Source organism: Schistocerca nitens, chromosome 3, assembly GCF_023898315.1.
Source record: "Schistocerca nitens isolate TAMUIC-IGC-003100 chromosome 3, iqSchNite1.1, whole genome shotgun sequence".
In the NCBI taxonomy this organism is placed as follows: domain Eukaryota; kingdom Metazoa; phylum Arthropoda; class Insecta; order Orthoptera; family Acrididae; genus Schistocerca; species Schistocerca nitens.
This window is the reverse complement of record NC_064616.1, coordinates 876,632,405-876,704,493: the sequence shown is the minus strand read 5'-3', so window position 1 is coordinate 876,704,493 and position 72,089 is coordinate 876,632,405.

The window sequence follows — 72,089 nt, the reverse complement described above, 5'->3', positions numbered from 1 at the left end:
GACTCGAGCTCGGGACCTTTGCCTTTCGTGAGCAAGTGCTCTACAAGCTGAGCTACCCAAGCACGACTCACGACCCATCGTCACTGCTTTAATTCCGCCAGTACCTCGTCTAGGAGTTACAGGCGGAATTAAAGCACGACTCGCGACCCATCCTCACTGCTTTAATTCCGCCAGTACCTCGTCTACGAATTACAGGCGGAATTAAAGCTGTTAGAACTGGTAGTGATTCGTGCTTGGGTAGCTCAGGTGGTAGACCACTCGCCTGCGAAAGGTAAAGGCGCCAAGTTCGAGTCTCGGTCTGGCACACAGTCTTAATCTGCAAGGAAGTTTAATATGTAGGTGGATAGCGAGCTCAAACCCTTCTCTCCAAATAATACTGAGATCTGGCGACTGTGGTGGCGAGGGGGGATGCGAAACTTCATCCTTATGCTCACAACAGCAGCCCTGGACGATGTGAGCTGAGCGAACAGGAGTGCTGTTGATTTGAAACACGTCATCACCACAGGGGAACAAATATTGTACCATGGGAAGGACATGATCAGCCATACTGCTCACATAATCGTTGGCAGTAATGCCATTTCGCAGATTAGCCATGGGGCCCATAGAATACCACTATATAGCTGCCCAACTCATTACTTTACGCAAGCCATGTTTCACTCTTTGGACGTAAACTCACTCAGAAATTGGAAAAAATGAGAAACAAGACTCGTCAAACCAAATTACATTCTTCCACTGCCCCATCTTCTAGGTTTTATGGCTTCGGTACCACGTTTTCCTGTTACGTGCAGCCGGCCAGAGTGGCCGAGCAGTTCTAGGTGCTGGAGCTACGGTCGCAGGTTCGAATCCTGCCTCGGGCATGGATGTGTGTGATGTCCTTAGGTTAATTAGGTTTAAGTAGTTCTAGGGGACTGATGACTTCAGAAGCTAAGTCCCATAGTGGTCAGAGCCATTTGAACCATTTTTGGTGAATGATCGTCAAAGTGGAGAGGATATAAAATGTAGACTGGAAATGGCAAGGAATGGGTTTCTGAAGAAGAGAAATTTGTTAACATCGAGTATAGATTTAAGTGTCAGGAAGTCGTTTCTGAAAGTATTTGTATGGAGTGTAGCCATGTATGGAAGTGAAACATGGACGATAAATAGTTTGAACTAGAAGAGAATAGAAGCTTTCGAAATATGGTGCTACAGAAGAATGCTGAAGATTAGATGGGTAGATCACGTAACTAATGAGGAGGTATTGAATAGAATTGGGGAGGAGTTTGTTGCACAACTTGACAAGAAGAAGGAACCGGTGGGTAGGACATGTTCTGAGGCATCAAGGGATCACAAATTTAGCATTGGAGGGCAGCGTGGAGGGTAAAAATCGTAGAGGGAGACCAAGAGATGAATACACTAAGCAGATTCAGAAGGATGTAGGTTGCAGTAGGTACTGGGAGATGAAGAGGCTTGCAGGGGATAGAGTAGCATGGAGAGCTGAATCAAACCAGTCTCAGGACTGAAGACCACAACAACAACATTTGTATCACCGATGATTGGGTTTGTAATTCCAGCTCCCCCTGCAATTATCTGCTTATGGAGGTCCGTTCGTGTTAGTTTGGTGCTGACAGGGTTCGCGAGTGCGACATTCAGTTCTGCAGTGATTTTTAGAACTGTTGTCCTCTTTTTCGTCACAATCCTCTTCAATGAACGTATGTCATGATCACTCAACGCTTTCGTCCACATTGTGACTTACCACATGATGTTTTTCCACAGTTCCCTGTATGCAGTATAAATCTTTGATACTGTGTCTCTTGAAACACCGAACACATCTGCCACCTTGGTTACGGAAGCACTCACCATACGAGAACCAACAATCTTCCCACGTTCAAATTCACTTAGCTCTTACGTAAAGCACTCACAACTACGCAGAACACCGTTGTGACCACGACTGATACATGCAGCATATTTAGGACATTGCACAGGCACCGTTTGAGGTCAAATACTACAGTGCAAAAATGTTCAAATGTGTGTGAAATCTCATGGGACTTAACTGCTAAGGTCATCAGTCCCTAAGCTTACACACTACTTAACCTAAATTATCCTAAGGACAAACACACACACACATACCCGAGGGAGGACTCGAATCTCCGCCGGGACCAACCACACAGTCCATGACTGCAGTGCCTGAGACCTCTCGGCTAATCCCGCGCGGCAGAACAGTGCAACACGCACATTTATGTTCAATCAAGCATTTCTTGCGTGGTTTCCACAATTTCACCCGTAGCCCTGTGACTCGGTCCCTCTGACGGGTTGGAACTTTGGGGAGACGTCACATTAAGACACGGCTGTTAGTGAAATAATTGTAAATAAATGGTTCGTTGTGATCAAAATAAAATTAAAGGTAGTTAGTATCAACCGGAAGGCGGTGCAGGTTTTTTGTCGCAGTTGATCTGTAAACACACTGCCTTCTACAGCTGTATGGATTTCAGTTTTCGATGACCATACAATAATATTTACTTAGTTATTTAGTTGGGCTGCCATCTAAGGAACATGATCACTTTAAAGCCATTATGACAGTTGAGCTTATTTAAGTTTTATTGGTTTAAGCTACATGTTTTTCATTCCGTGTATCAAGCACGGAGTTCAACCGACCAAATAGCACCAGCTGTCCGTTTCTCGTCACGAAATGCTGTTCAGATGATGTTTCGGTTTGTGTCTTCTGTTTGTATACCCATTTCCTTCAGTCCTTTTCTAATGTTCATGCACCAGAAGTAAACTAAATCATTTGTCTAGAGAGAAAGAAGTGAAACAAACAGGTATGCCTGTAGCACATTTTCTGAATTCCTCTATTCAAAAATGGTTCAAATGGCTCTGAGCACTATGGGACTCAACTGCTGAGGTTATTAGTCCCCTAGAACTTAGAACTAGTTAAACCTAACTAACCTAAGGACATCACAAACATCCATGCCCAAGGCAGGATTCGAACCTGCGACCGTAGCGGTCTTGCGGTTCCAGACTGCAGCGCCTTTAACCGCACGGCCACTTCGGCCGGCAATTCCTCTATGGGGAGATAATCTTTTACGTATAATATTTCTATTCATTGCATTGAGTTGTAAGTATTGCATCTCTCATTTAGCGAATATTTATGTACATTTTGGAGGGGTCCATACGAGTTTGTGTCCCTATGTCTAGTGCTCTCACTTCCTCAGTAGCATCCTGTTCGTACGTGCTATGTCGTGTATTCGATTCACTCTCTTCTATGGTATATGGAAGCTATCGATGCAATCTCCTGCCTCTCTATTTCCTAGCTTTTATCCATTCTTACAGGGCCCCCTTGTCACGATTTGGCAAATTCATTTCGTTTTAACTCTGTAGCCGCATACCGTTCCTCTCATCGCAGTCGTCTGTTAACCCGAGGGATTGAAGTCGTCTGCATATCGTGTCTGTGAATCGTGTAAACTTTATTCTGTATATAATCTTATTTTAACTGTCTATCGTGTTTTCTGAGGAGATAATTTGGGACCAACCCATTGCCTCAAGCATGGAAAATCGCGTATCATTTGCTTCCTTCCATGTAATTTTCAACAGTCACATTGTTAGTCAAATAGTAATTTTAGGCACTGTAAATGTTACTGCGGTGAATCTAATGTGACTAATAGGGACAAAAATGAAATGCCTTCAGCACACAGAAAAATTGATGGTGTAGTTTCTTACAGTTCACTGAATTACTTTGATGCTAACAAATTCACTAAAAGAGTAACAGTTCAAAGATAAACAAAAATTTAGGCTAGTTATTGTGATGTTCGTTTTATCATAGTTGAAGGTAAATTTGACTTTAAGGATCTTGTAAGATTAACAGAAAACATCAAAATTAGTAAGTATTTTCATTTCTTTCTGAATAATTCAGTATCGACTTGCAAAGCTAGAAAAACAACATTGTGATATCTGGGTTAATTTTTTCATTAAAGTCAAGCAGTGAAATTTTAAGAAAATTCCTGTTCATGATTCTGAGTAAACATACAGAAACAACTCTCAAATTCAGTTCCTCCAGACAGGCCTGGTTCACGCGTCCCGCCAAATGAGCGCCCCTGTTTGCTCGCTAATACCGGGAACGTATATTCAGCAGAAGCGTACTTCGACGAAGCCGTTGAGCCGCTTATAAAGTGCTGAATGGACCATTCTCGTGGGAATGGGAGCTAACCGACTGTAAGGCGGGGACTAGTCGTGGAATGGGAGCACAAGTCAGCTAAAATTATTCGTGTGCCGATATATTCAGAAAGTCACTCTCAAAGTTTGAGAAATTTCTCTTAATATCAAGAGTGCGAGGACGAAAGTGCCGTCACTTCCTTTAACATGGAACAAATATATCATGCCCCTTTAGGGAATAATTCTGCCACTATGTCCATAAAATGAACCCAAGAAAACACGAGAAGTTACCACGTTCTTGTAGGAGATGCAAAATACTAAATTGCAGCACAGTTATGTCACTGGGATTGGGTTGGTGGGGGAAGGAACAGTGGTGCATCACAGAAACAATTAAATGCTTCTGTGCTCTAGTGGGTGAGGATGTTTTGTCGATAACTGATGAATCACATGACATGTATACAAACGTGTAAATTATGCAGATGGGCATATATTTTTGCAGTAAGTCTGTTTAAAGCATACCGCTATATCCATGTTATTTCACGAAGAATTGAATATTAAACTGAGCGATAGAGTTTATGTGGGTACCGGCGTCTAACTTACTCTACTGTAAAGGGAAATCGAATGAAGTAGGTAGGAAGTGGTTACAACAGAACTGCACTCAGAAATAACGAAGCTCACATCTCCATCTCGGCATCCTGACATACACTACCTGGCAAGAAAAGCACTTAGAAGGGGAAGAGGAAAACGAATTAAAATGTCACTTGCTGAGAGGATATACGATGTTATTTCAGTGATTACAAAATAGAGTCAGATTTACAAAGAACGTAGAGGTATCAGCCCACTTATCATTATGACGTCACACCCTCATCATGCCTGGATGCATCCTCTGATTCAGTTGGGAAGGATTTCATAAAGCTGTTGCACTCACTCCTGAGACAAGCTGACCCACAACTGTTGTAACTGGCCCTCGGTATCCTGGGTACTTGGACTGGCGCGATATTGACGTCGTAGCTGGTGCCATTCATGTTCTGTCGGGGACACATTAGGGGACCTGCTAGTCATAGGAGAAGCTCAACATCACGCACACAGTTCATAAAAACACATTCTACGTGTGGACGAGCATTGTCCTGTTGAAAAATAGCACCACAATACTGGTTGGTTGGGTGATTCGCAAGCCGTATGGCCGAGGGGTTCTAGGCGCTACAGTCTGGAACCGCGCGACCGCTACGGTCGCAGGTTCGAATCCTGCCTCGGGCATGGATGTGTGTGATGTCCTTAGGTTAGTTGGGTTCAAGTAGTTCTAAGTTCTAGGGGACTGATGACCACAGAAGTTAAGTCCCATAGTGCTCAGAGCCATTTGAACCATTTGGTTGGTTGATTCGGGGGAGGGAACCAGACAGCGAGGTCATCTGTCCCATCGGATTAGGGAAGGATGGGGAAGGAAGTCGGCCGTGCCCTTTCAAACGAACCATACCAGTATTAGCCGGAAGCCATTTATGGTAAACACGGGAAACCTAAATCAGGATGGCCGAGCGCCGGTTTGAACCGTCGTCCACCCGAATGCGAGACAGTGTGCTACCCACTGTAGTTACCACTGTTCGCTCGGTCCACAATACTCCTGAATGAGTGATAACACATGAAGACTCAGGATGTCCATAACGTACCGTTGTGCCACCAATTTCCCTCAGTCAATACCGGCCGCGGCCTGGAGTTATACCCCATGCTACCCTCACCATGATGCCAGGGCTAACACCACTGTGGCTCTCCAAAACACTGGAAGAATGGGGCCTCTCCCCAGGTTGCCGCCATACTCAATTATAACCATTATCCGTGGTAGTGCAGAACTGCGATTCAGAGCTGAATATAATGTGACGCAGTGGAGCCTACGCAATGTCAGTTGCTGATCTGAGAGGGCTACGATGTGCTTGGTGCACAGTACGGCGATCGTCTCTGGTGGTGGTCAGACGTGGTCGACTGGAAACTTGACGACGAGCATTCCTCCCTCACGTTCCAATGAAGTCCACCATCGAGCCGCCGTCACATTAGAATTCCACTCAAAACAGTTGCATGATTCGACCAGCTGGCCAAATGGAGACTTACAATGAGGCCCTTTTCAAACTGTATCGGGTGCTGATAACGCTGTCTCACACGAGTACGTGGCATTTACATATGCCACAGTGATCACCCAGTATCTGACGCTATTGACGCCCCTTATATACCCCATCAGCCTGGTAACGACGTCAAGCGCAATCAACACTAATGTTCCCTTGTGGACGTTCTACCTGTCACTGAGAATTGCACCTCTAACCATTTACATACACGCCGATGGTGGAAAGGTGTATGAAGTTACACTGACATTCGAACATGTCTTTGGGTGCTTCACTTTTGTTGCAGGCAGTGTATCTTTCTCTTGGTTTCCCTAAATCAAACAAGCAAAACCCCGAATAGTTCCTTCAATATGATGCAGCTGATTCTTTACATCAGTTTTCAAACCGAACTACTGCTCGTCACTAATGACGTCGGTATAGATGAGACGTTAGTTTTGTATCCCTTAATCCATGGTTCCTTCTTTTTTCTGAGAAGATAATGAGAACAACAAGGCGTAAAATTCATTGAACCCCCAACCATCAGCGGTGGTATTTGACGTCATTCTGTAATCACTGCGGAGATTTTTGGGAGGTAGTCTCAAAAATTTCATGATTAGAAGCTCTACTTATTTACATATCTCTACTGTACAAACGACAGCGAAGTTAATGGCAGTGTCTTACGTTGCGCCGTACGTGGTGAGGCAGTTAAGACAGGCCATACCAAATATATCCAGGATGAATAGGTATATCAAAGTGCGTTTTCGCCTGGATATAGAGGAAAATATGGCGAATTATCTGACTTCCGCAAACAATTTTTGCCGTTTATAGTCGCCTAATTACGATACCGACCAGATTTTCCTCTAATGGAATTATACACTTATCTTTCTGTGACAGCTGAAAGATGGTTCTAAGACATCTTCAACGACATAGCATGTACGGAACTTAAGTAAGTAGTATCAAGACAAGAGCGCCGCAAACCACTGTCCCGCCATCAGGAGAAGAGGTTAAACAAACGTTTGCCCTATTGTATCAAATGCAAGCAAACACATAATGAGGTATTTTTAGCACGTTTATTATCACGGCTGTCATACCAAGTGCTCAAAATATTGTCTTGGAACACTTCTACACGCTATACAGTGTTTCTGGAGAAACAAGACTGCACCTTGAATTTCAACTGGAGTTAACGATAGCGCAGGCCTATGTTATAGTGCGTTTCAGGCCCTCTGCGGTCGTTGGTGTTTCGTGGCAGAACTCTTGTTTTAATATTTACCACAGATAAAAGCGTAGACTTGTTAAGTTTTTTTAATGTGTATATCATTTTGCGTTTCCTGAACTTTCGTTGCATTGCTATCGAAATGTTCTCACAAGAGGATCTGTTATTATATGTACAGAATGGAAGGTACATCCGTCATGTTGGTACCACAATGTGTGCCTTGTGTCTAACGAAATGCCTTCTGCCAACTGTGACAGCAGCATATCTTAGGAACTGAAGGTATTTGAATGTATTTAAATTCCCATTAATAAAACAGGGACCAATGATACTTACCAAATGTTGATAGTAGCCCGCCCAGCTAGCCAAGCGGTCTAACGCGCTGCTTCCCGAGCGGGAAGGCGTGCCGGTCCCCAGCACGAGGCCGCCCGGCGAATTAGGGTCGAGGTCCAGTGTACCGGCAAGCCTGTGGATGGTTTTTAAGGCGGTTTTCCGTCTGCCTCGGCGAATGCGGGCTGGTTCCCCTCATTCCTCCTCAGTTACACTATGTCGCGATTGTTGCACAAACTCTGTCTCCCTGTAGGTGTACCCCATAATTACTCTATCACGCAAAGATTTGGGGTTACACTTGTCTGGTATGAGACGTTTCCGGGGAGGGGGGGGGGGCAGTTCACTGGGGGCCGAACCGCACAATAACCCAGGGTTCGGTGTGGGGCGGCGATGGGGTGGGTGGACTGCTGTGTCCTGTTGTGGGGTTGTGTGAACCACTGAGGGCTACGGCGGGACGAAGCCTGTCCGTCGTTTCTAGGTCCCCGGTTTAATAAACAAAGAGCGTTGTTTTTATCTACTTCTTTGAGTCAGTGTGCATTCTCGACTGACAATCAGAGGGTATTGAGAAGATTGACTTGCCTGTGGTCTGTAATGTTGCGTCTTTCTTTAACATCAGAAGGACCGTACCACTCAATTTGACCGGTAAGCGTTGTTTAACATTTAACAAATAGCGTATGTTTTAAATTAGGGAGCTTACGCTTCATGACTTTGTATACACTTAATTGTTTTATAATTTCAGTAAAAGACAAACATCTATTACAAAAACTGAACGAACTATAACCATTTTTACGTTAATGGACCGCAGTGGTCATTTTGACCGGTGTCTTATATTTCATGTCACTAAAAGCACAATAATGGATTTTTACATCCGTATATCTAACATTACCTCATTGTAATATCGTTACTACTTTTTCTTTCCATTTTGCTTTATTTAATGGAACAGTGGACATACTTAGTTGCTGTTCTCTGTCAAAGCGTTGTTGCACTCTGCAGAAGTTTAGTGCTCCTTATTATAACGGTGCGTCGGTGTTTCCGTTCAGATGAGCTTGTACAACTCCACAAAATTTGGAGTTGATGTTCTGTACCACATGTAACTGCTGTACACGGTCAAGTGTAGCTGCCGCAGACGGCCTATGCACGTTTTTTTCAACGTAATAGACTTTGCTAGAATGGATGTCTAGATCCATTTACAAAGAGACAAAGTTACCTGGCGAATGTTTCTATTGAGATCAGCAGAAGAACTCTACTCTGCATATGTACAATCAAGGAGCGGGACTGTTCATACATTCATTGGGACCACTGAACTATGTCAAGTACTGGTTCAGAAGAAATGTCAGACAGGAGTTCAAACAAAGCTAAAAATGTAAGTGCAGTGCAAGAAACTCGTATGTGGTCAATATGCTGGAAATATTCAGTACATGGGTGCAAAGTGTTTCAATAAACATGGTGACTTTCACTGAAAACATGACACAGAGAAAAAAATGTTATTTTATCGTAATTGCGACAACAGTTTATGTCCATTTTTCTTTATATTTCCTTACAAATACATATTTATGGCCTGCTTGGGGCTTTGATTGAGAAAAAGTCACAGAGATAACAATTTTTTATAATTATACGTTTATTAGAATTTGTAAATTTATTTTCAATAAATATGGTGTTTACAATGTATTCTTTACTTTTATATACTTTCCACAGAAAAATTTAAACATTGCACATCGGTAGGGTAAGCATAATTAATTACTGATATTTAAAGACACAGTACCGAATTAATGTAACAAATAAAGCTGAAGAAAATTATCACCCGTTAAAATGACCATAATGGTCCTCCCAAATAAGTTCTCTAATTACAGTCTTCGTAGTGTTGGCAAAAATTTGCGTAGGTATGCCGCATCATTCAGCAGTTTTAATAGATAACACTCGAAGAACTGTAGCCAATTTTGGACGTCACTGCCATGATGCTGTAGATGCAGCGAAATGTGAAGAGAATGAAATGCGATGGAACGTAATGATAGCAGAACACTCGTTTAGTTGAACACTCTCGTACTTCCGAGGGCATCTTAGCGACATTTGCATTTTGTGTTACTACTGCTCAAATGTTAATTACATTTCTTTCATGATTTGCTCTTCTTTTTCCTTACCGTATTTTATTCTCCACATCTCCAGTTCCTACAACACTTTTTTATAAAATTTGCAAAGACAGACCGTTAGTACTAGGCACGATCTAGATACTCTACAGCATACAACCGCACCGCTGATCTAATAGTTTGGCTATATTCGCCATAAGCGATATTCACTTTTTCGAATGTCGTATTAATTCTATATGTCTCAATACCTTTACGGGCAAGTTACATGATTGATACAACAGCAGAACACGGAATGATGTGCTACAAGCACACTGGTAGACACAAGAACCATTCCCGAATTACGTATTTGTTTGTATCTGATATAATAGGCCACACGATTCCCTAACCTCTTCTCCTGACGGCGGGAATGTGGTTTGCGGCGCTGTTATCTGGATACTATTTGCTCAAATCCCATGCATGTCATGTCGTTGCAGTTCTGTTAGAAGCTGCTTTCGAGTGCAACAGGGAAAAGTATATAGTTGTATAAGGAACAAATTAAAGTCGGTGTCATGATTCGGCGAGTATAAACCAGACCTGTCACTCTGGACTGTGCTAACTTTGTCGTATTTCAAATGCTGCAAGCGAGGCATAGATTGAAAGCATAGACTGAAAGAGCAGTTTGGGAATGGCAACGGATCATGTAACACGTACTGGGGTTAAAACGTTTCTTGTGTTAGTAACACAGAATAACATTCAGTTGAACATTGAGCTCAGAATGTGCCCCGACTTGATGCATTATAAACTGAATAAATTTTGTTACCTTGCGAGGCACTGACAAAAACGTTTACCTGTTTAGCGTTATAGTTTTAATTTCGTATTTGATTTGGTCTAAATGGAAGCTCTTTTTACATTATTTAATTTCATAATTTTATACAAAACCAAACTGATAAGTGAAGTTGAATGGGAACTAGACGCTGAGAGCAGCCCGCATGATATATGAGCCCCGGAGTAAGCTAAGCGGAACTTTGAACATTTATTACGGCTTTCCAGTGACACCTCTTGGTGGGTGCTGTACTGGAGGTTCATTAGCACAGTTTTTTCTGTCTTTCCATATGCATAAGTTCGTCTCTATGTTCGTACTTTATTTATTAAATTATTTATTTAATTCTTCCCGGATTATTTCGACCTGAACGTCGGTAAACAGAAGGGCTTGCACTCGAGTGGAAGAGAGAGTAACAGACAACTCTGCCCAAACCTACATTTCTTGTCTCTCAGGCGTAACTTACATATGATATTCTAGAGCCACGAAAGTATTACTATAATTGGCCTGAGCGTGAGCGTTAGCGTAAGTATGGAAGCCCTAATTGCCATTTTAGTATTCATTGCTGTAGAGACTCATAGAGTGTTAGCAACGTCTAGAATTTATAATGTTGAGTTCCGTTATTGAGGTCAGCAGGTAATATCGACAGTAATCACTTGTTGTACCGCATACAGCTGCAAATGACTAGTGCAATTAATGGTGGGTATCCACAGGCATCAGGTTCCATGCTGTATACAGTTCTTCCTATAGTCTTAGGAGAGTGAGCTGTGAAATATTGACACGGTGGTAAAGATGGCTCCTCAGATGTTGAGAACCAGAAAAACTGAGGGGTAGGGATGGACTTTTAACTCCTTACTATGCTCTCGTCCAGCAATTTACAAAAACTTCCAGCGTGTGCAAAGGCACATTATTGTGCCCACAGTTCCCATTAGTACTGTCTTGATGTCATTAACGTATGAAAATGATAGTAGTGAGTTTATTTGTTGCCGTATTAGCCATGGCTATTCTCCACATGCATTATTGCAATTACATGACGACATTAACACGTTCTATAAACCATAGTGCTTCCCCCATTAAAACAGGAGCCTGTAAATTACACTGAATAACGAGTGTTCAATGGAAACACAGATAACATCGGATGTTCCGGTAGTAAATAGAATAAGTATGTTAACGTTCTCAGAATACTTGAATTATTTAACAGACATGGTCACTATAAGTATCGAATTCAACTCTTATAATGCTTTTGCCTAGAGGGAAGTATCGTCCTTAGATGATCGTAAGGAAATGCAGAACATCTTTTACACTCCACTTTGTGTAATAAATGGCATTGCTCTTTAAATCTGTATAAATGCAAGGTAATGTCCACACGATTATTCTATTTAAGCACAATGACAGGGAAAAAATCGCAGGACCAAGAAGGAATCGTGCGACATAAACGGAAATTGATAGGCGTGTTCCTACATCTGGAAGATCTACATCTACGTCTACATAGATACTCTGCAAATCACATTTAAGTGGCTGGCAGAGGGTAATGATGTCTATTCAGATTTAGTCCTGCTGTGATAATGCAAAATAGGTTTACTTTAAATACTCCTTGCAACGGCCGTTAATTACCTTTGACACTGGAGGTGGGAGCTCGTGCTAGCCAAGATTGCCTGTAAGGCGACAAAGATGGACGTCACTGCTGGTAGTGGTAGCCACGAGATTGTACGGTTCCAAGAAGACCGGGCTCCGGACGGCCACGTCGCAGTACCGAGAGGGACGACCACCTTGTTTGGCGTATGGCTCCGGCTTATCGAACTGCATCCGCATCAGCAATGTGAGCAGCAGTTGCTGCCGCAGTGACACAACCAACTGTTACAAACCGGTTACTTGTGGTACAGCTCCGAGCATTTCATTGACCCTAGGTGCATTCCATTCACCCGAAACCACCGCCATTTTCAACTTCAGTGGTGTCAAGCGAGAGCTCATTGGAGGGCAGGGTGCAGACCTATTGTGTTTTCTGATGAAAGCTGCTTCGGGGCCAGTAATGGACGTGCGTTTGATAGGAGATGGCCAGCTGAGGACCTGCAACCAATATGTCTATGTGCTAGACACATTGGAGCTAAACCTGGAGTTATGGTGTGGGGTGTGATTTCGTATAACAGCAGGAGCACTCTCATGGATATCCCATTCACTCTGACTGCAAATCTGTACGTCAGTCTGGTGATTCCACCTGTTGTGCTGCCATTCATGAACAGCACTCCAGAGGGTCATGTCCATTGTAATTATCCGGGCTGCTATGCCGTGGTCGGTTGATGAATTCTGTCTCAATTCCCAACGTTTCGTCCCCGTCTGCGGAGGACATCTTCAAGGGGGTCTGTAGCTCGATGGAAAGTCCAACACACCCACTGGCTCGCCACTGACGGGGGACATCTTCAAGGGGATCTGTAGCTCGATGGAAGGTCCAACACACCCACTGGCTCGCCACTGACTGCCAGTGGGTGTGTTGGACCTTCTATCGAGCTACAGACCCCCTTGAAGATGTCCTCCGCAGACGGGGACGAAACGTTGGGAATTGACACAGAATTCATCAACCGACCACGGCATAACAGCCCGGATAATTATAATGGACATTACATTTCCCGCCGTGAAAGTCTACATTTTAGTATTCCACAGGGTGTTTTCCGACAGAATACCGCTCGCCCAGATCCCGCTGTCGTAACCCAACATGCTCTACAGAGTGTCCACATGTTGCCTTGTCCTGTTCAATCACCAGATCTATCTCCAATCTAGCACATACTGGAAACAGTTGGACGACAACTCCAGCGTCATCCTCAACCAGCACTGACCGTCCCTATATTGACCGACCAAGCGCAACAGGCATGGAACTCCATCCCACAAACTGTTGCACCTGTACAACACAATGCATGCACGTCCGCATGCTCTCATTCAACATTCTGGCTGCTACACCGGTTATTAATGTAGCAGCATTTCACATTTGCATTGGCTTACTCGCACTTACAGTAACCTATGATCTTTCAGTGTCAGTCACTTAAATACACTCCTGGAAATGGAAAAAAGAACACATTGACACCGGTGTGTCAGACCCACCATACTTGCTCCGGACACTGCGAGAGGGCTGTACAAGCAATGATCACACGCACGGCACAGCGGACACACCAGGAACCGCGGTGTTGGCCGTCGAATGGCGCTAGCTGCGCAGCATTTGTGCACCGCCGCCGTCAGTGTCAGCCAGTTTGCCGTGGCATACGGAGCTCCATCGCAGTCTTTAACACTGGTAGCATGCCGCGACAGCGTGGACGTGAACCGTATGTGCAGTTGACGGACTTTGAGCGAGGGCGTATAGTGGGCATGCGGGAGGCCGGGTGGACGTACCGCCGAATTGCTCAACACGTGGGGCGTGAGGTCTCCACAGTACATCGATGTTGTCGCCAGTGGTCGGCGGAAGGTGCACGTGCCCGTCGACCTGGGACCGGACCGTAGCGACGCACGGATGCACGCCAAGACCGTAGGATCCTACGCAGTGCCGTAGGGGACCGCACCGCCACTTCCCAGCAAATTAGGGACACTGTTGCTCCTGGGGTATCGGCGAGGACCATTCGCAACCGTCTCCATGAAGCTGGGCTACGGTCCCGCACACGTTAGGCCGTCTTCCGCTCACGCCCCAACATCGTGCAGCCCGCCTCCAGTGGTGTCGCGACAGGCGTGAATGGAGGGACGAATGGAGACGTGTCGTCTTCAGCGATGAGAGTCGCTTCTGCCTTGGTGCCAATGATGGTCGTATGCGTGTTTGGCGCCGTGCAGGTGAGCACCACAATCAGGACCGCATACGACCGAGGCACACAGGGCCAACACCCGGCATCATGGTGTGGGGAGCGATCTCCTACACTGGCCGTACACCACTGGTGATCGTCGAGGGGACACTGAATAGTGCACGGTACATCCAAACCGTCATCGAACCCATCGTTCTACCATTCCTAGACCGGCAAGGGAACTTGCTGTTCCAACAGGACAATGCACGTCCGCATGTATCCCGTGCCACCCAACGTGCTCTAGAAGGTGTAAGTCAACTACCCTGTCCAGCAAGATCTCCGGATCTGTCCCCCATTGAGCATGTTTGGGACTGGATGAAGCGTCGTCTCACGCGGTCTGCACGTCCGGCACGAACGCTGGTCCAGCTGAGGCGCCAGGTGGAAATGGCATGGCAAGCCGTTCCACAGGACTACATCCAGCATCTCTACGATCGTCTCGATGGGAGAATAGCAGCCTGCATTGCTGGAAAGGTGGATATACACTGTACTAGTGCCGACATTGTGCATGCTCTGTTGCCTGTGTCTATGTGCCTGTGGTTCTGTCAGTGTGATCATGTGATGTATCTGACCCCAGGAATGTGTCAATAAAGTTTCCCCTTCCTGGGACAATGAAGTCACGGTGTTCTTATTTCAATTTCCAGGAGTGTATGTTAAAATAACGTACGGGAATGCAGCCGGTTGACTTTGTCTACAAGCGCCGATATTTCGATAGGAGCACATTCTGCCATTTTCAAAGCGAAAATGTAGAATGAAAGCGCTGTGCAAGCGAATTTAAAATCTCAACACACACACACACACACACACACACACACGGTAAACACCAGCGCCGTCACAAACGAAAGGCCGCGCAGGATTAGCCGAGCGGTCTCTGGCGCTACAGACATGTCCTGTGCGGATGGTCCCGGCGGAGGTTCGAGTACTCAAAAATGGTTCAAATGGCTCTGAGCACTATGGGACTCAACTGCTGTGGTCATAAGTCCCCTAGAACTTAGAACTACTTAAACCTAACTAACCTAAGGACATCACACACATCCATGCCCGAGGCAGGATTCGAACCTGCGACCGTAGCGGTCGTGCGGTTCCAGACTGTAGCGCCTTTAACCGCTCGGCCACTCCGGCCGGCTTCGAGTCCTCCCTCGGGCATGGGTGTGTGTGTTTGTCCTTGTGGTAATTTAGGTTAAGTAGTGTGTAACCTTAGGGACTGATGACCTTAGCAGTTAAGGCCCATAAGATTTCACACACATTTGAACATTTTTGAACAAACAAAAGATGACCACCCTCACAAGTTACCGATAGTGAAATAATAATCAACCTGTGAGATAGCATAGACTCTGTCCTTCCGTATTTTGACAAGTAAGAGGGCAGGATTCCATGCAGAATTCAAACCAAAACCACCATCTCCATTTATAAATTTACTTGTTAATTCAGTTTGAACAGATTCGTTTTTAACACTGTCCCAGTAGCTGGAAGTGTGTGTCAGAGTCTCCGTGTTGTTATACTCCATATGACGACCGGTGTCAAGACGGTGTTCTGTAATGGCGGATTTGCTCGACTGTTGTAAGCGTGTGTCGCTAATGCTCAGTGCACACGTCGCCCACATTCCTAATAGTCTGACCAAGATAAGATTTCGAGGAGCATGTCTTGCAGCCGGCAGGTTTGAAACCTGTGTGCTTTCTCAGATATGTAGACGCTACTTTTGTTATTTGGCCTCATGTCAATCAGAGTGAGAACGACGTTCTAGAACACCTGAATTCAATGAACCTGAGTTTTCGTTTCACGATGGAGTTGGAAAGGGACAGCTGTCTTCCCTTTCTTGATGTGCTGGTCAGGAGGAAGGTGGATGGGGCGTTGCGACATACTGTTTATAGGGAGCTTACTTCTCACATTGATTTGTACCTGCAGGCTGACAATTATCACCACCCGTCTCTCGACCAAGTGTGCGCCGGATGAGTGATGATAATACTGAGCTGGTACCAAAGTCTACGTACTTTTTGCCTCACGCAGGGTGTATTTCGAACAGGATTGGTCGCAGTTTGCGGTATTATGATGTGAAGTGTGTTTTACGACCACTATGTAAGATCAGGGTCCACTTAAGTTCCGTAAAGGACGATCATGGTTTGCGCAAAGAGTGTGTCTGCCGTATTCCTTACACTTGTGCAGCTGTGGCATGTTATATATTGGCCAGACTATCAGGACTGTGGAGGACCGGCGTACTGACAAGGGAACCTCCCCATCGCACCCCCCTCAGATTTAGTTGTAAGTTGGCACAGTGGATAGGCCTTGAAAAACTGAACACAGATCAATCGAGAAAACAGGAAGAAGTTGTGTGGAACTATGAAAAAAATAATCAAAATATACAAACTGAGTAGTCCATGCGCAAGATATGCAAAATCAAGGATAATGTGAGTACACGAGCGCCGTGGTCCCGTGGTTAGCGTAAGCAGCTGCCGAAGGTGGGGTCCTTGGTTCAAGTCTTCCCTTGAGTAAAAATTTTATTTTCGCAAAGTTATGATCTGTCCGTTCGTTCATTGACGTCTCTGTTCACTGTAATAAGTTTAGTGTCTGTGGTCTGCGACCGCACCGCAAAACCGTGCGATTAGTAGACGAAAGGACGTGCCTCTCTAATGGGAACCGAAAACATTTGATCGCAAGGTCATAGGTCAACCGATTCCTCCACAGGAAAACACGTCTGATATATTCTATACGACACTGGTGACGGCATGTGCGTCACATGACAGGAATATGTTGTCGACCCACCTAACTTGTACACTTGGCGAATGGGTAAAAAGATTGTTCTACCTTGCCAGATTTAGGTTTTCTTGTGGATGTGATAACCACTCACAAAAAAGTAATGAAAACATAAGACTTTATCACATAAACTGAAAATAAAAAATTAAAATTTTCAATCCAGAGAAGACTTGAACCAAGGACTTTTCATTCCACAGGTGTGCACACGAACCCTGAGACCACGGCGCGCCTTCAACCTCTTTACTTTATGTTGCCTATCTTACGATTGGACTATTCAGTTTGTATATTTTGCTTATTTTTTTCATAGTTCCATAAAACTTCTTCCTGTTTTCTAGATTGATCTGTGTTCAGTTTTTCAAGGCCTATTCACTGTGCCAACTTATAACTAAATCTGAGGGGGGTGCGATGGGGAGGTTCCCTTGTGAGCATAAGCGGCAGACACGCTTACAACAGCAGAGTTAATCCGCCATTGCAGAACATTGTCATGATGTTGGTAATCCTACGGGATATAATAACGAAGAGATTAAATTAGCAAGTAACCTTATAAATAGATATGGGGCTTCTTGTTTGAATTCTGCATGCAATCTTGCTCCCTCACTTGTCAGAAAACAGAGGAACAAAGTTTACGCTAACTCACCGGTTGATAATTAATTTCACTATCGATAATTTCTGTGGTTGGTAATCTATGCTTTGCGATGGCGCTAGTTTTACAGTGTGTGTTGTGTGTGTGTGTGTTGTCTTTATGGAGTTTCTGTGTAAACGGAGGTTTTAAATTCGCTGGCACAGCGCTTACTTGCTGCAGTTTTGGTTTAAAAATGACAGGGTGTACTCCTGCCGAAATATCGGCGGTTGTCGACGACGTCACCCAGCTGCATTCCCGTGCTTTATTTGAACATTGTACCCGGGAGAAACTAAGGCATTACTTAAATATGTTACCTAGACAAATGTATTCCAGAAATTTAATTACTTTGTGTTAATTATATTTTGGTGTTACAATTTTTTCCGTAAGTGTGTGTAGGGACAATACTAAGAAGCAATATAAAATGAGACGAAGGTCATGTAAAATTAGTGGTAGTGAAGCCAAATAGAGCATTTAGAATTATTAAAAATTTGGTAAGGAAGTGCAGCGCATCTATAAAGGAAACCGCATACAAGCAATTAGCGCAACCAACACTAGAATACTGATAAGCGGTTGGAATTTTAATCACGTAGTCATGATTCTAAATATCGATAAAAGCCTGGGACCCACTGATAGAATTCAGCAGATCGGCACGGGTCTTACGAAAGCGTAACGTATGTTCTCAAGTTATTCAAATGGAGTTCTCTGGGAGATTGGTGTGTTTGCTCTTTACAATGTTGCATAAATTTACACTACCGGTAATTGAGGAAGAATGTGGTGCAATTCTGCTCCGTATGTCATACAAGTTGCTTGTTAATGATTAGAATGAGATAAAAGATGTTAGAGTGTGTACAAGAGTGTGTGGACACTTATCCTTTGCTCATAACGGCAACGGTTTGTTAGTTGTTTGTTTGGTTGGTTCGTTGGTTGCGAGTTAAAGGACCGAACAGCGAAGTTATCAGACGCTCGGTCCGGAGTAGTTAATGCGGCAGGAACGTGCCCTGATGATGACAGTACGTAAGAGTTGTAAAATCGAGGCATTTGATGCAAGACTGATGCCAGATCTGAAAAAAAAATCGGAGAAGTGTATGTACTGAGTCGATACGTGGGTCTGAGCAGACGAGGGGTCTCCCAAGGCTCGTCCATTTTGAGGGAAACCCCCACCACAGCCGACCCGATTGAGGGCGATAACAGTTACAGGTTAAAGGATGCCTTCTAGTCGTGAGATTCGGAACAGTAAAAGTGATAAGGCTAAGAACGTAATGGTTGGTCAATAGTAAGAACAAGATGATAGAAACAGGTAAAGCAGCAAGTGTGTGTCCCCAGGGCCCCCGTGTGCAACGGGTACCATCCCACTCACAGCCGTCGCTCCCCTGATCCTTCATAGTCGAGGCGTTAAAGAGCACTCACCATTCAATAGAGCGCTACCACAAAAATGGAAAATAAGGTGTGGCAAATAAAGAGGCTGACCGTGTCTAAAAGCAATTAAAACAGTGTAAAAGAGCTGTGAAAGAAGCAACTGACGAAGGAGATACAGAGGAGGGTCTCCATGCAGAAGATGACGCATCTAACCCGACTACACTGCTCCCGCCCGAACGCAGTTTAAAACTTTAAATCTGAAAATAAAAGCCACTTCCATGGACCAAACGCAGAACCAGTTTATCTGGCCAGGAATCGTCCACCGGTATTAGAGGCCAAGAATTTGGAAGACCTTGCTTAGCAGTGAAGGTAAGAAGGAGGGGGATTTCATCAGGATGCGAACTATTGTCTGTAAGGCGCAGCAATCACAATGTGGGGGTGGTTTGTTGCATAAAACAAAACAAAAAATGGTTAATCTGGTATGACTGGGGCTACGGCGTCATAGAATGGCTGATTCCCTTCGGGAGGAGAGAATCTTTCACTGCAGAGTTTTTTTTTTCATTTCCGACTGAGCAGAGGTCTAATTTGTCCTGCATATCCGAACCTAAGAATGTGGGGCCAGTAATCGCTTCTCTAGCCGAACGGTCGGCCAGTTCTCGCCCTGAGATACCTACATTATCGGGCACACAGAAAAAGACAACTGAGCAGGCAGTACGACTAATGTCAGAGAGAAAGGTCATAAATAGCAGATGTCACAGAGTGACAAGAGTAACAGTGATCAGTGGCCTGGATATTTGCTCACTGAGTCACTGCAAATTAAAACTCGATCAAAGGAGGTGTTTTTAATAAAATGGAGGGCTCTGTTAATGGTTATCAGCTCCGCTGTAAAGACATTACATGTTCCCAGAAACGAATGTCGTTTCTGTACGGTGGGAGATTCAAAATCGTATCACGTACTATCCATGGTTTTCGAGTTGTCAGTGTAAATGATGGGAGCCCCCTGATACGCTTGGAGAACTCAAACGCAACTCAAGCCGAAAGGTCATGAGAGCGACTGAAACTTTAGCACTGTGCAATAGATTGGTGAGGTACGATCCCAACTTTGGGAAGGAGAATCTCTATGAGACTAATCTGGAACTCGCCCAGTCGAATACCATGATGATGGACTCAGCCTAACAGTTCCTAAGATGATAGTGTCTCCGAACCATAAGACTTGCAAACACAGTGCAGTTGGGACGACTCCAGAGCCCAATAAATACACTCCTGGAAATTGAAATAAGAACACCGTGAATTCATTGTCCCAGGAAGGGGAAACTTTATTGACACATTCCTGGGGTCAGATACATCACATGATCACACTGACAGAACCACAGGCACATAGACACAGGCAACAGAGCATGCACAATGTCGGCACTAGTACAGTGTATATCCACCTTTCGCAGCAATGCAGGCTGCTATTCTCCCATGGAGACGATCGTACAGATGCTGGATGTAGTCCTGTGGAACGGCTTGCCATGCCATTTCCACCTGGCGCCTCAGTTGGACCAGCGTTCGTGCTGGACGTGCAGACCGCGTGAGACGACGCTTCATCCAGTCCCAAACATGCTCAATGGGGGACAGATCCGGAGATCTTGCTGGCCAGGGTAGTTGACTTACACCTTCTAGAGCACGTTGGGTGGCACGGGATACATGCGGACGTGCATTGTCCTGTTGGAACAGCAAGTTCCCTTGCCGGTCTAGGAATGGTAGAACGATGGGTTCGATGACGGTTTGGATGTACCGTGCGCTATTCAGTGTCCCCTCGACGATCACCAGTGGTGTACGGCCAGTGTAGGAGATCGCTCCCCACACCATGATGCCGGGTGTTGGCCCTGTGTGCCTCGGTCGTATGCAGTCCTGATTGTGGCGCTCACCTGCACGGTGCCAAACACGCATACGACCATCATTGGCACCAAGGCAGAAGCGACTCTCATCGCTGAAGACGACACGTCTCCATTCGTCCCTCCATTCACGCCTGTCGCGACACCACTGGAGGCGGGCTGCACGATGTTGGGGCGTGAGCGGAAGACCGCCTAACGGTGTGCGGGACCGTAGCCCAGCTTCATGGAGACGGTTGCGAATGGTCCTCGCCGATACCCCAGGAGCAACAGTGTCCCTAATTTGCTGGGAAGTGGCGGTGCGATCCCCTACGGCACTGCGTAGGATCCTACGGTCTTGGCGTGCATCCGTGCGTCGCTGCGGTCCGGTCCCAGGTCGACGGGCACGTGCACCTTCCGCCGACCACTGGCGACAACATCGATGTACTGTGGAGACATCACGCCCCACGTGTTGAGCAATTCGGCGGTACGTCCACCCGGCCTCCCGCATGCCCACTATACGCCCTCGCTCAAAGTCCGTCAACTGCACATACGGTTCACGTCCACGCTGTCGCGGCATGCTACCAGTGTTAAAGACTGCGATGGAGCTCCGTATGGCACGGCAAACTGGCTGACACTGACGGCGGCGGTGCACAAATGCTGCGCAGCTAGCGCCATTCGACGGCCAACACCGCGGTTCCTGGTGTGTCCGCTGTGCCGTGCGTGTGATCATTGCTTGTACAGCCCTCTCGCAGTGTCCGGAGCAAGTATGGTGGGTCTGACACACCGGTGTCAATGTGTTCTTTTTCCATTTCCAGGAGTGTATAAAGAAGAGTAGTATGACCAACACCCCAAGAGGTGTAGGCGAGGAATCAGAGAGCTTCTGCAGGCAGCTAGTCTTTACTTGACGAATATGGGACAGCCAAGTTATTTCTTATCAAAGTGAAGGCCCAAAACACGGGACTGTGCGACCACGTCCTAGCACTGTGTATCCAAGTATTCCGGGTCATTATAAACCATAACACAATGGCCGGCATTTTTGCAGGAGAGTGTTTGAAACCATGGGAAAGGGTCCAAGCGAAGGCCCTTCAGACGCTGCCTTGGAGCTGGTGTTCAGTATTGGCTACGGAGTCGGAGGTGCACCAAATGCAAAAGTCGTCAAATACAGTGCGGAGGTGATTAGTAACCCTAGGCAATTGATTGAGTAAGAGTGTGACACTCAGCACAGAGCCCTGTGAGACGCCGTTGTCTTGGACCCGTGAGAGCTGCGTGACGTACCAACTCGAATCCGGAGCAACCTGCGGAGGCGCGATGCGTTGCTGCTGTGTATAAAGTTCCACTCACGTCGTGGTGAATCTCTTCTCACTCGCACGTCTCCATGAATTTGCTGAAATGCAGTTCTCAGCCGGAAAAAGCTACAGAAAAGACAGCTGTACCTCGTAACCACAAGTCGCACTAAAATTTGTTTTGTTGGTGATAGGAAAGTATATTAGATTGCATAGAAACTATATACGAGGTGTGGCTAGAAAAAAACCGGACTAGTACTGGTGAAACAATAAAACGAATGCAATAAGGCTGAAAGTCGCGTGGCCTGTCACGTGACTCGATCCGCCTACTGCTCGAGTTTCATCTGCCTCCTGCACTCAGTCTGCCCGTGGCGTCTGTTTTAAGTAGTTGACGTTTTGTCTGTGCGTCGGAAAATGTTGAGTGTACAGAAAGAACAGCGTGTTAACATCAAATTTTGTTTCAAACTAGGAAAATCTGCAAGTGAAACGTTTGTAATGTTACAACAAGTGTACGGCGATGATTGTTTATCGCGAACACAAGTGTTTGAGTGGTTTAAACGATTTAAAGATGGCCGCGAAGACACCAGTGATGACACTCGCACTGGCAGACCATTGTCAGCAAAAACTGATGCAAACATTGAAAAAATCGGTAAACTTGTTCGACACTTTCCTTGTCAACTCCTGTTAACTCAGACACTGCTCTGATTGTTAAACCACTCAAACACTTGTGTTCGCGATAAACAATCATCGCCGTACACTTGTTGTAACATTACAAACGTTTCACTTGCAGATTTTCCTAGTTTGAAACAAAATTTGATGTTAACACGCTGTTCTTTCTGTACACTCAACATTTTCCGACGCACAGACAAAACGTCAACTACTTAAAACAGACGCCACGGGCAGACTGAGTGCAGGAGGCAGATGAAACTCGAGCAGTAGGCGGAGCGAGAGGCACGTGACAGGCCACGTCCACTCGAACGTCTGACGCCATCTGTTTTGCGCGTGACTCACTGCACGTCCGTTTTCTGCTGTTACGATGCTAATAGGCACGACGTAAGGCGTTACGCTTCAAAGCGGTGGGATAAAAACTGCCGAATAAACATCAACAGGGAGCCTCGAGCCTCGTAAGTCCCAATCAAGTAGGGTAAGTAAAATATCATGGCGGCAAGCCGTGTATATGACTTATGTATGTCAAAAAATTTGTTATAAGTTGCTGCCGTCTAGATAAATGCTTTCGGATCCAGTTTCCAACCTAATCACATGATCGGTTGTCTATCATCCCTCTTGGATGCCACTTCATTATAGTGACAAAACGGCTCCGAGATTAAAGAACACAGAATAATCTGCGATAAAATATCCTTTCCTGCAGCTTGCAGAGCACTTTGGTGAGGCTCATCGGTTAGTAGACGTCGATACGCGTTGGGATTGTGCCTGGCTTCTGGATTAGGGAGATGGTACTATCTCGACCATTTGAAGGGAAGACACCTTCGAGCAAAATATGGTTGAAAGCCACGAATAGATGTAACTTTGAGTAACATTCAGATGTTGGATCATTTGATTATGAACTGAATCAGGGTCTGGGGATGTATCGTGAAACGAAGCAAGGGCCTGAAGCAATTCCCAGTCAGTGAAAGGTTCGTTATGTAAGTTGACTTGGCGGGAAGTGAAACATGGGGGAATGTCTTCAACTTGTTGTTTCTAGAGTTGAAACGTGGCCGGCTGAGAAGAGGACGCTAACGCTGTCGCAAAGTGTGATGCAAGGCCTGCAGCAAGAACCTAAGCATTGGTTCAAACACCACCCTGAAGGAAAAGACCCGGGACCGACCCATAATAATACGGAGCCTGGTCGACATCTGGGAGGAAGTGGCATACATTCCTAAAGAGGAGACACAGCACTCCCAGCACTCATTCTTGCTGTGCTTAATCACGTAGCGAATCTTAGCGTGCAGTCGCTTAAAAGTGAGGAGGGCGGTCTCCGAAGGGTGCCGCTTGAGGTGTTGCAGGGTCCTACGACGACAACGATTTGCTGCTGCAATGACTTTAGTCAACCGTGGAACTGGCCAGCGGTGGATTGGTTGGTTGGTTGGTTGTTTGGGGGAAGAGACCAAACAGCGAGGTTATCGGTCTCATAGGGTTAGGGAAGGATGGGGAAGGAATTCGGCCGTGCCCTTTCAAAGGAACCATCCCGGCATTTGCCTGGAGTGATTTAGGGAAATCACCCAGCGGTGGAGCCTGCCTGTAGAAAGAGGAGTAGCTGAGAGCTCTATAGAAAGCGGACAGAACGACCCCGTCATGTCGGACTGGCTACCGCAACGGCGTTTAAGAGCATGTATGAGTCTACGCAGTTATTGTGCACAGAAGGTCGTCAACACTGGAGGCAGTAGGTGCTATTTAAGGCGTTCTTGCCCAGTCGGTCCATTTTTTTTTTTAAATTTAGAAAATGGAGGCCAAGCCCAGAAAGAAACCCAAATTACTTTAGCTGAAAAGTGATATAAAGGTAGTGAATGAACCTGTCGACTAAAGAAATCTGCACCTAGGTAAATGGCTGGATCAGCATCAAAGGCTATCACCATGGGAAACAAGGTAGTTGAAAATGAGAGGTGAGAGATTGCAGTACAAGAAAGGAATTAGGCGCTGCAATAGCTTGAAGCCCCGTCTTCGTCACGCACGTACGAAGGAATCGTGAGCCGCCTGAGGGGAAAATGCTGCTGGAATCTGTCCGATAATCGGTAATATTGGAGCGAAGTACCTTCCACAGTACCCTGTAAAGCAGTTTTCAGAGTAGGTATATAGATCACAAGTTATATTTGCAGAATGCTTGCAGAGTGTTCGTTCTAGGATACTTCTCACCCAGTGCTACACATGCGTCCAGTGAAGCAGCTGATAATTAAAGGTTTGCGGCTACCCATTGTATGTGCTAGTCAAATTATTTACTTATTTTATAAGCTAAAATCAAAATTCAAAGTTGATCTTCAGTGATCGTTCAGATATCTTTAACTGCGTCCTTTACAAAGTCCTAGTGTAGGTTACTTCGTCATCGGTTAATAAATAATATTGCGTTTCTGCTGTAATTGATGGGTAAGGAATGAACTGAAGGAATGGGATGGTATATGGCGATGCTGCCGAACCAACATCTCCCCGAAAGTAACAATGCAGTCTGCTTAATGTTTCCACCCTACTGACAGATCGCCAGTAACAATGTCGCTTACTTATACTTCATGAGACAATGCAGCAAGGTTTTAGATTTCTTACAGAACGATGGCTCATAGCATACTGGTCACAAATTTCATGGAATCGCCTACTGCTACCCTACTGTCCGCAGCTCGTGGTCGTGCGGTAGCGTTCTCGCTTCCCGCGCCCGGGTTCCCGGGTTCGATTCCCGGCGGGGTCAGAGATTTTCTCTGCCTCGTGATGACTGGGTGTTGTGTGACGTCCTTAGGTTAGTTAGGTTTAAGTAGTTCTAGGGGACTGATGACCATAGATGTTAAGTCCCATAGTGCTCAGAGCCATCTGAACTTTTTTTTTTTTTTTCTCGTCAATTTCTGGTCATGAAACTGTGGTCCTCCAGAAGTATTCGAGTCGATTACTTTTAATAAGCACATTGCTTAAATAGTTTACCTTAGTGACACCATGTTAAGGCTTTAGATTTCTATCAAGAAAGATAACAATTTAAGATTTAATTGTGGGATTTATCACAAGATAGTTTCCTCTGGTTTTGTAGGAGCACACCTGGAAGAATATAATAAACGTTTAGAAACCGGCATTCCAAGACAGAATTCCTTACTAAAACAGAAGCGTAGATGGGATTACAAAAAAAAACGTACTGGTTCATGATCTACATACCGTTTGAAGTAGTGCAGTAGCACGAAGAATTTGTATAATGGCAGGAAAAGGAATGGCCCCTGCGGAGACAGAGTATGTTCAAGAAACAGGAAGCCCACAGCCCACGCGGAGACTGCAGCCCAGTCACCGAGGCGTAGGCGGCTGACAATCCCTACAGAGCGAGGAAGTACCGAGTGTAACGAGAAGCGCGCATTTCCTGCTGCTTTCGCTGCGTCATTTGGAACGGTCGCGGAGCAGCTCCCTTTCAGCTTGTGCGCCGAGCAGCCAAACAAATGCACTGCCTTCTGCTACGACCAGCCTGAATGCGATTCGAGATTCCGCGTCGTAGACCACAGCTGCTGCATTGCTCATTAAAATTCGCGGACGCTTCCTTCCCTTTTCTTCTATTAATGAAAAGGTGGTTCCAGCCTTAGTTCAGTATACTACACCTAGCGTCTCCCCGGATGTCGATCTATAACTCTGGGTGTGAGGAACCAACGGAATCTACGATAATCTCCCTTGCTGTTCATCAGCATTTCAGTATTTCAGTATTTCTCAATTCTCGATTTTCTTTCACCATTTTCGTGGCGAACGTCTAAAATTAGCGCCATAGTTGGGCGTAAGGGCAATTTGAGCTGTGATCCGTATACTATTCTTTAACCCTGGTGATTGATGTTCTAGTCATGCATTCCCTCAGTTCAGACAACACGATGATAATACATTGACGAAATTTGAGTTTCAAAGTACCATTTCTTCGTTTGATTAACTACACATATAAATCAGTATATGTTGGAAGATAGCGCTAGAAAATCCGTTCCAATATTAGTTGCTACGTAACTTTAGAAAACAATGAAAATACTCATCTGGAATATTCGATGAAGTTCGTGGCTACGTTCGTTTTCCAAAACATTTTGGGATATGATGCCTGAAGAGGTCCAGGCTTTTCACGTTGTCGTAAAGATATTTAAAAGGTCACTTTCAAAATAAATACTGGATTCATGATTGATGAATTTGTATTTCTCCTCAAAAATGATAATTCACGAAAGTTGTCATTTATGTTACATACGATTTGGACCACACTCAATATTTCACCTCGTGTTACACAAAGGCATGTATTAGTCCTTCCTTCCCACGTCCATTCACTACTACTACTCTACCAAGCAGAGACAGTTTCCTGCACGCACATGAACTGATTCGATGTAAACTAGTCAGGTCATAAGATTTGTTCACGGTATACTTTTCAAACTCTGTGCAAAAAAAAAAAAAAAAAAAAATAGAAGAAAAAGCCTCTCGTTTACATACGATGTAAAACAAGATGTTTGCCCAATGAGTATCTGTACATATGAGAGACTTCATAGCGAGAGTAGGATTTCATGCAGGAAACTAAAATTTACAGTCCATTCAAACAAAACCTCAATTCCAGATATAGTACGAGGGCAGTTCAATAAGTAATGCAACACATTTTTTTTCTCGGCCAATTTTGGTTGAAAAAACCGGAAATTTCTTGTGGAATATTTTCAAACATTCCCGTTTCGTCTCGTATAGTTTCATTGACTTCCGACAGGTGGCAGCGCTGTACAGAGCTGTTAAAATGGCGTCTGTAACGGATGTGCGTTGCAAACAACGGGCAGTGATCGAGTTTCTTTTGGCGGAAAAACAGGGCATCTCAGATATTCATAGGCGCTTGCAGAATGTCTACGGTGATCTGGCAGTGGACAAAAGCACGGTGAGTCGTTGGGCAAAGCGTGTGTCATCATTGCCGCAAGGTCAAGCAAGACTGTCTGATCTCCCGCGTGCGGGCCGGCCGTGCACAGCTGTGACTCCTGCAATGGCGGAGCGTGCGAACACACTCGTTCGAGATGATCGACGGATCACCATCAAACAACTCAGTGCTCAACTTGACATCTCTGTTGGTAGTGCTGTCACAATTGTTCACCAGTTGGGATATTCAAAGGTTTGTTCCCGCTGGGTCCCTCGTTGTCTAACCGAACACCATAGAGAGCAAAGGAGAACCATCTGTGCGGAATTGCTTGCTCGTCATGTGGCTGAGGGTGACAATTTCTTGTCAAAGATTGTTACAGGCGATGAAACATGGGTTCATCACTTCGAACCTGAAACAAAACGGCAATCAATGGAGTGGCGCCACACCCACTCCCCTACCAAGAAAAAGTTTAAAGCCATACCCTCAGCCGGTAAAGTCATGGTTACAGTCTTCTGGGATGCTGAAGGGGTTATTCTGTTCGATGTCCTTCCCCGTGGTCAAACGATCAACTCTGAAGTGTATTGTGCTGCTCTTCAGAAATTGAAGAAACGACTTCAGCGTGTTCGTAGGCACAAAAATCTGAACGAACTTCTCCTTCTTCATGACAACGCAAGCCCTCACACAAGTCTTCGCACCCGAGAGGAGCTCACAAAACTTCAGTGGACTGTTCTTCCTCATGCACCCTACAGCCCCGATCTCGCACCGTCGGATTTCCATATGTTTGGCCCAATGAAGGACGCAATCCGTGGGAGGCACTACGCGGATGATGAAGAAGTTATTGATGCAGTACGACGTTGGCTCCGACATCGACCAGTGGAATGGTACCGTGCAGGCATACAGGCCCTCATTTCAAGGTGGCGTAAGGCCGTAGCATTGAATGGAGATTACGTTGAAAAATAGTGTTGTGTAGCTAAAAGATTGGGGAATAACCTGGTGTATTTCAATGCTGAATGAAACAACCCCTGTTTCAGAAAATAAATGTGTTGCATTACTTATTGAACTGCCCTCGTATGTTCTTTACAGGGGAACACTAAATAGGTGATGTCATGAGCTGGGCAAAGACTTTTACAGAATGGCAAGCAGACAAGCCAATCTAGAAACTACAACTTTAAGGTAATGTGATATAGCACCCGTTCACTTCGGGAAATAAACAATTTTGTTTATGTTTTTCGGCTAGCTTGTAGTTTTCCTCAACGTGGCGTCGTAGGATTGTCAGACGTACCAAGCTGGGCAGTCTAATTCACTTTTAAGCTAACCAGAACATCGACTAGTTGGGGAAAGAATTGTGCCGACAGGATAACGTACTTAGGAGCACATGATGTCTCCTGCTCGGTGTTTCATTCTAGTGAACGATTTTAAAATTAAAGGAAGGAATGCGCACCAGAAACCAGTTTCCGACATTTTCTGCCGGCCTGGGTGGCCAAGCGGTTCTAGGCGCTACAGTCAGGAACCGCGCGACCGCTACGGTCGCAGGTTCGAATCCTGCCTCGGGCATGGATGTGTGTGCTGTCCTTAGGTTGGTTAGGTTTAAGTAGTTCTAAGTTCTAGGGGACTGACGACCTTAGAAGTTACGTCCCATAGTGCTCAGAGCCATTTGAACGACTTGAACCGACATTTTCTGATGTAGCCTATTTGTAGTTGTGAGACATAAGGTTGTGTTTTGTATAGAGTTTGTAAATACTGCGAGCTCTCCATACACTCTAAGACAAAGAGAGGGAGAGAGAGAGGGGGGAGGGGGAGGGAAGAGAGAGAGAGAGAGAGAGAGAGAGAGAGAGAGAGAGAGAGAGAGAGACGCACCACTAAGGAGTTATTCGATTGGGACTTAAATAGGTAGATGTACAGACAAAGGAAGGATTAAAATTTCCAAAAAATTGTATGATTTATTCGCGAAAAATAGTTGGTCCGCCTCTGGCCCCTATGCAAGCAATTATTCTGCTTGGGACTGATTGATGGAGTTGCTGGAGGATATCGCGCCATTGTATCCAACGGGCACGTTAGATCGTGAAAATCCTGAGCTGATTCTAAGACCCTTCGCATAATGCTCCAAACGTTCTCAATTGGAAAGAGATCCGGCGACCTTGCAGGCCGAAGTAGGGTTTGATAACCATGAAGACAAGCACTAGAAACTCTCGCCGTGTGTTGTCGAGCATTATCTTGTTTAAATGTAAGCCCAGGATGGCTTGCCATGAAAGGCAACATAACTGTGTGTAGAATATCGTCGACGTACCGCTGCGCTGTAAGCGTGCCGCGGAGGAGAACCAAAGAGGTCTTACTACGAAAGGAAATAATACCCCAGACCAGCACTCCTGGCTGTCGAGCTGTATGGCGGGCGAAAGACATGTTGGTATCCCAGCAGTGTCCGGGGCGTCTTCGGACACGTCTGCGCTGGTTATTGGAGCTGAAGTCGAAGCGGGACTCATAACTGAAGACAGTTCTACACCAACCAATGAGATTCCAGGCCGAAGACATGTCTGTCTTTGATTGTCATCCGTAGAACCCTTAGCACACAGAGGTACGTCGACGATATTCTAGGCTCCGTTTTCTTGCCTTTCATGTAAAGCCATCCTGGGCTTACATTTCAGCAAGACAAACGACCAAAAGTTTTAAAACCACAATCTAATGAATATTCTGTGACTAATGATATTCTTTGTCGCACACCGATATCTTGATCCGCCTTAACTGTCAGGCTATGTCAGCAACTCTCCATGGCTCCCTACAACTTCCATTGTTGCTGTTGTTTCCACCTATGATATCCGAACACTGCTAGCAGAGCTTGGCGATTTACAGGTTTATTCTGTCAGTGGCGACCACAGGCGTAAACTTGGTCAACTGTCACTGACTCTTTTTCTCAGCCTGGTGGTAGGCTCTCAAATAATCTGTAACTGCCGAACCGGCGCTCACACTCGTTTGCTTGCACGCTCTGCGCCACATAGCTAACAAAACTGTCACTGTGGCTTGTCGTCTGGGATCCGCCGCACAGCGTCGTCAGTAACACGAAGTTTGTTGGTAGAGTTTACACAAAGAGGAAGGGATGGTACTTAATGATGATTCAGATATAGTTTCATTGTTACTAAATTTGTCTGCCTGCGCTGTTCACATATAATAAGAAAAAAGCTAAACCCAAACTCATTCCTCGATTATCCTGAACGACCAAACATTTTTACCTCCTGCTACCATGTCCAATGTGCTCTCAAGTAGCGATCTTTGATGTGTTGGTGAATGTGCCAACACCTTGTAGATAGAGGAGGCCGAAAATGCACGCTATCTAACGCAGACGGGCGTGAATTCTGGAACAGGATAAGTAGTGAATTCTAATAAGAAAAGTATGCAGCTCCTCGAATACTTAACTTTTATTTATCCTTGTTGTGAATACAGCATTCTTGATGAGACATTTCATACGATAACTATCAATCTATGTAAGGCTAATGGCGCCTTGCTAAGTCGTAGCCATGAACTTAGCTGAAGGCTATTCTGTCTCTCGGCAAATGAGAGCAAAGGCTTCGTCCGTATAGTTGCTAGCAACGTCGTCGTACAACTGGGGCGAGTTCTCGTACGTCTCTTGAGACCTGCCGTGTGGTGGCGCTAGGTCTACGATCACACAGTGGCGACACGCGGGTCCGACATGTACTAACGGACCGCGGCCGATTTAAGCTACCACCTAGCAAGTGTGGTGTCTGGCAGTGACACCACAATCTTATAATATAAAGAACAACAATCCTGTGTTTAAGGAAAATCATTTTTCGTATCTGCAACCTGCACCACGCAAGTAACGAGCAGCCCTTAGTGGCTCGCCATCACAGTTTCCTTTACCTTAAATATCTTTATGACTAATGCCCTTTTGGCATATTTATTATTTTATAAATGACATATAAGTAATGCCAGTATTTCACGATGATTCCGTACTTATACGTTTTTAGTCATAATTCTGTGACCGTGTTATAGAATATAGACCATTCTTTGATTTAAATACTGAGGAAGACACTCCTAGCAGTGTTGAAACCCGGTTAATTCGTTAAAAATAGGGACCGAGGGCTGTTTTTCTTTCAATTGTAACTATTCATGGTCTCTGAACGTGCAGCCATGTACAAAATTTTACTATCTATGTATATATACTCCATACGCATTACCGTATGGTGGATGGCAGAGGGTACTTGTACCAATACAACTTATTTCCTTTTCTGTTCCGCTCGTAAATGGAGCGAGGCAATATCGCTGTCTGTATGCATCCGTACGAGCCCTAATTTCTCTTATATTGTCTTCATTGTCCTTACAAGATATATACGTTAGCGACAATAGAATAATTCTGCAATCGACTGCAAATACAGGTACTCTAAATTTTATCAATAGTGTTTCGTGAAACGAACGTCTTCCCTCCATGGATTCCCATTTGAGTCCACGAAGCATCTCTGTGATGTTCGTGTGTTGGTCGAACCAACCGGTAACAAATCTAGCAGCCCGCCTCTGAACTGCTTCGATGTCTTCCTTTAATCCCACTTGGTGGAGATCCCATACACATTAGCAATTCTCACGAATGGATCGCACTAGAGTTCTACACATGATCGCCCTTTCTTAAAATACTACCAATAGTTCGAACATTCGACTTCCGTATTACCGACCTTACATGTTCGCTCCATTTCACATCGCTTTTTAACATTGCCCTTAGAAATTGAATCCACATGACTCTGTAAAACAGCATAGAACTGTTACTATAGTCAAACATTACTGCATTTTTTGCTACTCATCTCCATTTTCTGCACTTAGAGCAAGCTTCCATTCATCACACCAAATAGACGTTCTGTTTAAGTCACAGTCTACAGACACCCTACGACGATACTTGCCCATATAATACGTCAGCAGCAAGCAATCAAAGATCTCTGCTCACCCCATCCGTTAGATCGTTTATGTATGTAGAGAACAAGGGTGGTCCTATCTCTGACGATACTCTTACACGTGGTGAACACTCGTCGTCGCGGGCAACTTACTGGGTTCTGTTGCTGAAGAAGTCTTCGAGTCACTCACATCTCTGAAACCCTTTTCCGTATTCTCGGAACTTCGTTAATAGTTCCAATGAACCACTATATCAGACGCTTTCCGGAAATCTAGTAATATGGAGCCTGCCTGTAGTCCTTCAGCCGTGGTTCTCAGTAGGCATGCATGTTGTGGTGGTGTCCAGTGGTCAATACGGTGGTAATTTTAGTATCGATTCCATTACGGGAGAGACGAGAAGTCGACAGATATTGAGATACTGGTGTTTCGGCGACCACACTCGCATTCCAGGAGTGATGCATGCAGCCGTGACCTTCAGTGGCCCATGACGTCGAACCCGACTCGCCAGACGGAATCATTTACTACGGCTGCAGTGCAGGCACGCTATTTTGAGGAAGCGCGTTTCCTCGGAAGACGCCTCTGAAGTATGAGTATGGTAGTACATTTCACGTCACTCACATCATAAGAAAGCAGAGAGTAGTTTGTCTTTGCTTCCGTACTATCTTTTTCATACTGACTTGACAATCTCGCACGATCCTTTTAATTTTTCTGTTATAAGTTAAACTACTTTAATATACAGGGTGATTCAAAAAGAATACCACAACTTTAAAAATGTGTATTTAATGAAAGAAACATAATATAACCTTCTGTTATACATCATTACAAAGAGTATTTAAAAAGGTTTTTTTTCACTCAAAAACAAGTTCAGAGATGTTCAATATGGCCCCCTCCAGACACACGAGCAATATCAACTCGATACTCCAACTCGTTCCACACTCTCTGTAGCATATCAGGCGTAACAGTTTGGATAGCTGCTGTTATTTCTCGTTTCAAATCATCAATGGTGGCTGGGAGAGGTGGCAGAAGCACCATATCCTTAACATACCCCCATAAGAAAAAATCGCAGGGGGTAAGATCAGGGCTTCTTGGAGGCCAGTGATGAAGTGCTCTGTCACGGGCTGCCTGGCGGCCGATCCATCGCCTCGGGTAGTTGACGTTCAGTGCTTGAACCAATTTCAGACGATAAGGTTTCATAACTAACCTTTTTCGTAGGACTCTCCATACAGTTGATTGCGGAATTTGCAGCTCTCTGCTAGCTCTGCGAGTCGATTTCCCTGGGCTGCGAACAAATGCTTGCTGGATGCGTGCTACATTTTCATCACTCGTTCTCGGCCGTCCAGAACTTTTCCCTTTGCACAAACACCCATTCTCTGTAAACTGTTTATACCAACGTTTAAAACACCACCTATCAGGAGGTTTAACACCATGCTGAACAACTGTCGTCGATTCACTTCTGCCGTACTCAATAACACAAAAAGCTTTCTGTTGAGTGGTCGCCATCTTAGCATCAACTGACGCTGACGCCTAGTCAGCAGCGCCTCAAGCGAACAAATGTACAACTAAATGAAACTTTATAGCTCCCTTAATTCGCCGACAGATAGTGCTTAGCTCTGCCTTTTGTCGTTGCAGAGTTTTAAATTCCTAAAGTTGTGGTATTCTTTTTGAATCACCCTGTACATATTTTCAACACTATCTACGTAGAGTATACACGCGTATATTGCGCACTGTGCAAACTAATACTGACAGTCTGATAGTTTTGGGAATGGGATATTTGTGGTAAGATCTTTTGGGACCAAACTGCGGAGCTCATCGCTCCCTAAGCTTACACACTACTTCACCTAACTTAACCCAGCTTACGCTAAGGACATCACACACACCCATGCCCGAGGGAGGACTCGAACCTCCGAAGGGAGGAGCAGCGCGAACCGTGACATGACGCCCTTAGACCGCGCGGCTACCCCGCGCGGCTCCGATAGTTTCACCCACAGTTCCTTATCATGTTTAGATCATACCGTGGGGTACATGCGTGTCAGCTAAAGTGCAGGCGCACGTATCCAATTACTTCATGTCCTCGCTAAGTGTTTCGGAGAATTACATCTAAAGCCGCAAGCTGATTTATTAAAAAAGTCAACTGAATCTTGATGCTGACATTAGTGAGTGTAATTTTCTATGTACCCTGTATCACTGTCTTTTAATATGTGAATTTCAACATTTACTGACACGTGCGTGCCTGCAGTGCACAGGTGAAAAGGTTTATAAGGAGAAGTGATAACACGCACTGCATACACGCACATAGCACTCAACACGCACACACACGTGTGCGTGTGCGTGAAGCAGTTGAGTGTTTCAGAGTTTCCGAGAGAGAGAACGGGTGTGGAGGGGGGGGGGGGAGGAGGGGGATTTAAGGGCCGAACCAGAGTATAGGCAGATAAAAATAAAACTTGTAATTTGAGAAGTGAAACACATTATTCCCGTTGGTTCGATATTGTACTTAATCCCTTAAAAGAAGTCATTTTTCTGCGTAAGCTTCTTTTTTAATTTCAAATTAACACTTCGTATTACTACTAGACTGAAGAAATGTAAACCTAAATTGATACGAGATCGCACTGAAAAGTAATGCCTCCCAGTTTTTTACGTTAAAACTCTTAAAACTTTTAAAATAAAATGAACTTTATTAACTTTCTACATCTTTATTCTTTATTCGAAATATTTATTTTTCATCATAGTCACACTGAGGACGATCACGTTTCTCACAACGAGAGACTGGTTTGTTGATGACGTCACTGTATAGCGTTTCACTTTGTTGACGGGCATCACGCCTGCTTGAGCCGCTTCATCACTGTCAAAGTGAAGCCCTCGAAGGTGTTCTTTACGTTTTGCAAACAGATGAAAATCGGATGGGGCCAAGTCGGGAATGTATTGAGGATGACTGACAGCAGAGAATCTATGCTATCGGATTGCTGCAGATGTCACCGAGCTTGTGTGTGATCTGGCATTTTCATGCTGCAGGAGAGAGTGCTCCATATGCGCACGAACGTCTTCTGCGTTTAGAAAGTCGCTTAGAACACGCTGTTTCTCGCGCACCGACATAGTTGCGTTACATGCCACTATGCTACACGCTACATTTTGGAGCCCTCTAGCGGCAGAGGTTGCAACTTGCGTCAGCGAAGCTGCAAAGTCGGCCGAGTAACATGCATGACATGTAATACCTCAACCGGTATTGAGAACAGAATAAAAATTCGCAAGCAGTGCCTTTCAGCACACCCTCGTAGCGTCTGTAGACTTAGAGAAATCGCTACAATGTTGACTAGAGTAGATTCCTTGAAATTCTGAGGGAAGCAGGGTTAAAATATGCGAAACGAAAGTTCATACAGCTTGTGGAGAAGTGAGATTACAGTTATGAGACTCTAAATTCAGGAAAGGGAGGCTGCGGGAAGAGAATTAAAGTTTAGGGAAAGGAGTCAAAATCTTTAAGGATTACTGATGACATTGTAGCTCCACAATCCGACAAACAACTTGGAAGATCAGTTGAACAGATCTGATAGTGTATGAAAAGCTGTAAATATCAACAACAGTAAAGTAATGGCAGCTGAGTATTAAAATTATGTCAGTCGATGTTGAGAAAATCTGATTAGGAAATGGGACTCTGAAGGTAATAGAGGAACTTTGTAATCTGGCCAGCAAAGTAACTGACAACAGGCTAAACGAAAAAGATACAAAATGATGAATAACAATAGCAATAAAATCATTTCTGAAAAGCATAAATTTGTTAACAGTGAATTTTAATTTAATGATACTTAGTCTTATCTGAAAGTATTGCTCTGGAGTGTACTTTTACATGCAAGTCAAACTGAGGATAAACAGTCTAGACAAGGAGGGAAAAGAAGCTCTTAAAATGTTGTGTTACAGAAGAAAGCTGAAGATTACATCTACATCTCCGAATATACCTATCAAGCCTGGTGGTTGGTACCCTGTACCAATACTTCTCATTTCCTTTCCTGTCCCACTCGCAAACAGAGCGAGTGAAAAACGCCTGTCTTTATTCCTCCGTATGAGCCCTAATTTCTCCTATCTTATCTTCGTGGTCCTTACGCACAATGTATGTTGGCAGCAGTAGAATCGATCGGGCAGCTAGCTCCAAATGCCGGTTCCCTAAATTTTCTCACTAGTGTTTCTCCAAAAGAACGTCACCTAACCTCCAGGAATTCCGATTTGAGTTCCTGAAGCATCTCCGTGAAAGTTACGTGTTGTTCGAACTTACCGGTAGCAAATCCAGCAGCCCGCCTCTGAATTGCTTGGACGTCTTCCTTCAATGCTACAAGGTACGGATCCCGAACGCTCGAGCAGTACTCAAGAGCAGCTCGCACCAGCGTCCTATATGCAGTCTCCTTTACAGGTGAACCACTCTTTCCTAGAAATTCTCCCAATAAACCGAAGTCGACCATTGGCTTTCCCTCCTACAGTTCTCACATGCTCCTTCCAACTCATATCGCTTTGTAATATTATGCCCATGTATTTAAACGACTTGAGTGTGTCGAGCAGAGCACTAGTAATACAGTAACTGAAAATTACAGGTTTGATCTTCCTACTCATCCTCATTAACTTATATTCTTCCACATTTAGGGCTAGCTGCTATTCTTCACACGAATTGGAAATTTTGTCTAAATCGTCTTGTATCTTCCTACAGTCACTCAACTTCGAAACCTTACCCTACACCACGGTATCATCATAAAACAACCGCAGATTGCTGCCCACACTGTCAGCCTAATCATTTATGTATTAGACAGATTTGAAGCTGGCCACGGTGGCCGAGCGGTTCTAGGCGTTTCTGTCCGGAACCACGCGGCTACTACGGTCGCAGGTTCGAATCCTGCCTCGAGCATGGATGTGTGTGATGTTCTTAGGTTAGTTAGGTTTAAGTAGTACTAAGTTCTAGGGGACTGATGACCTAAGATGTTAAGTCTCATAGTGCTCAGAGCCATTTGAACCATTTCCGCAACAAGTCACTTTTCTGAATATTTATTTATTACTCGATCAACAGGTTTTAGAACCTTTTCAGGTTCATCTTCGGATGATTTTCTGTAAGTTACATCACTATTTCTAGAACAATGGAGGGTGCTGGCTTGCGAAAGAATAGGCGGCTTTTTTCTGTTAGTGACCACACTCTCGCAAGCCAGCTACCTGCATTATGATAGAAATAATGATGTAACATCCATAAAACCATCTGAAGATGAACCTCAAAAGGTTTGTAAACCGGTTCATGGAATAATAAATAAATATTCAAAAAATGACTGATTGCAGTTTTATGTATTTACATTAAGTTAACAGTCACAGGTTCTAAAATATCCGTAATGGATAAGCTTAATCTAATTTAATATTTGCTGTTTCATGTCTAGGTTCAGGTGAGATAAAGTCACTCTCTTCACTCAAAGATAAGTTTTCTTAACAGATGGAGGAGTGACTACAGATTCTTTGAGACTGGCAAGTAGCTACCTACATGAATACATGGTATAAAATTTTTCTGGCAGCAGACCACTTTCAAACGTTCCCAAATGCTGTCAGAACACTTCATCTCATTTCGGAAAAATTTCTTCTGGTTTGCGACCACATCAAAATACAAAAGAAACTGCTAGTGGTCGGGATACTGTTACAGGCAGCACTCATGGACATTACATGGTTGCCCTTGTTCTCAAACTCGATGCATTCACACGTCCAATTTTTTTTAACTGACCTCTGATCTCACATGCACTTAAAATCTTTTTAATGTCTCAGTAAACAAAAACTTAGAGAGAATTATCAATATCTGGTTCATAAAACGTGGCGTAACAGGCTGTATATAATTTGGGTACTTCAAATGGCTCTGAGCACTATTGGACTTAACTTCTGAGGTCATCAGTCCCCTAGAATTTAGAACTACTTAAACCTAACTAACCTAAGGACATCACACACATCCACGCCCGAGACAGGATTCGAACCTGCGACCGTAGCGGTCACGCGGTTCCAGGCTGAAGCGCCTAGAACCGCACGGCCACACCGGCCGGCTGAGTATTTCAGGATGTGCCATCTCCAGAATTATATATGGATGTAAAGGAGTACTCTTTCTCTGGAATCAAATAAGACTTTTATAAACAACTTGTAAAAAAATGACATAAGAATCTATGATGACAATATCAGCTCAAATTAAAAGCCGAAACAAAATTTCTTCTATAAAATTGAAGATGATTATTTCAAGTACTCGACGCCATGGTCCAACCCGTATCAATTCCTACAACAACTTAGTACCCTCTTTAATTTATTCGATTTTGGAGCGATTTTGGACTAGAGGTTTGATTTCATCAGTCCTGAGCTACAGTAAGAATGAGAGCACTTCCAGTTGTATGTATAATGCAATATCTGTTGCATTGCTTTGAAAAATGGGAAGATTCTTTTTTGTTTTCTGTATCTAAAAGATCGTTGCAAAAGTAGTAAACGATAAAGAACACGTAACTATTTAAAAATATATAGTAATATATCAATTTTGTTGTTACAGTAACGCTTTCATGTAATGGAGAGGTTCCCTGTCCACTTATACCTGCGTGGCGACCCACACGCCACGATGAATACCAGTAGCAGAGTCGACAAGTGTATGGAAACGCTCCCGGTCGGCAGAAAGAGGAAAAGAGCGGCCGACTGGGAAAGTGGGAGGTCTGGCGAGCCGCTTTTGTGTGCCTCGGCGAGCAGCGGGCAGCGGGCAGACCCCCACCCCCACAACCACCCCTTCACCAACACGCCACGCCACGGCAGTTCGCTTCGAGGGGAGGCGGCATCACCTTATTGCGCGCTGTAGCATAAAGCGTTGTGCTCACAACCTTGTACAAACAGGGCACCGCGACAGCTCTTCTGTGCTTTTGTAATTAATTCATAATGTACACATCGTGCTAAAATTAAGATTAGAGGTGTTTGGTATAGCGATACAAACTTGAATGAAACTACTAAACATCCTCTTCAATTTGGGTATTAAAGATGGTGGCAATGACTGGACTTCCTGTAAACTATTTGGGATTCGTATTGGCTCATTTTTTCATGGAAAAGTCATTTTAAATATATGTTTACAAAGCTAGAACGTATTACAAGTTTATTAAGTAAGCTTCAGTCCTACATTAGTTTTAAGCTATTGCTTTTTCGCAACATGTGGAGCTCTGTTATGAGTCAATTGCTCTGGTCCCGAAAAGAAAATATAATTTCCAGATCAAATTTTCACTTCCCAGCGGAGTGTGCGCTGACCGAAAACATCCTGGTAGATTAAAACTGTGTAGCGGGCTACGATACGTGTCTATGACCTTTGCCTTTCTTGAGAGTGGAGCACATGTCAGTAAACGACAAAGGATTCATGTACAAGTCCCTGTCCAGCAAGCTTAAAAATCTAAAATCTTATTCCTAAAAAAAAAAAAAAAAAAAAAAAAAGTGGTGCGTCGCGTAAAATGTGTTTCAGAAAACAAAACAGCAAAATAGCAAAAAAGAAACTAAAGATACAAGCAGTTCTAAATTTCTTTATATACGCAGATGAAAACATGTAGAAACACAAACAGCGCGCCTGTTCGTAGCACTCGCCAAAACAGTAGACTGATATTCCAGCTGCACGACCTCAGAAGCTTAAAGACATTTACATGGAAATGGGATTACGGTTACTTGACATACTGACAGCAATGAAATGTGGTGTCACTTAGGGCTTTCAGCAACAACACATATAAATGACTTATAGAAAACATATTTCATTCAACAGGAGGATACGAAAGATATCCTAAAGTTGATCTTAGATACTAACGTTGTTTCGTTTAATGTACGTTTTAAATGCAGGTGTGTATTTAATGCATATCTATTGCATTATTTGATGGACAAAATATATTTCAATTAGGAGAAGTAAAGGAGATTGTATCTTACCACATCTTTTTACTATGAATGTACACTGCCTGATAAAAAAAGTTTAACACGTGGTCGGGTGCCAATATAACCTGGAAGACGTACGCACTGTTGAGGGGTATGCAACTGATTAGAATTGCAGTTCTCTGTTAAAGGAAGAACGACCACCAGAATGCATTAGCATTTTTCGTGTGTAGCGTTGTCATCGGGCCTTTTAGGGTATATAAGGAGCGTGGACAGCGTTAGATGTCGAGTCATCACGGCAATACCGTGTACTCGCGTTATCAGCACCTGACGGAGATTTAAAGTGGACTCTGGGTCTCTATTTGGCCGGCTGGTGGAATCGCGCAATATCTATATTTGTGGGGCATTCAGACGTTCCCATGGAGTAGGCTGGACGCCGGTGATTTCTGTAGTAAGGGCTTGGTCACACTCATGGAAGATACGATGGTATCTAGCGAGGGTAGAAGAGATTCCGAATGCTAAATGATTTTGGTGTAGATATGGGTTCAAGGTGTATCGAACATGATTATCGAGCACTTTTACTGACACCTGACGCAAGAGCCGTAGTGACGAAACGCTAGACACTCCCCAACTCACTGGAAGAAGAGTTGGGACTGGTACGCACCGTGTGCCATGGAATCGAATATTAAAATATTAATCTTTGTTAATCATGAAAAAGATAAGTAACATAGCTGCGAAATGAAACTATATTATGAAAGCTGTTCAGTATTAAGCTAAATTTTTATTTAATAAAATTGCAGCTAAATAGCCACATATTGTTACTTTGCTTAACATTTTACATTTACATTTTACATTTTTGCATATTCATTTATAGATTTCACTCTCTTACTGCACAGTTCTATGTGATATCGTTCACAGGCTTCGTTACACAGTTCACACACACATGTTGTGGTTTGGTAGTGATAATTTTTGTTTTTGCAAATTAGACGATGAAAGCCGTGAATAGATAATCTAGTTACGACATGTCGCAGTTCGAAGTTTGATGCTGTCCATGACCGGTTTGACATTGCTTCGGTGGCATAGAACTCCGACCATATTTTTCCTCGTTTATCCTCCATGATATTCAGTTGATTTCTAGAAGCCTTCGTATGTGGCATCATACATCGAAGTGTGATGTCTTCAGTTAGGAATGTCTCTCCTGCTAGCTAAATTTGAGCACCAAAACGTACCAAGTAAAACGGCATAGCCACGTAAGCCACGTACCCGAATTATGAATATCAAAAAAATGGTTCAAATGGCTCTGAGCACTATGGGACTTATCTGCTGAGGTCATCAGTCCCCTAGAACTTAGGACTACTTAAACCTAACTAACCTATGGACATCACACACATCCATACCCGAGGCAGGATTCGAATCTGCGACCTTACCGGTCACGCGGTTCCAGACTGTAGCGCCTAGAACCGCTCGGCCACCCCGGCCGGCCTATGAATATCACTACCTCGTATTTCAGTCGCCAGATTGTCATGTAAGAGATATATATCGTAAGGTCTTTAAAAAAACGGTAGGGTTCTATTTTTGTTGTCGGTAGCGGTAGCCGTGGAGAATATTCCAGTCTCACATCAGTTATGAAATGTCGCAGCTAATGCTGGTGAGAAAAGTGAGCGATTGTACGAAGTAGGCTGCGAAAGTGAACAGGTCAACTGTAACTGATGTGACGTGTTCAATCTGATAGAACCAGTATAATGGTGTGTAAAGTTCTCACGCAGACCAGATCGGTTATCTTCTCGCAACGAAACACAGACGCGATAGCAGAACGCAGTCGGACAATGGCGGCTGGCGTTTTACCCACGGCCGACGTTAAGATAAACATGCGCCTTCGCTCCCTGCCGATAACAACAGTAGATTCCTTTTTTGTTTGGCACTAGGCTTTGGAGCTGAAACGAAAGACTTCGGAATAGAAACCACGTGCCAGCAACATGTGGGAAATTCAGTGATTGTCTTCATTGGGGAAATATTATAAAACACAACACTCACTCCTCTCTAGCACGCTGCGCTAGTTTCACCAATTTTAACGCTTTCGCCTCCGTTTTGTATCCGATTTCTTACTGGATTAAGAACCTTAAATCTGCTCGGACTGCCTCCCAGTTTGCTTTCTTCATGTTTTAGCTTGGTTTACTTTTTTTAAATTTTTTGTAGTGACCTCATAGACTATATAGCCAAGAACAAGATGATAATCATCCGTTGTGTTTTCATCTGTTAATACCCATAACTTGCGTTCTTTTCAGTTGTCCAGAATGAGATTTTCACTCTGCAGCGGAGTGTGCGCTGATATGAAACTTCCTGGCAGATTAAAACTGTGTGCCCGACCGAGACTCGAACTCGGGACCTTTGCCTTTCGCGGGCAAGTGCTCTACCAACTGAGCTACTGAAGCACGACTCACGCCCGGTACCCACAGCTTTACTTCTGCCAGTATCTCGTCTCCTACCTTCCAAACTTTACAGAAGCTCTCCTGCGAACCTTGCAGAACTAGCACTCCTGAAAGAAAGGATATTGCGGAGACACGGCTTAGCCACAGCCTGGGGATGTATCCAGAATGAGATTTTCACTCTGCAGCGGAGTGTGCGCTGATATGAAACTTCCTGGCAGATTAAGAAAGATATAGTTCTGCAAGGTTCGCAGGAGAGCTTCTGTAAAGTTTGGAAGGTAGGAGACGAGATACTGGCAGAAGTAAAGCTGTGGGTACCTGACGTGAGTCGTGCTTCGGTAGCTCAGTTGGTAGAGCACTTGCCCGCGAAAGGCAAAGGTCCCGAGTTCGAGTCTCGGTCGGGCACACAGTTTTAATCTGCCAGGAAGTTTCTTTTCAGTTGTGTTAGATCAGTATTAGTTGCAGTTTTGCCCGCCCCCGGTAGCTGAGTGGTCAGCGTGACGGAATGTCATACATAACGGCCCGGGTTCGATTCCCAGTTGGGTCGGAGATTTTCTCCGCTCAGGGACTGGGTGCTGTGTTGTCCTTATCATCATCCCCAGCGACACGCAAGTCGCCGAAGTGGCGTCACCTTGAAAGACTTGCACTAGGTGAACGGTCTACCCGACGGGAGGCTCTAGCCCCACGACATTTCCAAATGGTTCAAATGGCTCTGAGCACTATGGGACTTAACATCTGTGGTCATCAGTCCCCTAGAACGTAGAACCACTTAAACCTAACCAACCTAAGGACATCACACACATCCATGCCCGAGGCAGGATTCGAACCTGCGACCGTAGCAGTCGCGCGGTTCCGGACTGAGCGCCTAGAACCGCTAGACCACCGCGGCCGGCCACGACATTTCCATTTCCAATGTTAGTTTATGGAACGCAACTAGGTTCCCTACCTTCTTCATAATTTACACAGCACGCTTATTGACAGTATCCTCTAATGCTAGCCATTTGCATCTGTTTCTCTGTCAAACAACAATGCGTATTTGTCAATCGCATGCATAGTGAATATATTTGCTTATTGATCTGACAGAGAACCCGAGAAAATTCTGGTCCTATTTAAAATCGCTATGCGGATCTAAGGTTTCCGTTCAGGCCCTTGTTGATCAGTCTGATGTGGCAGTTGAAGAAAGCAAAACTAAAGCCGAAGTTTTAAATTTCGCATTCAAGAAATCGTTCACGCAGGAGAATCGTACAAACATACCCTCATTTGACAACTGGACAAACTTCCGTAATAATAAGCATCCGTGGCATAGAGAAATATCTGAAAGGTTTGAAAGCAAGTAAGTCACCAGTTCTGGATGGAATTCCAATTCAATTTTACAAAGACTACTCTACGGCATTGGCACTTACCTAGCTTGCATTTATCGCTAATTTCTCGCCCAGCACAAAGTCCCAAGTGAGTGGAAAATAGCGCAGGTGAGTTGGTTGTTTGTTTGGTTGGTTGGTTTGGGGATTCGAATATAATAAATTTTCTTGAGACTGAGAGGGACATATCCACGAATCAGCATTGCTTCAGAATGTATTTCCAGTGTAAAATTCAGCTTGCCCTTTTCTCACATGATATACTGCGAACTATGGATGAACGGCAACAGGCAAATTCAATATTTCTAGATTTCCGGAAAGCCTTTGACACGGTGCCCGATTGCAGACTCTTAACGAAGGTACGAACATATGGAATAGATTCACGGATATGTGAATGGCCCGAAGACTTGTTACGTAGTAGAACCCATTATTTGTCCTCGACGGCGAGTGTTCGTCAGAGACAAGGGTATCATGAGGAGTACCTCAGGGAAGTGTGGTAGGATCGCTGTTGTTCTCTATATACCTGAATGATTTGGCGGGCAGAGTGGGCAGCAATCGGCGGCTTTTTGCTGATGATGCTGTGGTGCACGGTAAGGTGCCGAAGTTGAGTGACTGTAGAAATATACAAGATGACTTACACAAAATTTCTAGATCTGTACCTACAGGTTGGAAAATTGCGCAGGTCGCACCAGTGTTTAAGAAGGGTAGTAGTAGTAATCCATCGAACTACAGACCTATATCATTGACGTCGGTTTGCAGTAGGGTTTTGGAGCATCTAATGTATTCAAACATTATGAATCACCTCGAAGGGAACGATCTATTGATATGTAATCAGCATGGTTTCAGAAAACATCGTTCTTGTGCAACGCAGCTAGCTCTTTATTCGCGCGAAGTAATGGCCGCTATCGACAGGGCATCTCAAGTTGATTCCGTATTTCTAGATTTCCGGAAAGCTTTTGACACCGTTCCCCACAAGCGACTTCTAATCAAGCTGCGGGCTTATGGGGTATCGTCTCAGTTTTGCGACTGGATTCGTGATTTCCTGTCAGGAAGGTCGCAGTTCGTAGTAATAGACGGCAAATCATCGAGTAAAATTGAAGTGATATCAGGTGTTCCCCAGGGAAGCGTCCTGGGACCTCTGCTGTTCCTTATCTATATAAATGACCTGGGTGACAATCTGAGCTGTTCTCTTAGGTTGTTCGCAGATGATGCTGTAATTTACCGTCTAGGAGGAGGATATTAGTGTTTAACGTCCCGTCGACAACGAGGTCATTGGAGACGGAGCGCAAGCTCGGGTGAGGGAAGGATGGGGAAGGAAATCGGCCGTGCCCTTTCAAAGGAACCATCCCTTACCGTCTAGTAAGGTCATCCGAAGACCAGTATCAGTTGCAAAGCGATTTAGAAAAGATTGCTGTATGGTGTGGCAGGTGGCAGTTGACGCTAAATAACGAAAAGTGTGAGGTGATCCACATGAGTTCCAAAAGAAATCCGTTGGAATTCGATTACTCGATAAATAGTACAATTCTCGAGGCTGTCAATTCAACTAAGTACCTGGGTGTTAAAATTACGAACAACTTCAGTTGGAAAGACCACATAGATAATATTGTGGGGAAGGCGAGCCAAAGGTTGCGTTTCATTGGCAGGACACTTAGAAGATGCAACAAGTCCACTAAAGAGACAGCTTACACTACACTCGTTCGTCCTCTGTTGGAATATTGCTGCGCGGTGTGGGATTTTTATCAGGTGGGATTGACGGAGGACATCGAAAGGGTGCAAAAAAGGGCAGCTCGTTTTGTATTATCACGTAATAGGGGAGAGAGTGTGGCAGATATGATACACGAGTTGGGATGGAAGTCATTAAAGCAAAGAGGTTTTTCGTCACGGCGAGATCTATTTACGAAATTTCAGTCACCAACTTTCTCTTCCGAATGCGAAAATATTTTGTTGAGCCCAACCTACATAGGTAGGAATGATCATCAAAATAAAATAAGAGAGATCAGAGATCGAACAGAAAGGTTTAGGTGTTCGTTTTTCCCGCGCGTTGTTCGGGAGTGGAATGTTAGAGAGATAGTATGATTGTGGTTCGCTGAACCCTGTCCCAAGCACTTAAATGTGAATTGCAGAGTAATCATGTAGATATAGATGTAGATGTAGATGTAGTTCATGTGCTGAATGCCAGCTAGCTCTAAATGTAGAAAAAAATGTAAGCTCATGCGGATAAGTAGGAAAAACAAACCGTAATGTTCGAATACGGCATTAGCAACGCGGTGTTTGAAACAGTCACGTAGATTAAATATGTGGGCGTAGCTTTGCAAAACGACATGAAATGGAACGAGTTGCCGCGCGGGATTAGCCGAGCGGTCTGAGGCGCTGTAGTCATGGACTGTGCGGCTGGTCCCGGCGGAGGTTCGCGTCCTCCCTCGGGTATGGGTGTGTGTGTTTGTCCTTAGGATAATTTAGGTTAGGTAGTGTGTAAGCTTAGGGACTGATGACCTTAGCAGTTAAGTCCCACAAGATATCACAATTTTTTTTATTTTTTTAAATATATATATATATATATATTTTTTTTTTTTTTTTTTTTTTTTTTTTTTTTTTTTTTTTTTTTTTTTTTTGGAACGAGCATGTAAGATCGGTAGTAGAGAAGACGAATGTTCGACTTCGGCTTATTGGGAGAATTTTAGGGGTGTTTGGTTCATGTGTAAAGGAGACCGCATATAGTATGCTAGTGCAACCGATTCTTGAATACTGTTCAGTGTTTGGGATAAGTACCAGGTCGGATTGGAGAAAGACATCGAAACAATTCAGAGGCGGGCTGCCTGTTTCATTACCGATAGGTTCGAACAACACGTAAGTTTTACAGAGATGTTTCGGAGGCCCAAATGGGAATCCCTGAAGGGAAGGCGACTTTATTTTCGAGGAATACTATTGAAAAATATAGAGAACCTGCATTTTAAGCCGAGCGCCGAATGATTCTACTTCCGTCAACATACACTGCACGTAAGAACACGAAGATACGAGAAATTAGGACTCATACAGAAGAATATAGACAGTCGTATTTTCCTCGCTCTGTTTGCGAGTCGAGCAGGAAAGGAAATCACTAGTAGTTGTACAGGGTACCCTCCTGCACGCACCGTACACTGGCTAGCAGTGTATCTCTGCGATGTAAATGTAGAGAATCATTTTTTAATGCAGATAAAAAATTGTCATGGATGTACTGAAAATAGACGTTCGTGATTGTGTATATGGCTATTTTTCGCGGTATTTCTACCTCGAAGTCATGGTTATTACATAGCTTCTCTAATTTAACTGTTCTTTCATTTTTCATAAAGGTAAAATATCTTCCATGTGCAGCTTTGTTTCCACTATCCCTTGTAGAGATGAGAAATTTTTAAATGTTTTACGTTGTAGCTGTTACAGACGCAGTATATTTACATCTCTCTCCTGAGGCAGTTTGTATCTTTCTGTAGACAATTTAGTACCTCTAGTGCTATTTACCTGGTCTATCCGTAATGCGCTAATTTCGCCTACTGATGAATGTAATGGTGTATGAAATTTCTATGAAAGCCAAATGTTCTGATTCAACCCGTTCAACAATATGTCTGCCATTGGCCATAGTTGATTTGCTATATCTTCCTGACCAACATTATCTGATCGGAAGCACTTTGCGGTGTTGTACTTCTATTTCCTGCTTCTGCAATGGACACAGATCATTCGCAAAGTACTTCGAACAGACTTTTTCGTGTTGTATTAACATTTTTTTATTTACTATGCGTAGTATATTTTTGCACGTGATACAATCTTGATATGCCAAATAGTCCTCAACCGATTTTGTTCAGAATCATACGTACTCCTTGTGTGTTCGTTGTAACTATTTCCTCAGAACTGTATTTAATTGAATTACATAATGTACCATTTCTTTACGTCTTGGGTTGTCTTGAAAAATGTTTAAGACTGTGACAAGAATTCGTCTTCATCTATTATCTGCACTTTGTGCATATATACTGTAAGGTCCTGATCAGTTCCTCATTTGAAATATACTATCAGCGGTGAAGAATTATTTCTTTAAAGCCAAGAGATTCACCATGATCAACCGCTATTTTATTCTGAAAATTTCGCTAAATCAGGCATTTCAGAACTTATAAGACAGTAACTGTAGGATACAGACATCGTTGTAACATCAGTGTCATAATACTAGAGCCCTACATGATGAATGATGGAAGAGGGAATCACCTATGGCCTGCTGAAGGAACCATCTAGGCATTTGTCAGAAATGGTAGTGGGGAAACAATCAGCATAAAGCCTGATTCATGCAGGAGTTTTATACTCCATTTCTGCCGATAAAGAGTGCAGAGTAAAATTCAGTGACATCTCGTGTCGTGGTGAACACAGTTCAACCTTTTGAACGCTGATTGTCTATGCTTGCTTAAGAGTCCTCCTCTACATTAGGTGAATTGTAGGTGGTATTAACGTCAGCGAGTTAGTAAACTCGAGATAGTTCATGTGGCTAGTCGTTAGATAAACGTATCGAGTTAAGTAATGCCTAAACAATAACTAATTGAAATGCACTGGCTAGAGCAGTATCAATTAAATATACAAAAACTGATTGCATTCGCTAGCGGCAATAAATGGAATGCGCGTATAACGAATCTTTTATTTCAGCTTCAGTTATATTGATATTTGGACCGTAGCTTTGTTTCATTACAGTCAACAATTTTCAGAAAGAATGAATCGTAGTTACACTGGAGTTGCAATGTTTAAAAATGAAATTTCATCACAATAAATAAATTGTAATAAAATTGCTGTCTTTGTTACTCATACTCCAAGGCTTCGATACAGAACTGTTGTTATTGTCTCGTGGATTTCCAACCACATGCGTTAATGCAATGTACCGTATAACTTGCAATGGTGACTGAATCATAGCGCAAGCTGCTTCCACAGGATGGGTGCAAGTTGTCAATAGCTGCTGAGGGCGGCGAGGGAACGAGGGAAATGCAAATCGTCCCAGACAGAGATTTGCATATCTGATCGAGCCTAATGTAACTTGACATTTAAGAGATTGTACTTCCATTTGGGAATACAGTGTTAGTCGTCACATCATTCAGATGTAGATTTCCACGGTTTTCCTTTTATATCATTTAACGTGAATTGGTACTCTAAAACCGACATTGCCGATTTGTTTCCCATGTCCTTTTTCATTCTGAACTTTTTATATTTAACGATCTCAATGTCAGCGATACGAAAAACCTTATCTTACTACCTTCCTACCATTAAAGAGCGGCTGTGGCCCCGGGCTAGCCCGCTAAGCAGGCTTTCGCAAAACAGCCTTTCACACCAACGGTGTTGTTGTTCGGTTACGTTTTGGTCCGCATTAGCTGTCACAGAACAATCCGTCACCATCACGTATAGTTGTCGTTGACGAAAAAAAACGTTTATACAAGACTTTAACCAAAAACCGTAAGGCCGGGGTTCGCCAAACCCGTTTACAGCCATGGCGGCGCTATCTGGCACCCAGAAGGCAGGTATAGCTTTTCAAATGTATCACTTAACAGACTGGCGTTGGCAGTTCCCAAAATGTCACAAATAGCTCTTTTCGAAGAGGCTCAGCTCTGAAAATTTCCCCATTCACTACTAATCCAGTCAACCACATTTTGTCTTTCCGTCTAAAGGATGATTTTTTCTACCGCGTACAAACTCCTGGGACTGATCGATGAGAGGATACGGAAAATAAGGTCTAATGAACTTGCGTCCGGATATGCATGGTTTCCATGGTAGAGATCATTTCTTCAATCACGCTTTGTTACAGAGACTGTGGTCTAATACGCGCTGTATCAAGCAGCCACAGTTACGGTATGTATGGTTTGCCCCTAGAGGGTGGTACTGTTCCTCATGCGTCATGTTCTAGCGCCCTCTCCTGCCATAGTAATTGGTTATGTTGTTTCCGATTCAGTTCTCTTGCTCTCTCACCTTTATTGGGTGTGATACAGCGTTGTACACAATGGTTTCGTATTCGAATCGAGAGCTTGTCGACATGGTGTTTCCATACGGAAAGGCATATGGCAACAGGTTTCGGGCAGCAAGGTTGAATCAGGAGACCTATCCCCACTGACGACAACCACAGCATTCAATGCTTGCAACAGCGTTTCGCCGTTTGTCTGAGACAGGGTCATTTTAGGGAGCAGGAAATCATGAATGAAGTCGAGCACCGTGTCAGTACCATGCAATTGGCCGGTCGGTACAGGGTAAGCCAGACGACAGTGCGGAGCATTCTCCATGACAAATGTTACTGCCCGTATCACTTCTACGTCTTCATGGATACTCTGCAAACCACATTTAAGTGCCTGGCAGAGGGTTCATCGAATCACCTTCACAATTCTCTATTATTCCAATCTCGTATAGCGCGCGGAAAGAATGAACACCTATATCTTTCCGCACCAGCTCTGATTTCCTTATTTTATCATGGTGATCGTTCCTCCCTATGTACGTCGGTGCCAACAAAATATTTTCGCATTCGGAGGAAAAATTTGGTGATTGGAATTACGTGAGAAGATTCCGTCGCAACGAACAACGCCTTTCTTTTAATGATTTCCAGCCCAAATCCTGCATCATTTCTGTGACACTCTCTCTCATATTTCGCGATAATTCAAAAAGTGCTGCTCTTCTTTGAACTTTTTCGATGTACTTCGTCACTCCTATCTGGTAAGGATCCCACATCGCGCAGCAGTATTCTAAAAGACGACGGACAAGCGTAGTCTAGGCAGTCTCCTTAGTAGGTCTGTTACATTTTCTAAGTGTCCTGCCAACAAAACGCAGTCTATTGTTAGCCTTCCCCACAACGTTTTCTATGAGTTCCTTCCAATTTAAGTTGTTCGTAATTGTAATACCTAGGTATCTAGTTGAACTTACGGCTTTTAGATTTGACTGATTTATCGTGTAACCCAAGTTTAACGAGTTCCTTTTAGCACTCATGTGGATGACCTCATTGGACATGAATACAGGTGATCAGACAGGACGCTTATGTACGTGTCAGCTTTCACAGTCGTATCTAGACGTATCAGTGCTCCCATATCACTCCAACTGCAAACGCGCCACACCATTACAGAGCGTCCACCAGCTTGAACACTCTGAACAGTCCCCTGGTGACAAGCATGGTACATGGATTCATGAGGTTATCCCCATGGTTATCCCCATACCCGTACAAGTCAATCCGCTCGATACAATTTGAAACGAGACTCGTCCGATCAGCCAACATGTTTCCAACCATCAACAGCCCCTGTAGGTGTTGACATGCCCAGGGGAGGCGTAAAGCTTCGTGTCGTGCAGTCATCAATGGTAAACGAGTGGGCCTCCGGCTCTTGTTTCGCATCCTGACACTTGTTGATGGCTCAGCACTGAAATCTGCAGCAATTTGTGGGAGGATTGCACTTCTGTCACGTTGAACGATTCTCTTCAGTCGTGATTGCTCTCTTTCTTGCAGGATCTTTTTCCGGCCGTAACGATGTCGGAGATTTATTGTTTTACCAGATTCCTGATATTCATGGTACACTCGTGAAATGATCGTACGGGAAAATCCCCATTTCACCGCTACCTCGAAGATGTTTCCCATCACTCGTGCACCGACTATACCACCGCCTTCAAACCCACCTAAATCTGCAGGGCTTATTAGCGACAGACTTTCCACATTCGGAGCAAATTTGTCACTGATTTCACAGCCAACCACGATTCCGAGATTTGTGTTATCCATCCTACTCACAAATGAGGCCACATTTACGCGGAGTGGTATCTTCAACTTTCATAACAGTCATCTGTGGGATAGTATATAGAACCCCCATGGTATGGTGACAGCGAATGATCAGCATCGGTGCAGCAGGAGTATGTGGGCCGGGATAATTGGCGAACGTATTTTGGGACCAAGCTTCCTTCCACGTCGCCTAGACTAAGTTGAAATACTAACTTATTCACTTACATTATACAGGGTGATTCAAAAAGAATACCACAACTTTAGGAATTTAAAACTCTGCAACGACAAAAGGCAGAGCTAAGCACTATCTGTCGGCGAATTAAGGGAGCTATAAAGTTTCATTTAGTTGTACATTTGTTCGCTTGAGGCGCTGTTGACTAGGCGTCAGCGTCAGTTGATGCTAAGATGGCGACCGCTCAACAGAGCACTTCAGCACTGGCCTCCAAGAAGCCCTGATCTTACCCCCTGCGATTTTTTTCTTATGGGGGGTATGTTAAGGATATGGTGTTTCGGCCACCTCTCCCAGCCACCACTGATGATTTGAAACGAGAAATAACAGCAGCTATCCAAACTGTTACGCCTGATATGCTACAGAGAGTGTGGAACGAGTTGGAGTATCGGGTTGATATTGCTCGAGTGTCTGGAGGGGGCCATATTGAACATCTCTGAACTTGTTTTTGAGTGAAAAAAAACCTTTTTAAATACTCTTTGTAATGATGTATAACAGAAGGTTATATTATGTTTCTTTCATTAAATACACATTTTTAAAGTTGTGGTATTGTTTTTGAATCACCATGTATTATACACTAAATGATCAAAAGCATCCGGACACCTATTACTGGACATTAATATATGGTTTGTCCACCCTTCGCCTTTATGGCGGCTTGGACTCTGCTGGGAATGCTTTCAGTGAGATGTCTGAATGTCTGTGCAGGAATGGCAGGTCATTCTTTCTCAAGAACGGGAAGCAGAGAAGGTAGTAATGTTCGACACTGGGGTCTGGAGCAAAGTCCATGTCAAGCTCATTTCAAAGGTGTTCCATTGGATTCGGGTCAGCACTTGGGCAGGGCAGACCGTTTCAGGAACATTATTGTCCACAAACCATAGCCTCACAGATGCTGTTTTATGTCAGGTGCATTGCTGTGCCGATACGAACAACCACCGTCTCGGCACTTCCTCTACTGCACGAAGTACACAATACTGCGAAATGCGTTAATATGTTCCTGCATTCGCCGGCCGGTGTGGCCGAGCGGTTATAGGCGCTTCAGTCTGGAACCGCGCGACCGCTACGGTCGCGGGTTCGAATCCTGCCTCGGGCATGGATGTGTGTGATGTCCTTAGGTTAGTTAGGTTTAACTAGTTCTATGTTCTAGGGGACTGATGACCACAGATGTTAAGTCGTATAGTGCTCAGAGCCATTTGAACCATCTTCCCGCATTCGGCGTTTTCCTAACCACAGAAACGTACCAGCTGGCGACCAGGCCAAAGCGGGTTGCATCATGCAGCCTCGCAGGCGCTCAGCGGCCAACGCGGCACTATATTTTCGATTTTTTTCAAATTGTTGCATCCTTGAGCTCCCGTTCACCAGATGTACGTCTAGGATTGGCGGCTGACGCTACAGATCAGACTTTATTAGTAATTATAGCACAGGGTTACATCACCAGTTACAGTTACATTCTCAGCAAGTACACCAAGTCCTTTCATCCATACATGCATTTTTTCATCATTACTACCTTTACGACAGGAAGGGGTATACAATCTAAAAGTCATATTACTATGAACATAACTAGGTCGAGATTGGGTCTTAGCATCTATTCTACAATGCCAGGTCATGTAAGCGATGACATCTCGGTCGGCGAATGATTCCAATCCAGGTAGAGAGCCATTTTCACAACGGACAATAGCGAGAGTAAACCATCCATTTCCAGTACTCCCTGTGGCAACGTCAAGACTGAAATTAACTCTACATCCACGGAAAAAATCGATCCATTCAATATCACAGTTTGTGCAGTTCCATTTGTGCCAAGTTTATTTTCAAGGTTTATTATGTGTGTGTAGACTGGCATGCGATGGCGACGTTGACGACACACACGTCGACGAGGCATAATGCTTCAATGCTGTTGCAGATATAGCTCACAGCGGAATGATTCCGCTGGTCTGCGTTGGCCGCTTTTATACTGAGCGCATGACCTTGATTACATAAGAGTGCTGATAACGGAACACCACCTCGTCATGCGCATTTGAATGTATATTAATTTCTTATGAAGACGGATGCTTCGAAAATGGTAAATAAAGAATGCTTCTTAATACATCTTTGGACGGAGTTCCAACCATTTATTTCAATAAAGGAAAACTGGCATTGATTTTAAGATTAAATATCTACGACTTATTCCTTCACCAGTTCTAGTTAAACAGTGAATTAAATCATTTTTGCTATTTCCTCTACGATTCAGTTACACCCACGACAAACCCAGACTGTTTTTCAAGCTATAAACCCTATGTTGAATTCCAATTATATTACTGTCATTCAGTACATGTTAATTGCGCTTACGGAGACACTCACCACTGAAACCAGTATTTTGTCATTAGCCGTTTCCGAGAAAATTTATTCTTCGCACGTGGCATTGTGTGGTGGCGAATTCCAGCAGGCGTTAGATGGTATCATTATGCAATGCTCTGTTGTGCGGAACTTCAATAAAGCCCGGTTTTTACTAGAATGCATTGCGCCGCAAATAGTCGGTAAATAGAGAGTGGCCGCAGTTTCAGCTACCCTTCGGTGCCTCAGGGCGAGTCGTCGACTCGCATGTCCATTTCACTGTTTTACAACAGGCCACTGCTGAATATTCATTACTGGTGCCAGATATTCCAAGCAGAGATACGCTGTGCAAATACTTGAACGTCCCTGTTATCACAAATGGCAAGTGACTTCTACACAACTGCATGCAGAGTTAATTACTTTCGGGATTAGAGTCTCCTTAAATAAAAACGTTGTGAGGTTCAACTATGTACCTAGTAGCCCAGACGGCTGAGGTCAGGTATGATTCATTTTCCTCACGTACACGAACCGAAAAATAAATCTCTTTTGCTACGTTCGCTGTGAATTATATAACATCGATGTCAAAGCGTACGGCGGCAAATTCTTCGTATTGTCATGCGCAAATGGTTTTTAAACCAGAAATTGAATTTTCATTTAGTATGCATTGTTTGAAAGAGAAAAAAATGGGGAATTTTATTCGTACCTAAATATATTTTTAACTCGACATAAAATTTGATGCAGCGCTTTTGTACACGATTCATATTGCACAAATTCACCTTTTCTACGGTAACATTCATCATCACAGCACAGCACGGACGCAGATTTTGTGTATAATACAAATAGTTCCGGAAGCAGCATGCTGACTACTATTGCAGAATTACATTTTTATACGAGGATAATCTGCTCTTACTTGCTGTTTCGTTGATTCTACACTCTTCAGAACGTCCACAATATCTTACCGAAGTAAATGTACAACATTTGTTGTTAATGTTGTTATTCACTAAGGGAAACAAGTAATTAATCATTTCCGCAGTGGATAACTACTTTCGTATTTTCAGTGGTCCAAGGCATATTTGTTTCCTTACCGTTTTGTCTTCCAATTCTGGAGACATCATCACCGAGAGCAATATGCCTTGGAAGACGTCTAACGTCCGTAAAACAAAAATCATCAAATACGTCAGAGGCAGCATTATATGTAAGAACAAGTAAGTTTCATTTATGGTACAAATTGTGGTTTTAATCCGTATAGTTACGAGGATTGTCTGGAAAGTAGTTTTGTTGTGTTGGCAGAAGAGCCAACACCGTGTTACTAGAGGTGGCCGAAAGGCACGCGTTTTAGCTCACGCAGGCTGGCGTGAGGAGGGAAGAACTATACTGCCGTGAGGTCTGGAACAAGACAAGGAATTAGAATTCAGAAGGCGGACATAATTAGCTTGATACTTAACTTTAATTCATTAATGAGGAACGTCGCTCTTGACGGTACATGAGTCACAATATTATCTGTTCAGAAGACATAGTAACTGAATATGACGCCTTGCTAGGTCGTAGCAAATGACGTAGTTGAAGGCTATGCTAAACTGTCGTCTCTGGAAATGAGAGCGTATGTAGGCAGTGAACCATCGCTAGCAAAGTCGGCTGTACAACTGGGGCGAGTGCTAGGGAGTCTCTCTAGACTAGACCTACCGTGTGGAGGCGCTCGGTCTGCAATCACTGATAGTGGCGACACGCGGGTCCGACGTATACTAACGGACCGCGGCCGATTTAAAGGCTACCATCTAGCAAGTGTGGTGTCTGGCGGTGACACCACAAGTTTCCCTTATGATACAAAACATAGATGAAACACATATACAAATCACGTTACTTCTATGTGCAGGAATGTTTCTTTCACTACTTCACGTTATTGGTGCGGGGGTTTACATATTGGACTCTCGTTTCTTATCTAGATTTAGGTTTTCTGTTATTGTCTTAAATCATTTGAGGGTAATTCCCGGACGGTTTCCTTGAGAAGGGTACGGCAGCCTCCCTTCCTTATCCTTCTTTATTCCAGGCTTGAATGCAGTCTGTAATGACTTCAAAGTCAAACCCGAATTTTTCTTTCTTCCACTAATCTAAACCCAATTGTCCTCGTTGTTGACACATATACCCAGGTGTAGTGTACTCTCCCATTGTAATTAAGATGGAAATATAGTCATCGAGACATGTAGTCTCCTCAGTCTCAACATTTTCTTTAGCGCTTCATCTGCCATGATCCGCCATGGGCCGGCTGCCTCATGATAACGTGTTGCACACCAAATTACTGTTACCGTTTTGAACCATCTCCTCTGTCGCACACACGTAAGTAAATACGTCACCTCGCCAACTATCAGTGTTCAGTTGTTTAATTATTTCCTAAAATCGAATAGTTTACAAGTTGTGCTATGCATTCACATCCGCCTACAGATCACTGATTTTCTCACTACCGCTATTCCGAAATCTTCTCATAATTGTCGGTGAAAGTTTGCCGCTGTCATTTTCCGCACTTTCAGAAATTTAATCACTCCCTGAACATTAAATGTGGATGCCATATCAATGGTATTCCTTAAGTACACTTAACACCACTTTCACTATTCATAATTAAACGCTTTTGATCAATGTTTCCAGCAAAAACATTACCATATGGGTTGCGCATGCTCAGAAATGCAGTCACACAGTGGAGTTACCAGGATTCATCTACGAAACTCACCTTCCAGATGAACTATCGAGCAAGTGAGAATCAAAACATTAACGCTACTATCTTCACTGCGTTCCAAAACTAACTACTCAAATATCTGCAGACAGTCCAGACACATGGTATAAAGTCAAGCGAAAAAAAAAAAAAGGTTCAAATGGCTCTAAGCACTATGGGACTTAACATCGGAGGTCATCAGCCCCTAGACTTAGAACTACTTGAACCTAACTAAACTAAGGACATCACACACATCCATACCCGAGACGGGATTCGAACCTGCGACCGTAACAGCAGCAGCGCGGTTCCGGACTGAAGCGCCTAGAACCACTTTTTTTATTGTTCTCATTTTGTTCGATTTTTTTCGCTGCATTTGTTCGGTGCGGATGTCCCATGGCACCCGTTCAAGTTCAGCGTTGAGCTGTTGACGCAGTTTTTTATTACAGAGGGCAGCTAACCCTCTGACCGAACACGCTGAGCTACCGTGCCGGCAAACTCTGTCCGCTGCACCAATTGTACAGCGTGTAACAGCTCGGTCACAGCGGCTGGCAAAGTCAAATTGGTTGTGTTGACATAATATGTCGTTTCTGAACTGCTGGTTTATTATAGATCAATATTCGTATGGGAGAAAGAGTAAAAGTGATTAAGGCTAACGCTGATATCTGAATTAAGTCCTCAGGGTGGCCGAGTTTTGGCTCCAGGCAGAGAGTGGTTACTGGTATTTCAATACGGCTAGTTACGTTGGTGTGATCTGCTTTTGTAGCGGCTACGAGATACATTCAACATCAAAGGCAGTGCTGGCACTAGCTGTACTTAATATTTCTGCGACAGAGATCGCAACATATTGTGTGTGGTAGGACCCGTACTCGATTTACGATACATTTTATTTGCAGTTTTTCTTCGGTATCCGCACGCCATGTCATTATGAATGTGTTTTCAGCTGTGATACTTGCAACTTTACTTTAGTAATAGGCAATATACATATGGGTACCAAAAATCTGGAAAGAGATGCACATGAAGATTCACTGAATATGTGAATCAGATCTTAAGTAAACAGTGTACAAAATGCGTACAGTGAGTGAAAATGTATTGCCACATTGTATACAGAATGAAAATAACACCAAAAGCCTCTGACGTCGTTTTCCTAACAGGCTGGCCAATTATTCACGAAACAGCCGGTCAAAACTAATTACCAGATCCATCTGTCAGTGTTATTACGGCAGTTGCAGGCGTAGCAAATAGTAATCAGCAGTCCATTCTTCCGCTAAACAAACCTTCTCTCAGTGATAAAGAGAATGGCCATCTACAAAACAATGAATCAATTTTCATTCCCTCAGAACAGAGGTTTGAAATTTTCTGCGTAAATGGGTCACATATAGCGCTTGTGATTCGAAAGTGACTGGTTCATTAAAGCATTCATGTTGACACAATAACACCAATTTGACATAAACGAGTACGTTGCTTCATTGCTAATTAAAATTATTGTTTGAGATTTAAAGTAACCAGTTCAATAAGCCGGCCACATTAAAATGAGGCGACAGTAACCAAAGAGCGACTTCGAGTCACAGGCTGGGCGTTGTTCAGAGAGCTGATTGTTCCGTGAACACTCTCAATAAGTCACAAGCGGCTCAAAAATTCAGTCGAATGTTTTCAGCCAGTCATAGAACTCGAAGGGGCTAGTATTTACTAGTATGTTTAATACTGTATCACCTTCAAAGATACTTCTTCATCTACATACATACTTAGCAAGCCACCGTATGGTGTGCGGCTGAGGGTACCTTGTACAACTAATATTCATTTCCTTTCTTGTTCCACTCACAAATAGAGCGATGGAAAAACGACTATTTATACGCCTCGGTATGATCCCTAATTTCTATTATCTTCGTAGTCCTCACGCGAAATGTACATTGGTGACAGTAGAGTCGTTCTGCAGTCAGCTTCAAATGACAATTTCCTGAATTTTCTCAATAGTGTTCCTCGATAAGAACTTCCCTTCAGGGGTTTCCATTTCAGCTCCCGAAGTATGTCCTTAATACTTGCGTGTTGACCGAACCTAAATCTTAACGACGCGTCGAATCAATTGTTTGTGTCGAATTTACTGTTTATATGTATATACTTCTTGTACTATATCATGCACCAACGAAAGGAAATGTATTTTCTCTGATACTCTCTCTTGTGTTCGCTGTGTTCGTTCAGAGTTTCTTTCTGTATAATACCCAGATCCTCTTTGACTTCGCTGAATGAATAAAATAGTGCAGTGTGTACCTAGTTCGTTGGAAGCAATATTTCCAATGTTAAGCATTAAATATCGTTATGGTAGATAGGCGTTACCCAGTACTTATTGCAAGTTGGTAACGTTATGTTACCTAGTTCTTGTTCGTGTTCCTAACCTGGGTTTATTTCCTTTCCAGAACTCTTCCTTATTGTTGACATAGATGAATTTATTTTATTACATTCTTCGATTAAATATTAAGCAGAAAAATCAGCACACAGAGACGTGGTGCTTTAGTTATGATATTGGAGGGAGATACGTCCTATTCTCGTGAAACCGTCATTATTTCATTTTACATGGTTTCACCAAATCAGTTAATGGGAGTGTTACACTATTCCATCATACATGTAATGACCGCATCTTTCCCCCACTCAAATTGGCCTAGCGCTCAGTTTCTGATGACCTCACGCAGCTCAAAAATGGTTCAAATGGCTCTGAGCACTATGGGACTCAACTGCTGTGGTCATAAGTCCCCTAGAACTTAGAACTACTTAAACCTAACTAACCTAAGGACATCACAAACATCCATGCCCGAGGCAGGATTCGAACCTGCGACCGTAGCAGTCGCACGGTTCCGAACTGCGCGCCTAGAACCGCGAGACCACCGAGGCCGGCACCTCACGCAGCCTTGACATTAAGCTATGATCTTCTTTCGAGTTACAGCGTCTTCTAAATTTGGTTTATGTAACTTGTAATTTCACTCCGTAGCAGTTAGTTGTAGTCGTTTCAGTACTAACAGCGGCACAAGTTTCAGAGTGTCATACCCTTTCCGTCGGTCAGTAAAGCCTCAAATAGCAGGGCTTGCGTGGATACGAAAAGTCATCGTTGCCTTGTGAAATGTTACATTAAATAAGTATCTCTCACCTTTACACTATGTGATGAGAGGCGGAATGGGTCATCCTAAAATCGTCTGGTAGCAATGAGTTAGTGGCAGTAAGTGCAATCCTTGCTGTGATAGTGGTTCAAAAGGTTCAAATGGCTCTGAGTACTATGGGACTTAACAGCTGAGGTCATCAGTCCCCTAGAACTTAGAACTACTTAAACCTAACTAACCTAAGGACATCACACACATTCATGCCCCAGGTAAGAATCGAACCTGCGACCGTAGCGGTCGCGCGGTTCCAGACTGAAGCGCCTAGAACTGCTCGGCCACTCCGGCCGGCGCTGTGATAGTGCACAGCTGTTCAAAAGTCGCCGTTCCTGATATGACTGCAGGTGTCGACAGCCAAAAAGTAGTTACTGTCACATAAACATGGTGAAAATAATAATTACACATTATTACATTAAAAATTTCGCACATAGTCGTTATGAATCAACAAAATGAGCGAGTGATAAAATCTAAGTATCATTAACTTAAAGTTCTCGAAATCATAAAAAACACTAATTTTCCTTAGTATAAAGAGGCATATATCTGTGATTTATGAAAACAAATGGAAATTAAACCGCTCCATATCTTCTTCGAGTGACTTACTGAAAGGGAAGCAAAATTATACAAGTCCGATAACTGCTTAAGATGTAATCCAAGGACCATTTGGTGCATTTGGTTGCCGATAGCAAAACACATTAAAAAAAATTCGGCTTCAGACTTCCCATTTCTAGAACTTAAATTTTGGTTTCCTTTTCATTTCTTCGGTTTTATTTGTCGCCCCATGCTCAATTTAAGACATATTTCTGGTACGTGTTTGGTACATACTGAAAACCAAAAGGGAAGGAAGATTGGAGATTTGGTACCGTCGACGGCAGTGTAATCGAAGACAGAGTAAAGGCTTGTATTTGATAAGGATAGAAAAAGAGATCAACCTGTATAACTCAGGATCAATATCGGAATTCGCATAAAGTAATTTAGAACAATGTGCGAAAACCTAAATCTGAATATTCGGACTGGGAATTGAGCTCGATGATAAAATGCAAAATTCACACATTTCAAACTGGAACTATATTCCTTTATTTTTCTCTACTCCATCGTCATTAAAATACACTGAGATGACAAAAGTCATGGGACACTTCCTAATATCGTGCGTGGTGCAGCGTCGCGACATGTCATGAACACAAAAAGAGGTTGGAAGTACCCTGCAGAAATATTGAGCCATGCTGCCTTTATAGCTGCCCATAATTTCGAAAGTGTTACCCCTGCAGGACTTTGTGCACGAACTGACCTCTCGATTACGTACCATAAATGTTCGACGGGACTCATGTCGGGTGATTTGGGTGGCCAAATCAGTCGCTTGGATTGTCCAAAATGTTTTTCAAACCAATCTCGAACTATTGTGGTCCGGTGACATGTCGCGTTGCCATCCATAAAAATTCCTACTTCGAATGGCTGCAAATGTATCCAAGTAGCAGGACATAATCATTTCACACTGGACTCGCATTCGGGAGGACGACCGTTCAACACCGTGTCCGGCCATCCTGATTTAGCTTTTCCGTGATTTCCCTAAATCGCTCCAGGCAAATGGTGGGATGGTTCCTTTGAAAGGGCACGGCCGACTTCCTTCCCCCTCCTTCCCTAATCCGATGACACCGATGACCTCGCAGTTTGGTCTCTTCCCCCAAACAACCCAACTCCTAACAGAATGATTTCCAGTAAATGATCGGTTAAATTGGACCAGAGGACTAGGTTCATCCCATGTAAACACAGCCAACATCATTACGGATCCACCACCAGCTTGTACAGTGTCTCATTAACAACTTGGCTCCATGGCTTCGTGGGGTCTGCGCTAAACTGGAACCCTACTATTAGCTCTTACCAACTGAAGTCGGGACTCATCTCACCGGGTCACGCTTTTTCAGCCGTCTAAGGTCCAACCAACACGGTCACGAGCCCAGGAGATGGACCGCAAGCGAAACAGTGCTGTTAGCACAGACACTCGCGTTGGTCGTCTGCTGTTATAGTTCATTAAATCCAAATTTCGCCCCACTGTCCAAACGGATACGTTCGTCTTACGTCCCACACCGATTTCTACGTTTATTTCACGCAGTATTTCTTATCTGTTACAAATGACTGCTCTACCCAAACGCAGCTGCTCTCGGTTGTTAAGTGAATGCCGTCGGCCATTGCGTTGTACGTCGTCAGAGATACTGCCCGAAATTTGGTTCTCTCGTCAGAGTATTGACACTGTGGATCTCGGAAAATTGCATTCCCGAACGATTTCCGAAATGGAATGTCCTACGCGTCTAGCTCCAACTACCATTCCGCTCTCAAAGTCTGGTAATTCTCGTCGTGCGGCCATAATAGCGTCGGAAACCTTTTCGGATGAATCGCCTGAGTACAATTGCACTGCCCTTTTATACCTTGTGTACGCGATACTGCGCCAGCTGTTTACGCGCATATCGCTATCCTATGATTTCTGTCACCTCAGTGTAATTTCCCTTCCATCGACGGTATTGAGTTCCCAATATAACCACAAAAATTTCCATTGCATGATTTCCAATATTTATTTGTATAATAATCATTGCGACTATTTTCGCAGCTGCGATGAATCTTTAGACAGTTTTGTGATGCCTTCAGGTGACTTTTTATTTATTACGATTGTACAATTTTGGCCTTGGGTCATTTTCAGGTATCTAAAACCGAAGCAATATACTCATATGTTGGATGTATTAGTATCACATATGAATTTAACATGTCCTTGTGTTAAACAACAGGTTTGGGTTTTGTGTGGTTTCCGTAAATCGAGTAAGCCAAATCCGCTATGGTTTATTTGGAAAGGAGAAGGTCGATTTATTTCCCCATCCTTACCAAATCCGAGCTTGTACTCCCTCTGCCATTACCTCTTCGTCTGCAGGACTTTAAACATAACTCGTCTTTCGTTCTTGTAGCCGTAGAGCTGAAACTGAGGTTTTGAATTAATGACAGAAAACATGAACTTCCTCATCGTTCGGACTTCATTTGTTCTTTTTTGTATGCATTTCATATAGATCCACACGACCTACAATCTGCAAGAATACAGGAGGCTAGGCCGGCCGCGGTGCCCGAGCGGTTCTAGGCGCTGCAGTCTGGAACCCCGCGACCGCTACGGTCGCAGGTTCGCATTCTGCCTCGGGCATGGATGTGTGTGATGTCCTTAGGTTAGTTAGGTTTAAGTAGTTCTAAGTTCTAGAAGACTGATGACGTCAGAAGTTAAGTCCCATAGTGCTCAGAGCCATTTGAGCCACTACAGGAAGTTAAGGCAAATTATCGAAACAAGGTGATAGTATGCTAGGGAGTAATGAGTAAATAAGCTTTGGGACACTATGCTACTAATACGTAACGCACAGTTTCACACAGATGACAGTGGCCACACACCGTCACATTGACTCGACGACACTAAAACAGTTGGAGGAGTCAACATGACTTTTGACTACTGACGGAGGATGTTTGGATTTAGTTCCAAGGCACGTGCAAGTCCCTCGTCGGCGTCTCAGATGCATTCAAGAGGACTGAGGACAAGTGGCCCAGGGGCCACACAACCACGCAAGCATGAACATTCACGTGGAATGTGCTTTCAAAATGTTATTACATAATTCGGAAACGACGCAGAAGTGTATTGCCTTCGTGGAGGTCTAGATGCATAGGTCGCCTGCGAGATGGAAAAAAGGAAAAAAAAAAAAAAAAAAAAAAAAAAAAAAAAACACATGAGCGGTCAGCACGTTCCCGTATCTGTCGCCAGTGAGAAACTGACAATATGCCCAATACTTGCATACAGGTTCCCATATTTGCCTGCACGGTGTCCCGTTAGCCAAGAGGATGCATCGCTTCATATAGTTCTCGACATATTATCATTCGACATCGGTGGGCTCCAACATGTGATACAGTCGATACCACACGATAATCGAAGGTGACTCCATTTATGAACACGATGCTTCCTGCGGCAGCATCATTGGTCTCTCTCTACAATATTTACCCTTACATTACCAAATTGCCTATTTCTCGCTGCGTCATGATCATTCCTATCGAACTATCCCCTCTTTTAGTCAAGTTATACAATAAATTTCACTTCTCTCCGATTAATTTAAGTACTTTCGCATTAGCTGCCCGACCTTTCTGCCTATTCTTTAGCATTCTCTGGACTGTTTATCTTCCACGTTTCACTTTCGTACATGGCAACACTCCAGGCAAAGACTTTCAGATAAAACATCCTAACGCTTAAATTTACATTAGCGGTGAAAACAGTTCCACGATTAGAAACTCGTTTCTCGCTGTTGCCACTCCGAATTTTTTAGGGTATAGATAGTTATCTTGCTGCCCAAATAGTAGAACTCTTCTTCTACATACACTGTCTCATTAGTTAATCTAATTCGCTCGCCATCACCCCATTTAATTCGACTTTAACCAATTACTCATGTCCCACTTTTGTTGATATTAGTTTTATAAACTCTTTTGTAGATACTATCCAGTTCGTTAAACCGATCTTCCAAGTCGTTTGCCGTCTCTGACAGAATTTCAGTGTAATCGACAAACCTCAAAGTCTTAATTGCTAATCCTTGAATTTAAATCTCTGTATATTATAAAATGTCTGTATGTGTGTATTTTGAACATATCCTTTTAAAGTACTGGATCGAGTTCAACCAATCGTGGTATGCACATTACTTCTATGTGGAAAGAAGCACAATGGGAATAAGAGCCACCTAACAGCCGTGTACCGCAAGTCTCTAGAGGAACGGAAGGTTCCAAATGCTTGGAAAAGAGCACAGGTAGTCCCAGTTTTCAAGAAGGGTCGTCGAGCAGATGCGTGAAACTATAGGCCTATATCTCTGACATCGATTTGTCGTAGAATTTTAGAACATGTTTTTTGCTCGCGTGTCATGTCATTTCTGGAAACCCAAAATCTACTCTGCAGGAATCAACATGGATTCCGGAAACAGCGTTCGTGTGAGACCCAACTCGCTTTATTTGTTCATGAGACCCAGAAAATATTAGATACAGGCTCGCAGGTAGATGCAATTTTTCTTGACTTCCGGAAGGCGTTCGATACAGTTCCGCACTGTCGCCTGATAAACAACGTAAGAGGCTACGAAATATCAGACCACCTGTGTGGATGGATTGAAGAGTTTTTGGCAAACAAGACACAACATGTTGTTCTCAATGGAGAGACGTCTACAGACGTTAAAGTAACCTCTGACGTACCACAGAGGAGTGTTATGGGACCATTGCTTTTCACAATATATATAAATGACCTAGTAGATAGTGTCGGAAGTTTCATGCGGCTTTTCGCGGATGATGGTGTAGTATACAGAGAAGTTGCAGCATTAGAAAATTGCAGCGAATTGCAGGAAGGTCTGCAGCGGATAGGCACTTGGTGCAGGGAGTGGCAACTGACCCTTAACATAGACAAATGTAATGTAATGCGAATACATAGAAAGAAGGATCCTTTATTGTATGATTATATGATACCGGAGCAAACACTGATAACAGTTACTTCTGTAAAATATCTGGGAGTATGCGTACGGAACGATCTGAAGTGGAATGATCATATAAAATTAATTGTTGGTAAGGCGGGTGCCAGGTTGACATTCATTGGGAGAGAGCTTAGAAAATGTAGTCCATCAACAGAGGGGGTGGCTCACAAAACACTCGTTCGACCTATACTCGAGTATTGCTCATAAGTGTGGGATCTGTACCAGGTCGGGTTGACGTAGGAGATAGAGAAGATCCAAAGAAGAGTGGCGCGTTTCGTCACAGGGTTATTTGGTAAGCGTGATAGCGTTACGGAGATGTTTAGGAAACTCAAGTGGCAGACACTGCAAGAGAGGCGCTCTGCATCGCGATGTAGCTTGCTGTGCAGGTTTCGAGAGGGTGCGTTTCTGGATGAGGTATCGAATATATTGCTTCCCCCTACTTATACCTCCCGAGGAGATAGCGAACGTAAAATAAGAGAGACTCGAGCGCGCACGGAGGCTTTCCGGCAGTCGTTCTTCCCGCGAACCATACGCGAGTGGAACAGGAAAGGGAGGTAATGACAGTGGAACGTAAAGTGCCCTCCGCCCCACACCGTTGGGTGGCATGCAGAGTATAAATGTAGATGTCTCCCGAAAGGATGGGAGTGGGGATGGGAAAGAAGCGTAAAGGACTGTACGCAAATAACCAGACTATATTCAACCAATATTGGGTATGAGAGCACTTATTAATTTTCAACAAACTCTATACATAATTTGAAAACTTTGCGAAACTTCTCACTGACACTCCCCACAAACAGATGAAAGAGAAAGAGTTGAACTACCGCATTTGCCACGACGTTTAAATTTAGTAATTCCTTACTACTAACTCCGTTCGCTACACATTTTCCATACAGTATCAACACATACCACAGAATTTACGGGCAAAACTGTGCGAGACGTAGTTGAGGAGACATGCCGTCATAAACGCTTAGATGAGAGAAAACCTGGGATTTCTGAAAATGAAGCGCATGTTATGCACGCTACAGTCACGCAGTATTTAATAATGTGATCTCAAAGAGACTTCCAACAAACTGAAAAACGTAATTTCAGAGTTTTTCTAAAATTTAAGAAAAAATCAAATACTTAATACATTCTGCATCTACATCTACATCCATACTCCGCAAGCCACCTGGCGGTGTGTGGTGGAGGGTACTTTGAGTACCTCTATCGGTTCTCCCTTCTATTCCAGTCTCGTATTGTTCGTGGAAAGAAAGATTGTCGGTATGCCTCTGTGTGGGCTCTAATCTCTCTGATTTTATCTTCATGCTCTCTTCGCGAGATATAGTAGGAGGGAGAAACATACTGCTTGACTCCTCGGTGAAGGTATGTTCTCGAAACTTCAACAAAAGCCCGTACCGAACTACTGAGCGTCTCTCCTGCAAAGGCTTCCACTGGAGTTTATCTATCATCTCCGTAACGCTTTCGGCATTACCAAATGATCCTGTAACGAAGCGCGCTGCTCTCAGTTGGATCTTCTCTATCTCCTCTATCAACCCTATCTGGTACGGATCCCACACTGCTGAGCAATATTCAAGCAGTGGGCGAACAAGTGTACTGTAACCTACTTCCTTTGTTTTCGGATTGCATTTCCTTAGGACTCTTCCAATGAATCTCAGTCTGGCATCTGCATTACCGACGATCAATTTTATATGATCATTCCATTTTAAATCACTCCTAATGCCTACTCCCAGATATTTATGGAATTAACTGCTTCCAGTTGCTGACCTGCTATATTGTAGCTAAATGATAAAGGATATTTCTTTCTAAGTATTCACAGCACATTACACTTGTCTACATTGAGATTCAATTGCCACTCCTTGCACCATGCGTCAATTCGTTGCAGATCCTCCTGCATTTCAGTACAATTTTCCATTGTTACAACCTCTCGATATACCACAACATATGCGCAAAAAGCCTCAGTGAACTTCCGATGTTATCCACAAGGTAATTTATATATAATGCTAATAGCAACGGTCCTACGACACTCCCCTGCGGCACACCTGAAATCACTCTTACTTCGGAAGACTTCTCTCCGTTGAGAATGACATTCTGCGTTCTGTTATATAGGAACTCTTCAATCCAATCACACAATTGGTCTGATAGTCAATATGCTCTTACTTTGTTCATCAGACGACTGTGGGGAACTGTATCGAACGCATTGCGGAAGTCATGAAACACGGCATCTACTTGGGAACCCGTGTCTATGGCTCTCTGAGTCTCGTGGACGAATAGCGCTAGCTGGGTTTCACACGATCGTCTTTTTCGAAACCCATGCTGATTCCTACAGAGTAGATTTCTAGTCTCCAGAAAAGTTATTGTGCTCGAACATAATACGTGTTCCAAAATTCTACAACTGATCGACGTTAGAGATATAGGTCTATAGTTCTGCACATCTGTTCGACGTTCCTTCTTAAAAACGGGGATGATCTGTGCCCTTTTCCAATCCTTTGTAACGCTACGCTCTTCTAGAGACCTACGGTACACCGCCGTAAGAAGGGGGCATGTTCCTTCGCGTACTCTGTGTAAAATCGAACTCGTATCCCATCAGGTACAGCGGTCTTTCCTCTTTTGAGCGATTTTAGTTACAGCATTTCCAAACAGAGTTTGAAACTGTTTTATACAGGGGAGCTAGGTTCCACAAAGGATCGGTGGTGCACTTGTTACTTAACATCTGGTAAGAAGCGCTGTCAGGTTAAGAAGAACCTACATCCCACAAGGGCGGGAATAAAAAAGGGGTGACATTGAAGCATACCTCAGGAACACAAGGAGGAATTTAAGCCAAATTTGATACGTACATGGCTAATTTTTGAATAAAAATACTGTGGGAGTAACATTACCAACTGTCACTAGGGGTATAAGGGAGGATGAGAAGGGGCAGTGAGCCAATAATTTTGTCAACGACTTTCGTGACACAAGATCGAGCCACACTGATTAACGTCACATATCCAGCGGTCATTGTCCCTGCAGACCACGCGCTGCTTTCACAAACTTCCTCCATTTCTCTCTGTGCCTTCGATCTCCAGGGATAGCAGGTCGTCCATCCAGCAGTGCCCTGCTCGTTCTGTGGTGCGTCTGGTGTTTGATTTCCCATCAAGGGCTTTTTTCACCTGTCTTCTCTCTGGCAAACGGACTAAATGTCCCGCCTAAAGGATTCCTTTGCTCTTCAGCTTCTGCAGGATTGTTCAGTTTTGCATGAAAAGATACATTGCCTCATTCTACCACCTTGCCCATTCTCCTATATCTAATATCGGTCCCCATATCTTACTCATTACCATTCTTTCGAATATTTATAGTTTTTTCCTTTTCTGGCTTTGTCGTGCTCCAGGTTTCTGAACCGTACGTGATTGGTAGCCATGTCAGTGTGATATATATTCTCATCCCTAATATTGATTTGGATTCAGAGTCTTCCTGAGGAAATATTCGCATTTCATTTCCACTGCTATTCTTTCCTTGATGTCCATTTCTATAGAATTGTTGCTGGTAAACCAAGCTTGCAAGTATTTGAATTGGTGAACCCTCTTGAAACTCATGTCATCTATGTACACTCCTGGAAATTGAAATAAGAACACCGTGAATTCATTGTTCCAGGAAGGGGAAACTTTATTGACACATTCCTGGAGTCAGATACATCACATGATCACACTGACAGAACCACAGGCACATCGACACAGGCAACAGAGCATGCACAATGTCGGCACTAGTACAGTGTATATCCACCTTTCGCAGCAATGCAGGCTGCTATTCTCCCATGGAGACGATCGTAGAGATGCTGGATGTAGTCCTGTGGAACGGCTTGCCATGCCATTTCCACCTGGCGCCTCAGTTGGACCAGCGTTCGTGCTGGACGTGCAGACCGCGTGAGACGACGCTTCATCCAGTCCCAAACATGCTCAATGGGGGACAGATCCGGAGATCTTGCTGGCCAGGGTAGTTGACTTACACCTTCTAGAGCACGTTGGGTGGCACGGGATACATGCGGACGTGCATTGTCCTGTTGGAACAGCAGGTTCCCTTGCCGGTCTCGGAATGGTAGAACGATGGGTTCGATGACGCTTTGGATGTACCGTGCACTATTCAGTGTCCCCTCGACGATCACCAGTGGTGTACGGCCAGTGTAGGAGATCGCTCCCCACACCATGATGCCGGGTGTTGGCCCTGTGTGCCTCGGTCGTATGCAGTCCTGATTGTGGCGCTCACCTGCACGGCGCCAAACACGCATACGACCATCATTGGCACCAAGGCAGAAGCGACTCTCATCGCTGAAGACGACACGTCTCCATTCGTCCCTCCATTCACGCCTGTCGCGACACCACTGGAGGCGGGCTGCACGATGTTGGGGCGTGAGCGGAAGACGGCCTAACGGTGTGCGGGACCGTAGCCCAGCTTCATGGAGACGGTTGCGAATGGTCCTCGCCGATACCCCAGGAGCAACAGTGTCCCTAATTTGCTGGGAAGTGGCGGTGCGGTCCCCTACGGCACTGCGTAGGATCCTACGGTCTTGGCGTGCATCCGTGCGTCGCTGCGGTCCGGTCCCAGGTCGACGGGCACGTGCACCTTCCGCCGACCACTGGCGACAACATCGATGTACTGTGGAGACCTCACGCCCCACGTGTTGAGCAATTCGGCGGTACGTCCACCCGGCCTCCCGCATGCCCACTATACGCCCTCGCTCAAAGTCCGTCAACTGCACATACGGTTCACGTCCACGCTGTCGCGGCATGCTACCAGTGTTAAAGACTGCGATGGAGCTCCGTATGCCACGGCAAACTGGCTGACACTGACGGCGGCGGTGCACAAATGCTGCGCAGCTAGCGCCATTCGACGGCCAACACCGCGGTTCCTGGTGTGTCCGCTGTGCCGTGCGTGTGATCATTGCTTGTACAGCCCTCTCGCAGTGTCCGGAGCAAGTATGGTGGGTCTGACACACCGGTGTCAATGTGTTCTTTTTTCCATTTCCAGGAGTGTATATCAAGAAATTCTTACTGCTTTTGTCGTCTTCCTAACCGTACGAACTCCATTTTGTCTTGATTCACCTTTAGCCTAACCTTCTGTAATTATTGTCCATTTTCTGGTTTCAGCAAGGATGAAAACCACAGATAAATTTAACGTCCTCTCTGGAGTCGTATGGTGTAAAACCGAGAGAATCTGATTTGTATGTGTGCAATGCATGTCGCATACGCATATGTTCAACATCTTCTCCTAAGTCCCTGGATCGATTTCAACCAAGCCTGTTCAAATGTGTGTGAATTCCTAAGGGAGCAAACTGCTGAGGTCATCGATCCCTTGCCTTACACACAACTTTAACTAACTTAAACTATTTTACGCTAAGGACAACACACACACCCATGTCCGAAGGAGGAATCGAACCTCCAGCGAGAGAGGCCGCGCAATTCGTGACATGGCGCCTCTACCCGCGCGGCCAACCAAGCCTGCTACTAATATGATTTAGAATTTGGAAATAAATGCAGGACTGATGACCTTAGCTGTTGGGCCTCGTTAAAAACTTGCTCATCAATGCTGTTTAAGTAAAAACCACCTGGCTTCCATCTGGGTGGCGGCGAGGGTGACTGTTGGGTGACGGACAGAAAAGAGGAACGAAGGAGGTGGATAAAGGGAGGGGGATGAGAAGCTGGACAGAGTTGGCGAGAAGGAGATGAACAGATTGAGAGGGAGGTGGAGATAGGCAGAGAGAGGGAGGGGAAGAGGAGATGGACGGAGTCATCGGGAATGGTTAGAGAGAGGAGGGAGGAGGTGGTAAATAGAGAGATTGGGGAGGGGGAGAGAGTAGGGTGGAGAGAGGAGAAAAGAGAGGGGGAGGAGGAGATGCCCTGAGAGATGGGGAAGGAGGAGATGGACCAATAGATTGGAATAAATAAATTCCCGGGCAACACCATGTACCTCAGATAGTGCCCTGTATATTTCTCTTTGGTTTCCTTTGCTGCTTGTTATATGTAAGGACAACGGGGCGGGATGCGGGAGAGAGGCAGGTTGGAACTCTGTCTCACGCCCTTCTTAAGTACTGCCTGCCTTTCATGCCCTTACAGTTTTA